The sequence below is a fragment of the Moschus berezovskii genome, chromosome 4 (genome assembly GCF_049115385.1).
Source record: "Moschus berezovskii isolate FMDL1 chromosome 4, NW_MosBer_1.0, whole genome shotgun sequence".
Taxonomy (NCBI): Eukaryota; Metazoa; Chordata; class Mammalia; order Artiodactyla; family Moschidae; genus Moschus; species Moschus berezovskii.
In genome coordinates this window covers 124774842-124846930 of record NC_142463.1, presented here as the reverse complement: position 1 = coordinate 124846930, position 72089 = coordinate 124774842, and the positions used below count along the sequence as shown (strand labels likewise).

At 41.1% G+C, this 72089-nt stretch overlaps 1 protein-coding gene across 5 annotated transcripts; it reads right to left on the bottom strand.

Annotated features, from left to right (window-relative positions):
• Window positions 1-33351: 33351 nt before the first annotated feature.
• On the bottom strand, window positions 33352-56118 carry SFT2D2 (SFT2 domain containing 2). Of its 5 annotated transcripts, XR_016037344.1 has the most exons (9): window positions 55966-56117; window positions 50179-50265; window positions 49838-49923; window positions 46140-46221; window positions 44074-44109; window positions 43920-43978; window positions 41847-41876; window positions 39462-40035; window positions 33364-34198 (listed from the first exon to the last, which is right to left on the bottom strand). XR_016037344.1 is itself a non-coding variant. In XM_055402554.2 (8 exons), the coding sequence occupies exons 1-8, from the start codon at window positions 56026-56028 to the stop codon at window positions 39996-39998; spliced, it is 483 nt and encodes a 160-aa protein (XP_055258529.1). In that variant the 5' UTR covers window positions 56029-56117; the 3' UTR covers window positions 34235-39995. The 5 variants fall into 5 exon arrangements, 4 of the variants coding, with proteins under 4 accessions (XP_088692127.1, XP_088692128.1, XP_055258529.1 ...); XM_055402554.2 differs by lacking the exon at window positions 33364-34198 and having other exon boundaries at window positions 34235-40035; XM_088836001.1 differs by lacking the exons at window positions 39462-40035; window positions 41847-41876 and having other exon boundaries at window positions 33352-34198.
• Between the last annotated feature and the right edge of the window lie 15971 nt (window positions 56119-72089).

Sequence of the window (72089 nt, the reverse complement as noted above, 5' to 3'; positions counted from 1 at the left end):
GAACATTGGGGTACATGTGTCTCTTTCAATTTTGGTTTCCTCAGGGTATGTGTCTAGTGGGATTGCTAGGTTAAATGGTGTCTTTATTCCTAGTTTTTTAAGGAATCTCCATACCGTCTTCCATAGTGGCTATATGAATTTATCTCCCCACCAACAGTGCAAGAGGGTTCCCTTTTCTCCACACCCTCTCCAGCATTTGTTTGTAGACTTTTTGATGATGGCCATTCTGTCTGGTGTGAGGTGTTATCTCGTAGTTTTGATTTGCATTTCTCTAATAATGAACCATGTTGAGTATCTTTTCATATGTTTGTTAGCCATCTGTATGTCTTCTTTGGAAAAATGGCTGTATAGGTCTTTTCCCCATTTTTTGATTGGATTGTTTGTTTTTCTGGTATTGACTTGCATGAGCTGCTTGAATATTTTTGAAATTACTCCTTTGTCAGTTGTTTCATTTGCTCTTATGAGGGTTGTCTTTTCACCTTGTTTATAGTTTCCTTTGATGTGTAAAAGCTTTTAAGTTTAACTAGGTCCCACTTTTTTATTTTTGTTTTTATTTCCATAACACTAGGAGGTGGGTCTTAGAGGATCTTGCTTTAATTTATATCATCAAGTGTTCTGCCTATGTTTGCCTCTAAAGTTTTATAGTTTCGGGTCTTACATTTAGGTCTTTAATCAATTTTTAGTTGATCATTGTGTGTGGTTTTAGAAAGTGTTCCAATTTCATTCTTTTACATGTAACTGTCCAGTTTTCCTAGTACCACTTATATTGAAGAGGCTATTTTTACCCCAATGTATATTCTTGCCTCCTTTGTCAAAAATAAGTTACCCATAGCTGTGTGGGTTTATCTCTGGGCTTTCTATCTTGTTCTAATGGTCTATACTTCTGTTTTTTGTGCCAGTTCCATGATGTCTTGATGACTGTAGCTCTGTAGTATAGTTTGAAGTCAAGAAGATTGATTCCTCCAGCTTCATTCTTTTTTTCTCAAGATTCCTTTGGTTATTTGTGGTCTTTTGTGTCTCCATATGAATTGTGAAATTTTCATTCTAGTTCTGTGAAAAATGCCACTGGTAGTTTGATAGGGATCACATTGAACCTGTAGATTGCATTTGGTAGTATAGTCATTTTCACTATATTGATTCTTCCAACCCAGGAACATAGAATATCTCTACATCTATTTGTGTCATCTTTGATTTCTTTCATCAGTGTCTTATAATTTTCTGCATAAAGTTCTTTTGTCTCCTTGGGTAGGTTTATTCTTAGATATTTTATTCTTTTTGTTACAATGGTGAATGGGATTGATTCCTTAATTTCTCTTTCTCATTTTTCATTGTTAGTATATAAGAACAAGTGACCTCTGGGTATTGATTTTGTATTCTGCGACTTAGCTAAATTCAATGATTAGCTCTAGTAATTTTCTGATAGTATCTTTAGGGTTTTCTATGTATAGTATCATGTCATCTGCAAATAGTGAGAGCTTTACTTCTTTTCCAAAGTGGGTTCCTTTTATTTCTTTTTCTTCTCTGACTGCCATAGCTAGGACTTCCAAAACTGTACTGAATAACAGTGATGAGAGCAGGCAATTCTGTCTTGTTCATGATCTTAGAGGTAATGCTTTCAGTTTTCCACCATTGAGAATAAGGTTTGCTGTGGGTTTATTTTATATGGCCTTTACTGTGTTAAGGTAGGTTCCTTCTATGTCCATTTTTTTAAGAGTTTTTTGTCATAAATGGATGCTGAATTTTGTCAAAGGCTTTTTTTTTGTGTGCATGTGTAGAGTTTACCATATGGTTTTTAGTTTTAAATTTGTTAATATGGTGTATCACACTGGTTGATTTGCATATATTGAAGAATCCTTGCTTCTCTGGGATAAACCCAACTTAATCATCGTGTATGAGCTTTTTTAATGTGTTGTTGAATTCTGTTTGTTAGAATTTTGTTGAGGATTTTATGTTCATCAGTGATATTGGTCTGTAATTTTCCTTTTTTTGTGTTGTCTTTGCCTCGTTTTAATATCAGGATGATGGTGGCCTCATAGAATGAGTTTGGAAGGATTCCTTCCTCTACAATTTTATGAAAGAGTTTTAGAAGGATAGGCATTAGCTCGTCACTAAATGTTTGACAGAATTCCTCTGTGAAGCCATCTGACCTTGGGCTTTTGTTTTTGGGGGAGATTTTTTATCATAGCTTCAATTTCAGTGCTTGTAATTGGGTTGTTTATAATTTCTATTTCTTTCCGGTTCAGTAGGGAAGGTTGAACTTTTCTAAGAATCTGTCCATTTCTTCTAGGTTGTCCATATTATTCCCATATAGTTGCTCAAAATAGTCTCTTATGATCCTTGTGGCTTCCCTCATAGCTCAGTCAGTAAAGAATCTGCCTGCAATGCAGGAGACCTTGGTTTGATTCTTGGGTTGGGAAGATCCCCTGGAGAAGGAAATGGCAACCCACTCCAGCATTCTTGCCTGGAGAATCCCATGGACAGAGAAGCCTGGCAGGCTACAGTCTATGGGGTCACAAGAGTCATGCACGACTGAGCAATTAAGCGCACACATGCGTGCACACACACACACACACACACACACCATCCTTTTTATTTCTGCATTGTCTCTTGTAACCTCTCCTTTTTTCATTTCTAATTTTGATGATTTGACTCTTCGCTCTTTTTTTCTAGATGAGTCTGGCTAAAGGTTTGCCAATTTTGTTTACCTTTTCAAAGAACTAGCTTTTAGTTTTATTAACCTTTACAATTGTTTCTTTCATTTCTTTTACATTTATTTCTGCTCTTATTTTTATGATTCTTTCCTTCTGCTAACTTTGGGGGGGGGGGTTGTTCTTCTTTTTCCAGTCATAGTAGGTGTAAAGTTAGACTATTTATTCAATGTTTTTCTTGTTTCTTGAGTTAGGATTGTATTGCTATAAAATTCCCTCTTAGAACAGTTTTTACTGCATTCCATAGATTTTGAGTTATCATGTATTCATGGTTATTTGTTTCTAGGATTTTTTTTATTTCCCTTTTGATTTCTTCAGTAACCTGTTCATTATTTAGAAATGGATTGTTTAATATCCATGTGTTTGTGTTTTTACAGTTTTTTTCTTGTAACTGATATCTAGTCTCTTAGTGTTGCAGTCAGAAAAGATGCTTGATACAATTTCAATTTTCTTAAATTTACTGAGATTTGATTTCTGACCCAAGGTATGGTCTATCCTGGAGAATGTTCCATGTGCACTTAAGAAAACGTGTATTCTTCTGCACTTGGGTGGAATGTCCTGAAAATATCAATGAGATTCATTTGGTCTGTGTCATTTAAGGCTTATGTTTCCTTATTAATTTTGTTTTAATGATCTGTCCATTGGTATAAGTGGCGTGTTAAAAGTCCTCTACCATTATTGTGTTATTGTCAATTTCTCCTTTAATGTCTGTTAGTGTTTGTCTTATGTACTCAAGTGCTTCTATGTTGGATGCATAAATATTTACAATTGCTATGTCTTCCTCTTGGATTGATCCCCTTGATCATTATGCAGTGTCCTTCCTTATCTCTTGTAATATTTTTTTATTTTAAGGCTTATTTTGTCTGACTTGAGAACTGATACTCCAGCTTTCTTTCGCTTTCCATTTGCATGGAATATATTTTTCCATCCTCTCACTTTCAGCCTATACATGTCTTTAGGTCTGAAGTGGGTTTCTTTTTTTTTTTTTTTTTTTTCAGTTGGAGGCTAATTACTTTACAATATTTTAGTGGTTTTCCCATACACTGACATGAATCAGCCATGGGTGTACATGTGTCCCCATCCTGAAACCCCTCCCACCTCCCTCCCTATCCCATTCCTCTGGGTCATCCCAGAGCACCAGCCCTAAGCACACTGTCTCATGCATCAAACCTGGACTGGTGATCTGTTTCATATATGATAATATACATATTGCAGTGCTATTCTCTCAGATCATCCCACCCTCGCCTTCTCCTACAGAGTCCAAAAAACTGTTCTATACATCTGTGTCTCTTTTGCTGTCTCGCATATAAGGTTATCGTTACAATATTTCTAAATTCCATATATATGCGTTAGTATACTGTATTGGTGTTTTTCCTTCTGGCTTACTTCACTCTGTATAATAGGCTCAAGTTTCATCCACCTCATTAGAACTGATTCAAATGTATTTTTTAATGGCTGAGTAATACTCCATTGTGTGTATGTTCCACAGCTTTCTTATCCATTCTTCTGCCGATGGACATCTAGGTTGCTTCCATGTCCTGGCTATCATAAACAGTCCTGTGATGAACACTGGGGTACATGTGTCTCTTTCAATTCTGGTTTCCTCGGTGTGCACACCCAGCAGTGGGGTTGCTCGATCATATGGCAGTTCTATTTCAAGTTTTTTAAGGAATCTCCACACTGTTCTCCATAGTGGCTGTACTAGTTTGCATTCCCACCAACAGTGTAAGAGGGTTCCCTTTTATCCACATCCCCTCCAGCATTTATTGTTTGTAGATTTTTGCATAGAAGCCATTCTGACTGGCTTGAGATGGTACCTCATTGTGGTTTTGATTTGCATTTCTCTCATAATGAGTGATGTTGAGCATCTTTAGATGTGCTTGTTAGCCATCTGTATGTCTTCTTTGGAGAAATGTCTGTTTAGTTCTTTGGCCCATTTTTTGATTGGGTCATTTGTTTTTCTAGAATTGAGCTTCAGTATTTGCTTGTATATTTTTGAAATTAATTCTTTGTCTGTTGCTTCCTTTGCTACTATTTTCTCCCATTCTGAAGGCTGTCTTTTCACTTGCTTATAGTTTCCCTTGTTGTGCAAAAGCTTTTGATTTTAATTAGGTCCCATTTGTTTATTTTTGCCTTTATTTCCAATACACTGGGAGGTGGATGATAGAGGATCCTGCTGTGATTTATGTCGGAGAGTATTTTACCTATGTTCCCCTCTAAGAGTTTTATAGTTTCTGGCCTTACGTTTAGATCTTTAACCCATTTTGAGTTTATTTTTATGTTTGGAAAACTCAGCAGTGGCCACAGAACTGGAAAAGGTCAGATTTCATTCCAATCCCAAAGAAAGGCAATGCCAAGGAATGCTCAAACTACTGCACAACTGCATTCATCTCACACGCGAGTAAAGTCATGCTCAAAATTCTCCAAGCCAGGCTACAGCAATATGTGAACCGTGACCTTCCAGATGTTCAAGCAGGTTTCAAAAAACACAGAGGCACCAGAGGTCAAATTGCCAACATCCGCTGGATCATGGAGAAAGCAAGAGAGTTTCAGAAAAACATCTATTTCTGCTTCATTGACTATGCCAAGGCCTTTGACTGTGTGGATCACAATAAACTGTGGAACATTCTGAAAGAGATGGGAATACCAGACCACCTGACCTGCCTCTTGAGAAACCTGTATGCAGGTCAGAAAGCAACAGTTCGAACTGGACATGGAACAACAGACTGGTTCCAAATAGGAAAAGGAGTATGTCAAGGTTGTATATTGTCACCCTGCTTATTTAACTTATATGCAGAGTACATCATGAGGAATGCTGGGCTGGAAGAAGCACAAGCTGGAATCAAGATTGCTGGGAGAAATATCAATAACCTCAGATATGCAGATGACACCACCCTTATGGCAGAAAGTGAAGAGGAACTCAAAAGCCTCTTGATGAAAGTGAAAGAGGAGAGTGACAAGGTTGGCTTGAAGCTCAACATTCAGAAAACAAAGATCATGGCATCTGGTCCCATCACTTCATGGGAAATAGATGGGGAAACAGTGGAAACACTGTCAGACTTTATTTTTTTGGGCTCCAAAATCACTGCAGATGCTGATTGCAGCCATGAAATTAAAAGACGCTTACTCCTTGGAAGGAAATTATGACCAATCTAGATAGCATATTTAAAAGCAGAGACATTACTTTGCCAACCAAGGTCCGTCTAGTCAACGCTATGGTTTTTCCAGTGGTTATGTATGGATGTGAGAGTTGGACTGTGAAGAAAGCTGATTGCTGAAGAATTGATGCTTTTGAACTGTGGTGCTGGAGAAGACTCTTGAGAGTCCCTTGGACTGCAAGGAGATCCAACCAGTCCATTCTAAAGGAGATCAATCCTGGGTGTTCATTGGAAGGACTGATGCTAAAGCTGAAACTCCAGTACTTTGGCCACCTCATGCGATGAGTTGACTCACTGAAAAAGACTCTGATGCTGGGAGGGATTGGGGGCGGGAGGAGAAGGGGACGACAGAGAATGAGATGGCTGGATGGCATCACCGGCTCTGTGGACATGAGTTTGTGTGAACTCCGGGAGTTGGTGATGGACAGGGAGGCCTGGTGTGCTGTGATTCATTTGGTCGCAAAGAGTCGGACACGACTGAGCGACTGAACTGAACTGAGAGTGTTAGAAAGTGTTCTATTTTCATTCTTTTACAAGTGATTGACCAGTTTTCCCAACACCACTTGTTAAAGAGATTGTCTTTTCTCCATTGTATATTCTTGCCTCCTTTGTCAAAGATAAGGTGTCCGTAGGTGCATGGATTTATCTCTGGGCTTTCTATTTTGTTCCATTGGTCTATATTTCTGTCTTTCTACCAGTACCATACTGTCTTGATGATTGTAGCTTTGTAGTAGAGCATGAAGTCAGACAGGTTGATTCCTCCAGTTCCATTCTTCTTTCTCGAGATTGGATAGCAGCCATTCTTACTGGCATGAGATGGTACCTCACTGTGGTTTTGATTTGCCTTTCTCTGATAATGAGTGATGCTGAGCATCTTTTCATGTGTTTGTTAGCCATCTGTATGTCTTCTTTGGAGAACTGTCTGTTCAGTTCTATTTAGCTATTCGAGGTTTTTTCTATTTCCACACAAATTGTGAAATTATTTGTTCTATTTCTGTGAAAAATACCATTGGTAGCTTGATAGGGATTGCATTGAATCTATAGATTGCTTTGGGTAGTATACTCATTTTCACTATATTGATTCTTCCAATCCATGAACTTGGTTTATTTCTCCATCTATTTGTGTCCTCTTTGATTTCTTTCATCAGTGTTTTATAGTTTTCTATATATATATAGGTCTTTTCTTTCTTTAGATAGATATATTCTTAAGTATTTTATTCTTTTCATTGCAATGGTGAATGGAATTGTTTCCTTAATTTCTTTTTTTGTTTTTTCATTGTTAGTGTATAGGAATGCAAGGGATTTCTTTGTGTTGATTTTATATGCTGCAACTTTACTGTATTCATTGATTAGCTCTAGTAATTTTCTGGTGGAGTCTTTAGGGTTTTCTATGTAGAGGATCATGTCATCTGCAAACATTGAGAGTTTTACTTCTTCTTTTCCAATCTTGATTCATTTTGTTTCTTTTTCTGCTCTGATTGCTGTGGCCAAAACTTCCAAAACTACGTCGAATAGTAGTGGTGAGAGTGGGCACCCTTGTGTTGTTCCTGACTTTAGCGGAGATCTTTCAATTTTTCACCATTGAGGATAATGTTTGCTGTGGGTTTGTTATATATGGCTTTTATTATGTTGAGCTACGTTCCTTCTATTCCTGCTTTCTGGAGGGTTATTATCATAAATGGATGTTGAATTTTGTCAAAGACTTTCTCTGCACCTATTGAGATAATCATATGGTTTTTATCTTTCAATTTGTTAATGTGGTGTATCACATTGATTGACTTGTGAATACTGAAGAATCCTTGCATCCCTGGGATAAAGCCCACTTGGTCATGATGTGTGATCTTTTTAATATGTTGTTGGATTCTGTTTGCTAGAGTTTGTTAAGGATTTTTGCATCTATGTTCATCAGTGATATTGGCCTGTAGTTTTCTTTTTCTGTAGCACCTTTGTCTGGTTTTGGTATGAGGGTGATGGTGGCCTCATAAAATGAGTTTGGAAGTTTACCTTCCTCTGCAATTTTCCTGAAGAGTTTGAGTAGGATAGGTGTTAGTTCTTCTCTAAATTTTTGGTAGAATTCAGCTGTGAAGCCATCTCGTCCTTGACTATTGTTTGCTGGAAGATTTCTGGTTACAGTTTCAATTTCCATGCTTTTGATGGGTCTGTTAAGATTTTCTATTTCTTCCTGGTTCAGTTTTGGAAAGTTGTACTTTCCTAAGAATTTGTCCGTTTCTTCCAAGTTGTCCGTTTTATTGGCATATAGTTGCTGATAATAGTCTCTTATGATCCTTTGTGTTTCTGTATTATCTGTTGTGATTTCTCCATTTTCATTTCTAAATTTGTTGATTTGATTCTTCTCCCTTTGTTTCTTGATGAGTCTGGCTAATGGTTTGTCAATTTTCTTTATCTTCTCAAAGAACCAGCTTTTGGCTTTGTTGATTTTTGCTACGGTCTCTTTTGTTTCTTTTGCATTTATTTCTGCCTTAATTTTTAACATTTCTTTCCTTCTACTAACCCTTGGGGTTCTTCATTTCTTCCTTTTCTAGTTGCTTTAGGTGTAGAGTTAGGTTGTTATTTGACTTTTTTCCTTGTTTCTTGGGGTAAGACTGTATTGCTATGATCCTTCCCCTTAGCACTGATTTTACAGTGTCCCAGAGGTTTTGGGTTGTTGTACTTTAATTTTCATTCATTTCTAGGCATATTTTGATTTCTTTTTTTATTTCTTCTGTGATTTGTTGGTTATTCAGAAGCGTGTTGTTTAGCCTCCATATGTTGGAATTTTTAATAGTTTTTTTCCTGTAATTGAGATCTAATCTTACTGCATTGTGGTCAGAAAAGATGATTGGAATAATTTCAATAGTTTTTAGTTTACCAAGGCTAGATTTATGCCCAGGATGTGATCTATCCTGGAGAAGGTTCCGTGTGCGCTTGAGAAAAAGGTAAAATTCATTGGTTTGGGATGAAATGTCCTATAGATATCAATTAGGTCTAGCCGGTCCATTGTGTCATTTAAAGTTTGTGTTTCCTTGTTAATTTTCTGTTTAGTTGATCTAACCATAGGTGTGAGTGGGGTATTAAAGTCTCCCACTATTATTGTGTTATTGTTAATTTCCCCTTTCATACTTGTTAGAATTTGCCTTACATATTGTGGTGCTCCTATGTTGGGTGCATATATATTTATAATTGTTATATCTTCTTCTTGGATTGATCCTTTGATCATTATGTAGTATCCTTCTTTGTCTCTTTTCAGACTTTAAAGTCTATTTTATCTGATATAAGTATTGCTACTCCTGCTTTTTTTGGGTCTCCATTTGTATGAAATATCTTTTTCCAGCCCTTCACTTTCATTCCATATGTGTCCCTTCTTTTGAGGTGGGCCTCTTGTAGGCAGAATATATAGGGGTCTTGTTTTTGTATCCATTCAGCTTGTCTTTGTCTTTTGGCTGGGGCACTCAACCCATTTACATTTAAGGTAATTATTGATAAGTATTGCCATATACTTTGTTGTTTTGGGTTTGAATTTATACACCCTTTCTGTGTTTCCTGTCTAGAAAAGATCTTTTAGTATTTGTTGAAGAGCTGGTTTGGTGGTGCTGAATTCTCTCAGCTTTTGCTTCTCTTTAAAGCTTTTGAATTCTCTGTCATATCTGAATGAGATCCTTGCTGGGTACAGTAATCTGGGTTGTAGGTTTTTCTCTTTCATCACCTTAAGTATGTCCTGCCATTCCCTTCTGGCCTGAAGAGTTTCTATTGAAAGATCAGCTGTTATCATTATGTTAATCCCCTTGTGTGTTATTTGTTGGTTTTCCCTTGCTGCTTTTAATATTTGTTCTTTGTGTTTGATCTTTGTTAATTTGATTAATATGTGCCTTGGGGTGTTTCACCTTGGGTTTATCCTGTTTGGGACTCTCTGGGTTTCTTGGATTTGTGTGACTATTTCCTTCCCCATTTTAGGGAAGCTTTCAACTATTATCTCCTCGAGTATTTTTTATGGCCTTTCTTTTTGTCTTCTTCTGGGACTCCTATGATTGGAATGTTGGGGCGTTTCACATTGTCCCTGAGGTCCCTGAGGTTGTCCTCATTTCTTTTAATTCTTGTTTCTTCTCTGCTGCATTTATTTCCACTATTCTATCTTCTACCTCACTTATCCTATCTTCTGCCTCCGTTATTCTACTGTTGGTTCCATCCAGAGTGTTTTTTATCTCATTTATTGCATTATTTGTTATTAATTGACTCTCTTTTATGCCTTCTAGGTCCTTGTTAAACATTTCTTGCATCTTCTCAGTCCTTGTCTGCAGGCTATTCATCTGTAACTCCGTTTTGTTTTCAAGATTTTGGATCATTTGTATTATCATTATTCTAAATTCTTTTTCAGGTAGACTCCCTATCTCCTCCTCTTTTGTTTGGTTTGGTGGGCATTTATCATGTTCCTTTACCTGCTGAGTATTTCTCTGCCTTTTCGTCTTGTTTAGATTGCTGTGTTTAGGGTGGCCTTTCTGTATTCTGGCAGTTTGTGGTTCCTCTTTATTGTGGAGGTTCCTCCCTGTGGGTGGGGTTGGACAAGTGGCTTGTCAAGGTTTCCTGGTTAGGGAAGCTTGTGCTGGTGTTCTCATGGGTGGAGCTGGATTTCTTCTCTCTGGAGTGCAATGAAGTGTCCAGTGGTGAATTTTGAGATGTCTATATATAGACAGCCTGTATATTGAAGGGCAGCCTGTATATTGGCAGCCTATATATTGAAACTCAGGGCTATGTTCCTGCATTGCTGGAGAATTTGCGTGGTATGTCTTGCTCTGGAACTTATTGGTTCCTGGGTGATGCTTGATTTCAGTGTAGGTATGGAGGCTTTTGGATGATCTCTTATCAATTAATGTTCCCTAGAGTCAGGAGTTCTCTGGTGTTCTCAGGTTTTGGGCTTAAGCCTCCTGCCTCTGGTTTTCAGTCTTTTTCTTACAGTAGCTTCAAGACTTCTCCATCTATACAGCACAGATAATAAAACTTCTAGGTTAGTGGTGAAAAGATTCTCCACAGTGAGGGACACCCAGAGAGGTTCACAGAGAAGAGGTTCTACATGCAGAAGAGAAGAGGGAGGAGGGAGATAGAGGTGACGAGAAGAGGGGAGAACGATAGATCTAGGTAGTGCTCTGTTCACTAAGGGCTCTCAGTAGCCCAGAACATCCACAGAGATTCAAAGAGTTGGGTTGAGAAGAGAAGGGGGAGGGAGGAGATAGAGGTGACCTCTTTTCAAAGACATGGGCTGCTTTTCTGGGAGCCTGATTTCCTCTGCCAGTGTTCAGAAGTCGTTTTGTGGAGTTTGCTCTGCATTCAACTGTTCTTTCAATGAATTTGTGGGGGAGAAAGTGGTCTCCCTGTCCTAATCCTCCACCATCTTCCCTTCTCTCTGAAGTGGGTTTCTTATAGACAGCATATATATGGGTCTTGTTTTTGTATCCATTTAGCCAGTCGGTGGAGCATTTAATCCATTTACATTTAAAGTAATTATTGATATAAATGTACCTATTGCCATTTTCTTAATTGTTTGGGGTCTGTTTCTGTAGGCTTTTTCTCCTCTTGCATTTCCTGACTATATAAGTCCCTTTAACATTTGTTGTAAAGCTGGTTTGGTGGCACTAAATTCTCTTAATTTCTGCTTGTCTGTAAAGCTTTTGATTTCTCCATCAATTTTGAATGAGATCTTTGCTGGGTATAGTAATCTTGGTTGTGGATTGTTCCCTTTCAGTATTTTAAATATATCCTGTCATTTGCTTCTGGCCTACAGAGTTTCTGCTAAAAGATCAGGTGTTAAACATATGGGGTTTTCCTTGTATGTTCTGTTCTGTTCTGTTCAGTCGCTCAGTCGTGTCCGACTCTTTGCGACCCCGTGGACTGTAGCCTACCAGACTTCTCCATCCATGGGATTCTCCAGGCAAGAATACTGGAGTGGGTTACCATTTCCTTCTCCAGGGGATCTTCCTGACCCAGGGATTGAACCCGGGTCTCCCGCATTGGAGGCAGATGGGTTAACCTCTGAGCCACCAGGGAAGCCCTCCTTGTATGTTACTTGTTGCTTTTCCCTTCCTGCTTTTAATATTGTTTCTTTGTGTTTAATCTTTGTTAGTTTGATTAGCATGCATCTTGGCATGTTTCTCCTTGGGTTGATCCTTTATGGGACCTCAGTCCTGGGTATTCATTGGAAGGACTGATGCTAAAGCTGAAACTCCAATACTTTGGCCACCTCATGCGAAGAGTTGACTCATTGGAAAAGACTCTGATGCTGGGAGGGATTGAGGGCAGGAGGAGAAGGGGACGACAGAGGATAAGATGGCTGGATGGCATCACAGACTCGATGCACATGAGTTTGGGTGAACTCCGAGAGTTGTGATGGACAGGGAGGCCTGGCGTGCTGTGATTCATGGAGTCGCAAAGAGTCGGACATGACTGAGCGACTGAACTGAACTGTGCTTTTAGGGTTGATTGACTATTTCTTTTCCTATTAGGGGAAATTTTCAATAGTAATCTCTTCAAAAAAATTTCTCACACCTTTTCTTTTTTTCTTCTTCTTCTGGGACCCCTATAATTTGGATGTTGTTATGTTTAATACCGTCCCAGAGGTCTCTGAGACTATCCTCCGTTCTTTTCATTCTTTTTCTTTTATTCTGCTCTTCAGAAGTTATTTCCACCATTCTAGCCCCCAGCTCACTTATCCATTCTTCTGCCTCAGATTCTGCTATTGATTCCTTCTAGAGCACAGAGTCGGACACAACTGAAGCGACTTAGCAGCAGCAGCTGCAGAGTATTTTTAATCTCAGTAATTGCCTTGTCTCTGTTTGTTTATTCTTTATGTCTTCTAGGTCTTTGTTAATTGACCCTTGTATTTTCTCCATTTTAGCACAAATTGGAAAACAAAACTAAAGCAAGATACGACCTGAGGGATAAAGCAATGAAAACAGAACAAACTAACAAACATGGTGAGGAAAAGAGAAAAAAGAAAGAATAGAAACACAAAGTTAAATAGAGGTATAGAAAGATTTACATATATTAAAGATTAATTACAATGGAATAAGAACAGTAGGAAAAGCAAACAAAAAATAAATGTAGAAAAAATAATAGATTTTTTAAATCAAAAATTAAAATTTAAAAAAAAGAAGAAAAAGAAAGGAAAACCTCACAGAACCACAAAAGGCCCAACATAGAGACAGAAGTATATAAAAGAAACAGAAAGTGTAATTTTAAAAAAAAATTCTCAAAAACTTAAATAGATTTAATAGTACTAATAAAATCAACAACTGCAACAACATAGAAGGAAAACTGGGAGGGGGAAAAGAAAAAGAAAAAATCCAGAGGCAACTATAGACATGTCAAAATATAAGAATAATAAATGTTTTTCTCGAGTCTCTACTGTCAGCATCCTTCCCCTCACTGGGAGTCAGTCTACCTTGCTTCCCTAGGATACCCTCCAACACTGGGCTGGTCTCTGGACCTGCTGTGGGGGCAGCTCAGACTCTAATCTGGTCCTACTCTTGTGTGTTCTTTCCTCCAAGGTCCACACTGTCAGAACTAGTGCATTTTCTTCTGTGGGACCTCTCATTGTCTTTAATATATTCCATAGACACAGAGTCTGCCTAATTGATCATATGGATTTAACCTGTAGCCTGTACAGCTGGTTGGGAAGTTTTGGGGTCCTCTTCCTTAAGCACACTGCCCCTGGGTTTCAACTGTGGTTTTATCTCCTCTTCTGTGTGAGTCATCCACAGGGATTTGCTCCTGAGGCTGCCCTGGAGGCCTTGGGTGTGCCCCCAGTGAGGGCCAGGTGTGGAGGTGCCACAGCTGCTTGGGTCGCAGGAGCCTGGGCAGCACCAGGTATTCAGTGGAGCTGGTGGCAAGGGCAGCAGGAAATATGGTGCTCTAGAAGGGTACAGCAAGCCACTCCACTATTCTTGCCTGGAGAATCCCATGGACAGAGAAGCCTGGCAGGCCACAGTCCACAGGGTCACAAAGGGTCAGAAATCCCACTCGGGGATCATGCATAGAGGTGGCACGGTTGCTTGGATCACAGACTCTGGCAAAACCGGCTACACAGGAGTACCGGAGACTATTGTCACAGGATATATGGTGCTATTAGGGCTTTTTCTAGCCTGTGGCTGCTCTGCCGCAGTGAGAATTAAACATGAAGGTGGTGCAGCTGCTTGGATCATGGGGACCCTGGCAGTGCCAAATGTGCAGGGACACCGACTACCTCAGCTGCAGGAGCTAGAGCCCTAACAGAATCTTTCTAGCCTCTGGCAGCTGGCAATCAGAAGGCTTCTTTGGCTGGCCCTTTTCTGTTGCTCAATACATCAGGCACTTAAAGAGGCCCCCTGACTGGGGTCCTACTCTTGCTTGGAGGTCAGGTGCTTAAAGGGCCAGCCTCTCTATTGTTCAGCTGTCAGTGCTGGCATGTGGGGAGAGAGAGGCTATTCCATGGCTGCCTGGTTTTCCTCCATAGGCATTGCCCACCACAGTCCCCTCCCTCATAGTCCCTTGGGCCGTCTCCTCACAGTCAACAGCAGACCTCATCATGGGATTGTTCCACAGTCCCTACACTCCAGCTCCCAGCCACTGTGCCTTCTAGCGGACTGGTGTCCCTGTCCATGGTATGTATGGTGGTGGCAAGAATTGTCTGTGTGATTCTCATTCCATTAGGATTGTTGCAGCTCAGCTGCTTCACTCTCAGCCTCAAATGTTTCTCCTCTGTCCCAAACAATTGCCCCGATGGGGAGATCAGACCTCTGCTTCAGTTCCCCTATCTGCCAAGGGCAGGTCCAGTCCTACTAACTCTCCTCTTTTTCCCCCTACTTCTTTCATCCTACCAAGTTTTGTGTGGTTCTATATATTCTTTTCTATTTGTCAGGTTCTCCTGCCTGCTCTCAGCAGGTATTCTGCAAACCGTTTTTTTATGAAGGTGTATTCCTGATTATCCATGGAGAGAGATGTATTCCATGTCCACCTACACCTCCACCATCTTGTTCTCATCACTAGTTTGTTTTTTATATCTGTGAGTCTGTTTCTGTTTTTCTATACATTCATTTCTATTATTTTTTTAGATTCCATATATAATATTTGTCTTTCTCTGATTTATTTCACTAGTATAATATTCTCTGGGCTTCTCTGGTGGCTCAGCAGTAAAGAATCTACCTGCAATGCAATAGACACAGCTTTGATCCCTGAGTCAGGAAAATCCCCTAGAGAAGGAATGATAACCCACTCCAGTACTCTTGTCGGGGAAATCCCATGGGAAGAGGAGCCAGGCAGGCTAGAGCCCACGGGGTTGCAAAGAGTTAGACACAACTTAGCGGCTAAACAATAATAGCAACATAATATTCTCTGTGGTGCTGGAGAAGACTCTTGAGAGTCCCTTGGACTGCAAGAAGATCCAACCAGTCCATTCTAAAGGAGATCAATCCTGGGTGTTCATTGGAAGGACTGATGCTAAAGCTGAAACTCCAATACTTTGGCCACCTCATGCGAAGAGCTGACTCATTGGAAAAGAGTCTGATGCTAGGAAGGATTGGGGGTGGGAGGAGACGGGGACAACAGAGAATGAGATGGCTGGATGGCATCACCGACTCGATGGACATGAGTTTGTGTGAACTCCGGGAGTTGGTGATGGACAGGGAGGCCTGGCGTGCTGTGATTCATGGGGTCGCAAAGAGTTGGACACGACTGAGCGACTGAACTGAACTGAACTGAATATTCTCTGGGTCCATCCACAGTACTGCAAGTGGCAGGTTTTCATTCTTTTTATGGATGAGTAATATCCCACTAAGTGTGCATATGTATGTATATATGTGTGTGTGTGTGTGTGTGTGTTATCTTTATATATTAATATCCCTATCCATTCATCTGTTGATGGACAGTTGGTTTGCTTCTATATCTTGGCTATTGTAAACAGAGATGCTATGACTATTGAGGTGCATATATCCTTTCAAATTAGTATTTCCTTTTTTTCTGTATATATAACCAGTATGGAATTGCTGGATCATATGGCAATTCAATTTTCAGTTTTTTAGAAACTCTCATACGTTTTTCCATAATGGCTGCACCAGTTTACATTCTCACTAATAGTATACAAATGTTCCATTTTGTCCACATCCTTGTCAACACATTTTTATAGACTTTTTTTATAACAGACATTCTGACAGGTGTGAGGTGGTATCTTGTTTTGATTTGGTTTTCTCTGATGATTCACAATGTTGATGATCTTTTCATGTGCCTATTGGCCATGTCTTCTTTGGAAAAATGTCTGTTCAGATCTTTTGCCACGGCGGGGAGGGTAATCATTTTGATGTGAAGTTATATGAGTGGTTTATATATTTTGCAAATATTTTCTCCCATTCTGTAGGTTGTTGTTTTGTTGATGGCTTCTTTTGCTGTGCAGAAGCTTTTATGTTTAATTAAGTCACATTTGTTTATTTTGCCTTGAAGACAGTTCCCCAAAAATACTGCTACAATTTATGTTGAAGAGTGTTCTTTGTTCTTTTCTAGGAGTTTTATAGTTTAAGGTCTTACATTTAGGTCTTTAATCCACTTTGAGTTTATTTTTGTATATTATATAAGGAAATACTGGGCTTCCCTGATACCTCAGGGTATACCTCACGTATACTTCCCTGGTAAAGAATCCACCTGCAATGCAGGAGACCCCAGTTAGATCCCCGGGTTGGGAAGATCCCCTGGAGGAGGTCATGGCAACCCACTCCAGTATTCTTGCCTCAAGAATACCCATAGAGAAAGGAGCCTGGTGGGCTACAGTCCATGTGGTCACAAACAATCCATGGGGTCACAGCACATAAGGAAGTATTATAAACTCATTGTTTTAGATGTTGCTAATTTTCCCAGCACCACTTATTGAAGAGACTGTCTTTTTTCCATCGTATATTCTTGTTCCCTTTGTTACAGATTAATTGACCATAGGTACATGGTTTGTTCCTGGGTTCTCTATTCTGGTCCATTGATATATGTGTCTGTTTTTTGCTCCAGTACCATGGTGTTTTGATTACCATAACCTTGTGGTATAATCTGAAGTCTGGGAGGCTTATACCTCCAGCTTTATTCTTTTTTTCTCTGGATTCCTTGGACAATTTAGAGTGTTTTCGGTTGAGGTTCCACAGAATTTTAGGATTATTTGTTCTACTTCTATGAAAAATGTCATGGTGTATTTTTATAGGGATTGCTTTGGGTAAGTATGGCCATCTTAACAATATTAATTCTTCCAGTCCAAGAGCACGAGGTATTCTTCCATTAATTTGTATAATCTTCAATTTCTTTCATCAATATTTTTATGGTTTTTAGAATATAGGTCTTTTACTTCTTTCGTTTCGTTAAGTTTGTGTGTTAGTCGCTTAGTCGTGTTTGACTTTTTGTGACCCCATGGACTATAGCTTACCAGGCTCCTCTGTCCATGGGATTCTCCAGACAAGAATACTGGAGTGGATTGCCATTTCCTTCTTCAGGGGATCTTCCTGACCCAGGGATCAAACCCAGGCCTCCTGCATTGCTGTCAGATTCTTTACCATCTGAACTAAGGAAGTCCCTGGTTAAGTTTATTTCTGGGTATTTTAGTCTTTCTGATGTGGTTTTAAACGAGATTTAAAAATCTATTCTCTGATGGTTCATTATCAGTGTATAGAAAAGCAGTAGATTTCTGTATATAAATCCAGTACCCTGCAATTTTGCTGAATTATTTATTAGTTCTAATAGTTTTGGGGTATAGATTCAGGGTTTTCTACATAAAGTATCAAGTCTACTGCAAAAGCAACAGTTTTACTTCTTCCTTTTCAATTTGGATGTCTTTTCTTTTTCTTGTCTTGAGTACTGTAACTAGGACTTCTGATATTATGTTAAATAGAATTGGTGAGAGCAGACATCCTTCTCTTGTTCCTGAATTTAGAGAAAAGGCTTTCAGCTTTTCACTATTGAACACGATGTCAGCTGTGGGTTTATCAAAAATGGCCTTTATTATGTTGAGATATGGCAATTCACTCCAATATTTCTGCCTGGACAGAGGAGCCTGGAGGTTTACAGTCCATGGGGATGCAAAAAGTCAGTCACAACTCAGTGACTAAACAACAACAGCTTTCCTTTTATATTCACTTTCTGGAGAGTTTTTATCATGGATGTTGAATCTTGTCAAATGCTTTCTCTGTGTCTATTGAAATGATCATGTGATTTTTATTCTTCCTTTTGTTAATGTGGTACATGTGTGTGTGCTTAGTAGTTCAGTTGTATTTAACTCCCTGCAGCCCCATGGACTATAGCCCACCAGGATCCTCTGTCCATGAAAATTTCTAGGTGAGAATACTGGAGTGGGTTTCCATTTCCTCCTCTAAGGGATATTCCCAACCCAGGGATCGAACCCACATCTCCTGTGTCTCCTGCGCTGGCAGGCAGATATTTATCACTGAGCCACCTGGGAAGCCCAATGTGGTGCTTGATTGATTTGTGAATGTTCAATCATCCTTGTGTCCCTGAAATAGATCTAATTTGATCATGGTATATGACTCTTTTTATATATTGTTGAGTTTGGTTTGTTAATATCTTTTTTTGGCGGGGTATGGGAGAGCTATGCTGGGTCTTTGTTGCTTTTGCACAGGCTTACTTCAGTTGTGACTAGCAGGGGTTACTCTTCATTGTGGTACATGGGCTTCTCACCACGGTGGCTTCTTATTCCGGAACACAGGCTTCAGTAGTTGTAGCAAGGGTGCTTCAGTAGTTGTGGCTTGCAGGTTCTAGAGCACGGGCTCAGTAGTTGTGGTACAGGGGCTTAGTCACTCCATAGCATGTGGAATCTTCCCGCCCCAGGGATCAAATCCATTGTCCCCTTCATTGGCAGCTGGATTCCTACCACTGAGCCACCAGGGAAGTCCCTACTAATATCTTCTTGAGGATTTTTACATCTATATTTATCAAAGATATTGACCTATAATTTTTTTGTAGGGTATTTGTCTGGTTTTGATATTATAGTAATGGTGTTCTCATAGAATGAATTTGGGAGTGTTCCCTAATGAATTTGGGAGTGTTCCCATCTCTTCAAATTTTTGGAATAGTTTGAGAAGAATAGGTATTAGTTCTTTATATGTTTGGTATTATTCCCCAGTGAAACCATCCAGCCCTGGACTTTTGTTTCCTTAGAGTTTTTATTACAAATTCAATTCCACTAATAGTGATCAGTCTGTTCAAATCGTTTCTTCTTGGCTCAGTCTTGGCAGGTTGTATACTCAAGTAATATCAAGGAGTCAAGCCTGTGGAACATTAGACTAGAGAGAAAATGATAAAGGGATTTGGATGTTAAGTATTTCCCACAAGGAAACTATTTTAGGTGGCAAATGAACTAACATCGATTATTATATTAGTTACAGCAAAGAACTTTAACTAGCATGTGAAACCCAGGCCATTCCTAGGACAAGTAAAACTAAAAGGAGTGGTGTGGCTTAAACTAAAATAATAATAAATAAATAGTGCAGGTAAAACTTGAACATTACAAAAGTGGCAAGAAGTTTGAAGATTAGCAAAAGCTGCTATATGTGACTAGGAGCCACTCTGTAATAAGCCGGTACACAACCTGAGATTGACACTTCAGGAAGAGTGCTTTAGTAGTCATGTGGAAGCTGGACAGGAAAGTGATGGGATTTCAGGCAAGCAGGGAGACTGCTGCAGAAATCTCAAGTAGGGTGCTGAAGAAGAATAGGGCAGGTGCAATGGAGGAGAGGACACAGTAGATGTGATAGCTATTTAGAAGGTAGAAGGCACATACGATACCAAGCATCTGATTGGATGACTGGGCAGATGACAGAACCATTCTCAATGTATTAAATACAAAAGGAGAAAAGTTGGGAGGAATGGTGTTCCATGTTCACCACAAGTAGGGTGTTAAATTTCAAGAACAGCCATCAGTTCTGTTTGTGAATACACACTCAGACACCAACTTGAATATTCAAACCTCGGAACTTGGGAAAGCAGATGCCCAGTTCAGTGACTTCTGGCCTTAAATGCTGCCAAAGGAATTAAGAGGGCTAAATGTTCCTCTTCTTCCTGATGACATAACGGAGTTCTATCTCACAGGCCCAGCAGATGGCTTGCTGGAGGAGAGGGGCTATTAATTAAGGTGTGTAGCCTAACTGACACCCGATAGCACTCCTGTGTCCTCTGGCACACAGAGGTTCATGTCTCAGACATAAAGGGCAGTATTGAATGCCATGCAATCTGAGCACATGAGAGTGAGCTCCCCTGAATGTTGTCCGCATCCCTGGGCACAAACCAGGTAGAATCCATGTCTGCACATTCAGTCCCTGCAGCGCACAGAAACCTAACACCTTTCTCTACCCACCTCCAGTGCCACCAGGAAATTAACACTCCCCCAGGCATCGGGTCATAATTAAACTGAACAAAAAGACAGCTGCTCCTACTTTTCTTTTTTAATCACCAACATGCAGCCCTAGGGATTACTAGCTTTTGGGTGATTTAAGGAAGATTACTCTTTCATTAGTGTCTGGAGTCAGTTCCAAATCAATCATAAGAGCCTTTTAAGATACCTTTCCATAACAACAGCTCATCCTTTTCCATGTGTAAAGGTTAGATTTTATAAAGTCACTGCCAATCTATTTGTCAGACCCCTAAATATCTGATTTTTCACTGAAAACTTGGTCCTGAGTTTTTAGGTGTCCATGAGAATGTCATTCTAAATTCTCCATTGAGTTTCTATCAATAATAAGAAGGAACAGCACTGGGATAGGAATATGACTGTTCTCCATGTGGACAAAGTAAAAAGACCCTTGACTTCCCCATAGATACCCACTGTGCATCTGCCATGCCCTCATGCAGCCAAACCAAAGAACATAAACACTCTAACATGAATGAAGGACAGGCACATCAGAGACTAGGGAAATGGAAATGCACATGTCAATCAGAGCATCAAAGGACATTTTAAACATCGTGTGGGAATAAACAAAATATGTCTGTAAGCCAAAGTGATCCACTTGTGACCTTATATGCCTATTTATACTTTCATTCCTTCAGCAAATATTTCTTAAGTGTCTATTCTCTGTTAGGTGGTATGCTAAGTGCTAGAGAAAGGGCAGCTAAAATAAACACAGCCCATGCTCTCATGGAACTGTTACGGTCTGCTAAGGACAATGACCCTGAGTCAAGCAGGTCAGGGCAGAGCACCCTTGGAAAGCAAAGCTTGCTCTGAAATACAGAAGGTAAGGAAGAAATAACTTGGCTAACAGGAGGAACACAGGCAGATGAAACACCATGTGCAAAGACCACATGTCAAGAGAGAACACGACAAAAAGAGAAACAAGTGGAGACAAAATGAAGATGATATGGTAGGTAGAAGCCAGACCATACAGGACAATATACCGTCTTACAGGTCAAAATATGAAGTATTCGGTAATCCTAAAAATAATGGGAAAATGCCCTTTTGAAAAATCATTCTGCACTATTGATACTATGTATAAAATAGATAAACTAATAAGAACATACTGTACAGCACAGGAAACTCTTTAATGCACCATGGTGACCTGAATGGGAAGGAAGTCTAAATTGGAGGGAATATTTGTATAGCTGATTCACTCTGTTGTACAGTAGAAACTAACACAACATTGTATAACAACTATATCCCAATAAAAACTTTTTGAAAAAAAGATCACCCTGGTTACAATAAAGAGACTTAGAAGAATGCTAGAATAGATGTGAATAGACAAATTAGTAAACAGCTTCATTAGTAACTGAGGGCTTCCCTCATAGCTCAGTCGGTAAAGAATTTGCCTACGATGCAGGAGATTGGGTTCAATTCCTGGGTTGGAAAGATCCCGTGGAGGAGGGCATGGTAACCCACTCCAGTATTCTTGCCTGGAGAATCCCATGGACAGAGGAGCCTGGCAGGCTACAGTCCATGAGTTGGTCACAAGAATTGGATACAACTTAGTGACTAAACCACCACTAACTTGAACTACGTGTATTATTTCTCAGAATCACAAACATCACATTTACTCCCCTGCTTTGGTTGTTCAGTCACCAGTCGTTTCCGACTGTTTGTGACACCATGGACTGCAACACACCAGGCCTCCCTGTCCTTCACCATCTCCCAGCACTCATGTCCATTGAGTTGGTGACGCCATCCAACCATCTCATCCTCTGTCGTCCCCTTCTCCTCCTGCCTTCAAACTTTCCCAGAATCACAGTCTTTTCCAATGAGTCAGCTCTTTGCATCAGGTGGCCAAAGTATTGGAGCTTCAGCTTCAGCATCAGTCTTTCCAATGAATATTCAGGGTTGATTTCCTTTAGGATTGACTGGCTTTATCTCCCTGCTGTCCAAGGCACTCTGAAGAGTCTTCTCCAGCACTACAGTTCAAAGGCATCCCTTCTTTAGCCTTTTTTATCATCAGCTCTCACTCCCCTGCTATATAGTGGTGATTTGAATCTAAAATGGTCTCCTTTAATCTTCAAGGAATACCTCCAGTTCTGGGACTCAAGGATTTGTGACATCAACCTCTGTTTTTTTCAATGACTACCATTCTTTCTATAATTATAGAATCTCCATTTATAGCCAGATAGCTGGCTTCATTTTTCTATCCTCAGGATCTCACATGTTTTTATTATCACTGTATTCAGAAACCCAGGATTTTGTGAATCATTTCCAGCTGTATCACAGCTTTTGTGAAGTGTGCTGACAGAACTGTATCCAGTGTTTTGGTACAAAAAAAAAAAAAAAATCCATTTCTCTGTTTTGTTTATAATACCTTCCCACCAATACCCATAAGGACTCCAAAGTTCCTCTCAAGGTTGTAATAGGCAAGTTGAAGCCCATGATCATAAACACAATTTGGGTTGCTTTACACTATGTGCTTAGTCTTCTACCACTTTTCTGACCATTCTTAAGATCTGGTTGGATTTTCCTGCACTTTTACATCAGCTCAGAATTTTTACTTTTTAGGTGAACTTTACCTCATCTATAAATTTCTCAATTTTATATGTAATCACTCTTGAGGAATATTTAAGAGAATAATAAAATAGAAGCAACCTCAACTTTGATTCTCAATGGACCTCATTATTTGACATATTCCCTTATTTCTTATTTTAATTCCCAGAATACAATGATAATTTATAACAGAAGAGTTTTACTTGCTTTTTTGGAAAATAAAACATTTCTATATAGAAACTTATGAGTGACTTTTGGAAGTATCCCATCAGTTGATTAGCTTATCTACCCCCTAAATCAAGTTCTTTGATGTTCTATCTAGAGGGCAACATTCTCTCCCGTTTTCCTAAATTAGGTTTACGATAAGTATAACTCCAGAAAACAGAAGTATGACTTCCATGAAATAGTTCAGAAGAAAATAAAAGTAGGTTTTGATTAATTACCCACTTATGTGTATATATATATGTCTAATGAGAATTTTAAATTTATATATATATATATATATAACTAAAAGATGTTTTTAAAATGTACAGCTCAAGCATTTTAGCTAAGTTACTAAATATTATGGTATCTTCTAATACTAAATTCCCAAGCAAAAGAATCCTAAGGCCCAACTACTCTTTTTATGAGGAAGAATGAAAACAAATTTTACCTTGCATATATAGATATATTCACAACACACAAGTTTTTTTTCTGTTGCATGCAGCTTTGATATAACTTGAGAAAAGATGCCAATTGAAAAAATAAATGTTGAGGGTGAGCAAAAAAGTCAACAACAACAAAAAAACACAGGGAAGGAGACTAAATAAGGTCATTATTCTTATTAGTCTAAAGCTTAAGCACCATAAAAAGCATGAAAAGGTCATTTGTGACTATGATAGAATCACAAAAGTTAATAGGAAGGCATTTTTGCTTCCATTCGTAACAAACCAAATAATCTGAACTAGCCTTCATCCTGAGGACAAATAGAAAATCGGAACAAAATATAATTATCTACTTGAAAGCACTAGAGCCAACAAAATGGTAAGGATTTATAAAGTCCAGATAGGAAAGAAGACAGAGACTGGAAAAGTGATATAACTGTTTGGAGCTTTTTCTAGGGAGGTTTTGCTGTTTTAAAAGGGTCTAGCAGGAAATGGCAACCCACTCCAGTGTTCTTGCCTGGAGAATCCCAGGGACAGGGGAGCCTGGTGGACTTCCATCTATGGGGTCACACAGAGTCGGACACGACAGAAGTGACTTAGCAGCAGCAGCAGCAGCAGCAAACACTTCTGAAGGCTTCCCTAGGTCAGGGCAGGGAGACTAGAACACAGGGAGGAAAACAAATAATGGATCCTCCTTTTCTCTGGTTTGGCCTTGAAGATCTGTGCACTGGGAAACAGAGTAACCCAGGAGTAATCATCTTGAAATTACCCTGAGTGCTGGTATTCCCAGCTACTTGACAGAAGCTAATATAAATTATCTCTGGAAGATATAGGCTTCAAATTATTTCCACAGAGCTTTCTGTAAAGCTCTTCCAAGCACGCAATAGTCAGGCAAATAAGGGAAAGGTGACAACATGAACTAAACCCATAAAACCCAAGACATTAGAAAGGGAACTATCAGGGCCTTCAGATAATAGATGCATGGATTCAACAGATACATGCTGACCATTTTCAGGGAGATAAAAGATAGTATGGGGATTTTTCAGCAGAAAACTGGAAAGTATTTAAGTACTAAATAGAAATTTTAAAAGTAAAAATACAACTGAAATTAAGAATTCAGTGTGGATAAGTTCAACACAGAAGAGAGAGCTAAAGAGCAAATGAACTGGAAGAAGTCATAAGATAATATCTAGAATTAAATGTGAAGAAACAAAAGAACTAAAAGCATACAGAAAACAGGGTAAGAGACATAAAGTGAAACTATCACATTAATTACAGTCCCAGAAGGAAAGGAGAAAAATAATGGGAGAGATAAAAGCTACTATTTTTCCAAAACTAACGAAAGACATTGAGCTAACAGTTCATGAAGCCCTAAAAATTCTAAAAACATAAAAAGAAATGAACATCTAAGAATGTCCTAGTAAAAAACTGAGTACAAAGAGCAGGTGGAAAAAAATAGATTGCCTTCAAAGATGTACTGATTATCATAAAACTGACTTCTTAATGGACACAATGAAAATAACAGACAATGAAAACTCTAAGGTTGGCAGAGGAGAAAGCACCAGGAATCTGCCTCCCCACCAAGACAACTACACTGGCAGAATGTCTGATATAACTATTTTGGAATTCTGGGGTCTGTTGAAGGCTTGCTACTTTGAGGAGAAGGCTTGGACAATAAATTGTGGTCAATTTCAGCTCTAAGCACAGTAGCACCTACCCATCACCAATCCCCACCCAACTGGAAGGCAGCCATGCAGAGTTCCTGAAACAGTTTGCACATGGCTTATGGGAGCTAGGGTAGTACAAAGGACTTAACTGTGGATTTGAGCAGGCAGAAGAATCAGTGAATTGAATGTAGGACAATGGAAATTATCAATGCTGGGAAACAGGAAGAAAAAAGATTAAAGAAAAATGACCAGAGGCTAAGGAACATTTGGAATACCAGCAAGTGGGCCAAGATATGCATTGTGGGTTTCTCAGAAGGAAAAAAGACAGAGAAAGGGAAAGAGAAAATATTTGAAAAAATAATGACTGAAAACTTCCCAAATTTCATGAAATACATGAAACACCCAAGCCCAAAAACTCCAAGTAAAGTGAATTCAAAGAGACCCACACCAAGACACAGGATAATCAAACTTTCAAAAGCCAAAACAAAGAGCAAATATTGAAAACAGCAAGAGAGAAGCTAATCATCACAAGGGATTCTCAATAAGATCCTCAATGAGATTTCTCATTTGAAACTTGGAAGGCCAGAAGACAGTAGGCCAAGATAGTTAAAGTACTAAAAGAAAAAACTGCCATTTAAGAATCACGTTCAGCAAAACTGTCCTTCAAAAGTGAGGAAGAAATCAAAACACCCACAGATAAACCAAACCTGAGAGAGTTCATAACTATTAGGCCTGCCTACAAAAAGTGCTCAAAGGAGTCCTTCAAGGAGACCTGAAAAGATACTAGACAACACCTCAAACCCATATGGAAAAATTAAGATCTCAATAAAAGTAAATACCTAGGCAATTATAAAAGGTAGTTTTATTGTAACAACAGTTTGTAATTGTACTTATTTTCTACGTGACTTAGAGACTAATTCATTTAAAGAAAAAAAGCAATTATCAACAAAGTATAAAAGACTATATTATTACGACTTTGGTTTGTAACTCCAAATTTTGTTTTCTACAAAATTTAGAAGAGTAATACATTTTAAACAATTATTAGTTTATGTTTTCAGGCACGCAATAATAAAGGTGTAATTTTATGACACTGACAACCAAAAGAAGTGTGGATAAGAACTATAAAGAAATACAGTTTTTGTTATTGAAGGTAAGCTGCCACACACTCAAATTACAACATATTCGAATTTATACCTTTAGGCTGTTAAACATAATTTCCATGGGTAACCACAAATAAAACTGCCCAGAATAAGCACCAAAGGAAATTAAGAAGATATTTAAATATTTCACTCCAAAAAATATCAGCTAAACACAAAAGAAGATGAACATGCAGAAAATGAGGGACAATAATAGAGCATATAGAAAAGAAACAGTACAATGACAGATGTAAGTCCTCCCTGATAAACAATTATTAATGCTTTAAATGTAAACCTACTAAACTTTCCAATCAAAAGACAAAACTTGGAAGAATGGATTAAAAAAAAAAAGCAAGATTCAGCTATATGCTATCTACAAGAGACTCACCTGAAAGTCAAAGTCACAAACAAGTCCAAAGTAAAAAGATGAAAAACGATATTTCATGCAAATGGTAATAAGAAGAAAGCAGGAATGGCTATACTCATAGCAGACAAAACAGACTTTAAAGCAAAAAGACAAAGAATTACATTATATATTAATGAAAGATTTAATACAGCAAGAGATTTAACAACCATAAACATTTATGCACACAATGACAGAATGAATATCTATGAAGCAAAAACTGACAGAATTGAAAAATAGCATAAACAGTTCTACTATAATAGTTGGAGATTTTAATATCTCACTCAGTAATGAACAGAACAACCAGCCAGAAGATAAGAAAATAGAGAACTTAACACAATAAACTAATGAGATCTAACAGATATATACAGAACACCAACCAACAATAGCATAAACATTCTTCTCAAATGCACAAGACATTTTCCAAGATAGTCCATATATTAGGCCATGAATTAAGTCTCAATAGATTTTAAAAGACAGATATCATACAGAAGATCTTCTCTGACCAGAACAGGATTAAGTTAGAAATCAACAGCATAAAGAAAACTGGAAAATTCACAGATTATGTAAATTAAATCAAAAAAAATCACTAGGAAATATAAAGAGGCTTGTGGACACAGTGGAAGGGGAGGGTGAGACGAATTGAGAGAGCAGCACTGAAACAAATACATCACCATATGTAAAATAGTCAGTGGGCATTTGCTGTATGATGCAGGGAGCTCACATCTGTTGCTCAACCTAAAGGGGTGGGGTGGGGAGGTAGGGGACATATGTATACCTATGGCTGACTGATGTTGCTATATGGCAGAAACCAACACAGTATTGTAAAGCAATTATCCTCTAATTAAAAACAAATTTTAAAAATGAAAGAAAATAGTTGAACAAAAATGAAAACACAACATACCAAATAGTTGAACAAAAATGAAAACACAACATACCAAAACTTATGGGATGCAGCAAAGGCAATCCTGGAGGAAATATACAGCTATATAAATGCTTACATTAAAAAACGAAAAAGATCTAAAACCAACAGCCTAACTTTACAACTTAAGGAACTAGGAAAAAAGAACTAAACTCAAAGCTAGCTAGTAGTAAAGTAATAAAGTAAACTTAAAATAATAAAAGTTAGAGCAGAGATAAATAGAGAGTATAAAAATAATAGAAAAAAATCAATGAAACAGAAACAACAGGTCAATAGATCTACAAAAGACTGACAAAAAGATCAACAACAAATAAAGATCAATAAGATCAACAAATCTTTAGTTAGATGAACTATGAAAAAAAGAGAGACAACTCAAAATATTTAAATGAGATATGAAAACAGGAGCATTACTACCAATTCTACAGAAATAAAAAGGATTAAGAGAGTTACTATGAATAATCATTGGATGCTGCTACTGCTAAGTCGCTTCAGTTGTGTCCGACTCTGTGCGACCCCATAGACAGAGCCCACCAGGCTCCGCCGTCCATGGGATTCTCCAGGCAAGAACACTGGAGTGGGTTGCCATTTCCTTCTCCTTATCCAAATCATTGGATAACCTAGTTTAAATGAACACATTTCTAGAAACACAACACTCGGTATTCCTCTACCAAGACTAAGTCACAAACCGATATAAAATCTGAATAGACCTATAACTAATAAGGATGTTGAATCAGTAATCAAAAATGTTCGCACAAAGAAAAACCCTGGACATGATAGATTCACTATAATTCTACCAAACATTTAAAGAAAAACTAATCCTTCACAGACTTTTCCCAAAACTTGAAGAGGAAGGAAGACTTCCTGAATCATTCTATGATGCCAAACATACTATTTTAAAAACCAGAGGCCAATATTCCTTATGAACATTGATGCAGAAGTGCTCAAAACAAGCAAACAAAAAAAGCCGCAGGAAACCAAATTCATCATCATATTGAAGCACAAACACAGGAATACTATGCAGCCATAAAAAAGGAAATCCTGCCATTTATGGCAGCATGGGTGGATGAGTGATGTCAGACAGAAAAAGACAAATACCATATGATCTCACTTATATGTGGAATCTTGAAAATAAAACTCACAGAAAAAGATTCAGCTTTATAGTTACTATTTATAGATTTATAGACAGGGACTGGGAGATGGGAAAACTAGATGAAGGTGGGTAAAAGTTACAAACTTCCAGTTAGAAGATAAATAAGTGTTGGGGATATAATGTACAACATGATAACCATAGTTGAAATTCTGTATATCTGAAAGTTAAGAAAGTAAATCCCAAAAGTTCTCATCACAAAGGAAAAAAAATTTTTTTATTTTTATTTATATATATATATATGAGATTATAGATGTTAACATTGTGGCAATCACTTCAAGATGTATATAAGTCATTATACTATATGCCTTAAACTTATACAGTGCTGTTATATCAATTATATCTCAATAAAATTGAAAGAAAAAACTCTGAAGAAAACCAAGTGACACTATAAAATCAGAATACTTGTCCTTTATTTGAAGGAGAGATATAGGAAATACTACGTGGAAAGGAGCACAAGGGAACTTTGGGGTGATGACAATGTTCTATTTCTTGACCTGGGTGGTGGTTAGACAATCATTCTGTAATAATTCATTGAGCTATACATTTTTGTCTCATATTTTGTTTCTCCATGTGTATTTTATTTTTTAATGAATTAAATAAGCTATTTTTAAAAAGTTAATTGAATGGATAATTAAATAAAATTATAGTTTATACCATCTCAATTTATAGAAGTAGACAAAATAACAGTGGCTGCACGGGCACAGGAGGGCCGAGAGGAGCTACTCCACGTTCAAGGTCAGGAGGGGAGGCCTTGAGGAGATGCCCCTCATCCAAGGTAAGGAGGAGCAGCTGCGCTTTGCTGGAGCAGCCGTGAAGAGATACCCCACATCCAAGGTAAGAGAAACCCAAGTAAGACTGTAGGTGCTGCAAAAGAGCATCAGAGGGCAGACACACTGAAATCATAATCACAGAAAACTAGTCAATCTAATCACAAGGACCACAGCCTTGTCTAACTCAGTGAAACTAAGCGATGCCTTGTGGGGCCACCCAAGACGGGCGGGTCATGGTGGAGAGGTCTGACAGAATGTGGTACACTGGAGAAGGGAATGTCAAACCACTTCAGTATTCTTGCCTTGAGAACCCCATGAACAGTATGAAAAGGCTAAATGATACGATACTGAAAGAGGAACTCCCCAGGTCGGTAGGTGCCCAATATGCTACTGGAAATCAGTGGAGAAATAACTCCAGAAAGAATGAAGGGATGGAGCCAAAGCAAAAACAATACCCAGTTGTGGATGGGACTGGTGATAGAAGCAAGGTCCAATGCTGTAAAGAGCAATATTGCATAGGAACCTGGAATTTAGGTCCATGAATCAAGGCACATTGGAAGTGGTCAAACAGGAGATGGCAATGTCGACATTCTAGGAATCAGTGAACTAAGATGGACTGGAATGGGTGAATTTAACTCAGATGACCGTTATATCTACTACTGTGGGCAGGAATTCCTTAGAAGAAATGGAGTAGCCATCATGGGCAACAAAAGAGTCCGAAATGCAGTACTTGGATGCAGTCTCAAAAATGACAGAATGATCTCTGTTTGTTTCCAAGGCAAACCATTCAATATCACAGTAATCCAAGCCTATGTCCCAACCAGTAATGCTGAAGAAGCTGAAGTAGAACGGTTCTATGAAGACCTACAAGACCTTTTAGAACTAACACCCAAAAAAGATGTCCTTTTCATTATAGGGGACTGGAATGCAAAAGTAGGAAGGCAAGAAACACCTGGAGTAACAGGCAAATTTGGCCTTGGAATACAGAATGAAGCAGGGCAAAGGCTAATAAAGAGAACGCACTGGTCATAGCAAACACCCTCTTCCAACAACACAAGAGAAGACTCTACACATGGACATCACCAGATGGTCAACATCGAAATCAGATTGATTATATTCTTTGCAGCCAAAGATGGAGAAGCTGTATACAGTTAGCAAAAATAAGACCAGGAGCTGACTGTGGCTCAGATCATGAACTCCTTATTGTCAAATTCAGACTTAAATTGAAGAAAATAGCGAAAACCACTAGACCATTAAGGTATGACCTAAATCAAATCTCTTATGATTATACAGTGGAAGTGAGAAATAGATTTAAGGGACCAGATCTGATGAACTATGGACAGAGGTTCATGACATTGTACAGGAGACAGGGATCAAGACCATCCCCATGGAAAAGAAAGGCAAAAAAGCAAAATGGCTGTCTGGGGAGGTTTTACAAATAGCTGTAAAAAGAAGAGAAGCGAAAAACAAAGGAGAAAAGGAAAGATATAAGCATCTGAATGCAGAGTTCCAAAGAATAGCAAGGAGAGATAAGAAAGCCTTCCTCAGTGATCAATGCAAAGAAATAGAGGAAAACAACAGAATAGGAAAGACAAGCGACCTTTTCAAGAAAATTAGAGATAGCAAGGGAACATTTCATGCAAAGATGGGCTCGATAGAGGACAGAAAAGATATGGACCTAACAGAAGCAGAAGATATTAAGAAGAGGTGGCAAGAATACACTGAAGAACTGTACAAAAAAAGATTTTCACGACCAAGATAATCACGATGGTGTGATCACTGACCCAGAGCCAGACATCTTGGAATGTGAAGTCAAGTGGGCCTTAGAAAGCATCACTAGGAACAAAGCTAGTGGAGGTGATGGAATTCCAGTTGAGCTATTTCAAATCCTGAAAGATGATGCTGTGAAAGTGCTGCACTCAATATGTCAGCAAATTTGGAAAACTCAGCAGTGGCCACAGGACTGGAAAAGGTCAGTTTTCATTCCAATCCCAAAGAAAAGCAATGCCAAAGAAGGCTCAAACTACCGCACAATTGCAATCATCTCACACACTAGTAAAGTCATGCTCAAAATTCTCCAAGCTAGGCTTCAGCAATATGTGAACAGTGACTTCCAGATGTTCAAGTTGGTTTTAGAAAAGGCAGAGGAACCAGAGATCAAATTGCCAACATTCCATTGGATCATCGAGAAAGCAAGAGTTCCAGAAAAACATCTATTTCTGCTTTATTGACTATGCCAAAGGCTTTGACTGTGTGGATCACAATAAACTGTGGAAAATTCTGAAAGAGATGGGAATACCAGACCACCTGACCTGCCTCTTGAGAAACTTGTATGCAGGTCAGGAAGCAACAGTTAGAACAGGACATGGAACAACAGACTGGTTCCAAATAGGAAAAGGAGTACGTCAAGGCTGTATATTGTCACCTTGCTTATTTAACTTATATGCAGAGTACATCATGAGGAACGCTGGGCTGGAAGAAGCACAAGCTGGAATCAAGATTGCCGGGAGAAATATCAATAACCTCAGATATGCAGATGACACCACCCTTATGGCAGAAAGTGAAGAGGAACTCAAAAGCCTCTTGATGAAAGTGAAAGAGGAGAGTGACAAGGTTGGCTTGAAGCTCAACATTCAGAAAACTAAGATCATGGCATCTGGTCCCATCACTTCATGGGAAATAGATGGAAAAACAGTGGAAACAGTGTCAGACTTTGTTTTTTTGGGCTCCAAAATCACTGCAGATGCTGATTGCAGCCATGAAATTAAAAGACGCTTACTCCTTGGAAGGAAAGTTATGACCAACCTACATAGCATATTAAACAGCAGAGACATTACTTTGCCAACAAAGGTCCGTATAGTCAAGGCTATGGTTTTTCCAGTGGTCGTGTATGGATGTGAGAGTTGAACTGTGAAGAAAGCTGATCGCTGAAGAGTTGATGCTTTTGAACTGTGGTGTTGGAGAAGACTCGAGAGTTCCTTGGACTGCAAGGAGATCCAACCAGTCCATTCTAAAGGAGATCAGCCCTGGGTTTTCATTGGAAGGACTGATGCTAAAGCTGAAACTCCAATACTTTGGCCACCTCTTGCAAAGTGTTGACTCACTGGAAAAGACTATGATGTTGGGAGGGCTTGGGGGCAGGAGGAAAAGGGCACGGCAGAGGATGAATTGGCTGGATGGCATCACCGACTCGATGGACAGGAGTTTGATTGAACTCCGGGAATTGGTGATGGACAGGGAGGCCTGGCGTGCTGCAATTCATGGGGTCGCAAAGAGTCGGATACGACTGAGTGACTGAACTGAACTGATGAGCCAATTTGACCTGGGATCTATAGAGTACTCCACACAACCAGTGCTAAATGCAATTCTTCTCAAATATACATGGAACATCCATCAAGATTGATTATATGCTGGGCCATAAACAAGTCCCAATATACCTAAACACATTAAGATAATGTAAACTATGTTTTCTGACTACAACAGAATTAAATTATAAATCAACAGCAGACATCCAGGAAATCCCCAAATATCTGAATATTAAACACACTTGTATATAAAAAAATGGACCAAAGAAAAAAATCAGAGAAATAAAAAATATATTGGACTGTAAATGAAAACACAACATATCAAAATTTGTGAGATGTAGCTAAAATAGTCTTTAGAGAGAAATTTACAGTATTAAATTATATTACAAGAGAAAGATCTAAAGTCAACAATTTAAATGTCTAACTTTTAAAAAGCTATAAAAGTAATATAAACCCAAAGTAAGTATAATAAAGGAAAGAAGAAATGTAAGAAATCAATTAAATAGAAAACAGACAACCAATGAAACTGAAGCTGATTCTTTTATTATAAAATACAACACATCACAAAAGTTCATGTGCAGGGACTTCCCTGGTGGTCCAGTGGTTAAGAATCCACCTTCCAATGCAGGGGACACAGGTTCAATCCCTGCCTGGGAAACTAAGATCCCACATGCCATGAAGCTCATGTGCCTCAACTACTAAGCCAGCAGAGTGCACCTAGAGAGAAGCCTGTGCACTCCCATGGAAGATCCCACCCTCATGCTGCAATGATGAACCTGTATGCCGCAACCAAGATCCAGTGCAGCAAAAGAAAAAAATATACATTCTTTTAAAAGAGCACATACACAAAAAACACAAAGTGCAACCAATGATTTACCCATGAACACCCTGCAAGGACCACTTGATCAAAATATAGAACACAATCAGCACCCGGGGTCTCCACACATTCTGTTTCTTCTCAATCATTAACATCTCCATCCTTCTTAAAGCAATCACTATCCAAACTTTTATACAAATAACTTCCTTGCTTTCATTATAATTTTTCCACTTAAGAATACATCTTCAAAATCTAGAATTGAGTTTTACCTGTTTTTATTAACATAATGATGATATATTATTATTAGATTAGATGTGTTTGCTTGCTAGTCACATATTTTCTTAAGTTAAATGTCTGTTCAAATCTTTTTAACCGAGTTGTCTCATCGTCGCATGAGGTGGCCAAAGTATTGGAGTTTCAGCTTTAGCATCAGTCCTTCCAATAAACACCCAGGGTTATCTCAAAACACATCTTTAAGTACCAATGATATGTGCTACCATTAAGGGTTCATCTTAAAGACATGGTCTTTTCTCATAGTCATGGAGTCTTCATTTGACTTAATACCTCCTGGAAAAACAAACATGAATAAGAGACAGGACAAGATTTATTAAAGATCATAATGCTCTCATTTATTAGAGAAAAAAAGTTTTGTGGTATTTGGGGGAAAAACAGCTTGCTTAACAGTAAATTCTTTCTCTTTGAAAGGAGTTAGTAAAAAGAAAACAATATTCATTGTATGAAATAGGATCTCAAGATAGGAAAAACAGCACACAATATATTTTTGATATAAAAATTTAGGTATGCCATCAGCAGCATTCAAAATTAGCTGAGTATCTATACAATTACAAAAACGACTTTTTAACAAAGTGTCTTAAAAGCTTATCATATTAGAACGGGCACAATGTTCTGTAGGCATATAAACTCCCCATGGGCTTTTAAAAATCCATCATCTCAACTGCACAATCAGAATGTACAAAGCAGCAAAAGATCATAGTTCAGAGGTTTTAATTGTTTTTCCTTGTTCAAAGTGGCTAAGACAAGCAAATATATTGAAAAAGGCAAAGAAACCACTTTTCATAGCATTAAGACCACAAGATTGCATGTAAACTATGGTTCTCCTTTAAGACACTAAACAAGTGTAAGGTTCATTCGTACTTAAGGTGCATTAACCTCTTCTTGCAATTTGGAAGTTCAACAGGCAGAAAGCAACATTCTGCCCAGTTTGAGTCTCAGTTTGGTCTCAAAGGATGGCTCCCACAGATCCACAATGATATTAAATCAAGGCAGTCATTTATATCAGGGAATTTTTGCCTCTGCTATGTCTGTTTTTTGGTGTTATTTATTAAATGTAATGACCACTATAGCAATTATTCTCCAATAAAAAAATGTAGTGACATTGTTCTGAATATACACATCAGTAGTGGTTGTTTATTACGATGCTGTGGATTGTTTATTACAATGCTATGGATTGACCTTTCACTTCAAATAGCCATGCTCCTTCTGCCTAGTGAGCATACTCTTCCCTGCTTTCAGTTCATTCCATCTATAGAAAATGCTTTGTATATTTTCAAGCTCATCATCAGTTTATCAGCTCCGGCTAAAAAAGAACATAATTTTATTCAGTCAGTTTACATCAACAAAGGCACTGATGGTCCCTGGACTCTGCTCACAAGCCCTGCAGCAAGATCTCTGCTTTGTGAAGCTAAGAGGCAGAAATCTGAGCCATCAACAGCAAAGCATAAGTGTACCAGGGCCTTAGGAGTGTTATCAAGGCATTCAGGATAGAACTAGGTAACTGAAAAGTGGGACTGAATGCCCTACCCCAAGTAAACTGGGGGCAACTACACCACATAGCACTCTCCTCTTCACTTGACCAAAAAACCCTCAAGAACTCAGAATTTCAATAAATCATAAATGAGAAGGTACTTTAAAGTCACATGATTTAACTTTCCAACTTTTTAAATAAAAATTGGTAAAAAAAAAAAGTAGACTTTTAAATGTAAATTCTTTTGTTAATCTTTTCAAAAGCTATACACATATAAATCTGTATTTAACATCAGGCAAGAGTCTATTCACTTTTTTAAAAATGCTAACTGCAAGAAAACTACTGCATATCTAAAAACTTAAGTCTTGGATTTTAAAATCAAAAGAATGATGCCCACTACCTAGCAAAATGACTTTATAAACCTTCAACACTGATTTTGTTGTTTTTATCTGCTTAAAATGAAGTTTACGGATAGGCTGTGAACGCTGAAGTATCTGTAATTCTGCAGCCAACTCTAGTCAGAAGTTACCTGAGGAAAGAGATGAGAAGACAAGCCGCGTACAGGCGACCCCATACGAAAAGAATGCCCAAGTCACAGGGCTGCAGTTTCATTTTCTAATTCATTCCGTCAGGTCTCACTCTCATGGAGATATCAAAAGCAGAAGTGGCCAAACCAGTGCCCCCACACCTTTTTCTTTTTAAGGTATGACCCTCTTCTTAATTATCTTTCCTAATGGAAGTATCCAAAAGTAATTTTAGATGCATTTCATGATTAGGGTGGCACTCGGGTGGATAACCCACAGTCACCACACAGGAGTGACGCACAGAAGCTCCAAGCACTGATAATGAGGCCAATGAGAACGCTCAGCCAGACAGAGTGTTTTGCTCCTTCCCAGAGACAAGACAGTCTGTGGAAGGGAAAAAGGAAACCTTGGGCCAGGTCTCAGCAGCCCATAGCCATGGGCTCAGCCATGCAGAGAAGTTGGAGAGCCAGAGGCCACCCTGAACACATCAGGCAAAAGTGAAGAACTCTGAGACAGGAGATGGGGGCAATGAGTTAGTAAACACATTAGCCCAGCATCAGACAAGCAGATTCTAAGGGGTGGGGAAACCTAAGAAGCAGCCAGGCCTCCAGGAATGGAGAGCAGCGCTGCTCCCAGCACAGTGGTCACAGGCCAACACAGCCAAGGAAGAGCGTTCAGGCCAGCCTCCCACCCAGCTGCTGGAAGCACCGCCTTGAACAAACACATTTCTTATCTACAAAAGAGCCACCTCAATGGTTCCCTTCATTCCAAAATGCAAAGATCTAACCCAGCAATGAACAGGTTAAGATGGAAGGCAGAGGAGCAGGGAAACAGACCACGAACAGCCACAGGATCTAAAACCCTAACTCTCCACTCCTTGTCTCATCCATGGGGTTGCTTTTAACCAGGACTGTTGCTTAGGAACAGATTTCAGTACATTTGAAATGGACACCTACAATCCGGCAGACAAAAACAAGTAGGGAAGCAAGCAAGAAGTAAGGCACCAGAAAGAAAAATGTAGGAGTCTGGGAAGATCTTGGAAGGCAAGATCACCCACGAGCTGCTAAGGTGTTGGAATGGACCTGTCTGAGCAAACTGGCCACAGGACTCAAGAGTAGACAAAGTAGGAGCTTTTATCTAAGAACTGGTGTCCTCTGCCGGTGAGATCTGGTACAGACCTTTCACCCTTTCTGAGGCTGTTCCTTGTCTAATAATACAGACAAGACTGCTAGTCTATGGTAACTCACTCTAGTATCCTTGCCTGGAATATCCTATGGACAGAGAAGCCTGGTGAGCTACAGTACGTAGGGTCACAAAGAGCCAGACACAACCCAGCGACTAGCATACACTGCTAATCTAGCAAAGTTATTGTGGCTATTCAGTGAGACGTTGCATGGTGATGTCTGTAGTGCCAGACACATACTACAAAATAAATTTTTTTAGATAAATTAATGACCAGAGACATTCACCCTGTCACCTTCAATGGTCATCCATTATTGTCAGGCTTAAATAATAATACCTACCTTTTACTGAGATATTTTCCTATGCTGGGCCCCCTGCTAAGCACCTGACATATTTCTCATTGACATCCTGTAATGATCCAGCAGCAATTATCCCCATTATTTTTAAACAGATGAGCAACATGAGGACCAAAGGTTAAGGAGCTTGTTCAACCTGACACTAGCATGTGATTGAGCCACAACTCACCCAGACCTGTTTGACTTCATAGCACACATTAACCACCATGACATCATACAGGCCAGGTGACCTCTTAACCTCATGTCTCACAAAGTCCAAGTCCAGCCTCTGAAAAAGGTACAGAGGGGTCAGCCACAGAAATCCAGTGGCTGTTTGTGGCCTCCAGGCTAGTTGAAGCTCACACTGAGACCAGGTTAGTTTCACATTAACTTTAAAGAGAAGAAGCAATGAAGACTCCTGACTTCCTTCTGGCCCCATTCAGGGCCCTTCTGACACCTGAGCAGTCTCCTGGAAGCACCTGGCATGTGAAGGTAACCAGATGGTAGTATATACTTTTCACTTCTAGCTGAAGGTATATTAGGGGTCTCAGCAGAAGACAGGATGCCCTCAACAGCCTAGAAAGGACCCAGTAACATTGGTTCTTCATTCTGGCACCATCAGGCCTGTTCATACCTCTCCCAGATCAGAAGAAAAGCCTTGCCAGTCTGAGATCTCAGCTACAGCAGAAAAAAGAATTCAGCAATTAGCAAGCAAGGAGACAAGAGGTGGAACACTGCGTTTGGTTTGGAGGCTCCCAGACCAAGAGCTTGAGTGGACAGGCCAGACCTGGAAGAAGAAAACAAAGGCAAACCCAAATAGACTGGCTTTGAAGGAGACTTTGGAGGCCCTGCAATGCCAAGAGCTCTGATGATCAATACAGGACACTCTGATGGTCATGCAGCAAGGAGGGGCAAATGGGCACAAAAGAACTGATGAAGAGGCCACAGACCCAGGAGGAAGCTTCCCACAGGGAGACTAAGCAGAAGATACAGTGATGCAGAGAACTGGGGCCAGAAAAGGAACAAGCTTGACTGATGAAAACGGGGAAAACAGTTATAGGAGATGTCACCAGAGCCACATCCAGAAATGTGGTTACAAAGGGGACTGAAGCGGGGGCACCCAGGCTCAGGACTCAGTTCTGCCACCAACTCTGATTTTGGGTAGATCTAGTCACTTCTCTGAGCCTTGATTTTTTTGGACTGCCAAGTGGGTTAACAATCTCTGCTTCATCACAAGGCTCTTACCAGGACTAGACAAGATCAGGGACACGAAAACGGTCTGTCTGTGATCAGGCTACAGGCTGTGATGTGGCCACTCTGCAGCCCCCAGTGTCTTCTCCCACCACTTCCAGCACAGGTTCCAGTGCAAAACACTGGGACTGTTTAAAGGTCCCTGGGTAGGCGAGCCTACTTTCTGCTGGCTCCATGGTTGGGCTCTGTCTTCCCACCTACTCTCCCCTGGCCCCATTCCAGAGGAGAATGGAAAACAAAATCGATTTAAAAGCAAACATTTACAAATAATGGTGGTGGGGGCGGAGCACAGCAGAGAGCAGCATGGTTTTCCACCTCCTACTGGCTCCTGTCCAAAAGGACACAACTGAGCGACTTCACTTTCACTTTTCAGTTTCATGCATTAGAGAAGGAAATGGCAACCCATTCCAGTGTTCTTGCCTGAAGAATCCCAGGGACAGGGGAGCCCAGTGGGCTGCCGTCTATGGGATCGCACAGAGTCGGACACGACTGAAGCGACTTAGCAGCAGCAGCAGTATTTACTGGGGCAGCTTTGTTCCAGGAGGTCAAGAGTGAAGATATGTTGGGGAGGGAGAAAGAAAGAAATGAAAACCCAAGAAAAAGAGTAAGCACTGAGCGTTAGAAAATACATTCCCACCCAACACTGTAGAGCAACTATACTCCAATTAAAAAAAAAAAAAAGAAAGAAAATACATTCCATAGTCAGGTGTGGAATCAGAAGAGAGCTATTCAGGTTTAAAACCAACACACATCATCAGAAAGTGCTTTTCTACCTCATTCCACAGCCAGGCTCTTCACAGGCTCATGTTCAAATGTCAGGATGGCAGCTTGTTTCTGGACACCAGAGTAGAAGTACGTCCATGTTGTATGGGGCAGGCGTGACACGCTGAGGGACAAATCTACCAAGTCCCATTGATTCCCAAACTCTATCCCTTCCTGTTGCACCTGAGTCTCCAATGGGGCCATCTGTCACCAACTGGGAATCACCTGCTCCCAAGGCTTATCTGCTGCTGCTAACAAGGTTTTTATTCATAAGAACTCAGTGGAACACCATCCAAAGGTATATGAGGAAGATTCCACTCTGTCAGATATAGAACCCATTTCTTGTATCATGCAACAGATATTTGGGTTTGGGAACACACAGTTGCCTCCAGAAGCAATCCTCAAAGGTTCAAAATGCAAGCCATATGTTGCTTGCAAGATCAAAGGCACATGTCTGTGAGACAGAGGTTTAGAAGATATTTACATCTCGGTCCACCCACATCCATCCACGGTGCTTTCCAGAGCTTTGCAAACCTGGCTGTGTGTTATGCAAGACACACGGTAAAACACTTCTTTACAGCGTCCCTGGGAGAAAAAAACACAAAGAAAAACAGGAGATCATCACCCCAAAGCCTCCTGGAAGTGGTAAAGGCCCTCCTTGAGATTTCCTGGGCACCCAGAGTAGCATGCTGCAGAGCAGAAAGCACCTGGACTATGAGGTCGGATCTACATGGCATCAACTTCAGCTTCAACATCTATTAGCAATGTTATACTGGGCAAGTTACTTGCCTTCTTTGAATTTCAAATTCCTCATCTGTAAAAGGGCATGTTCCCACCTATCCTACTGACCAGTTTGGGGATTAATGCACTGAACAGAGGAGGTATTTAATAAACAACAACTATCTTGACAATCAGAGGAAAAAATAGGAAGAAAGCAGAAACTTTCTGAAACCAAAATTTAGTCAGGACTGTGTACTTTAATATCAACCAGAATGCACTAAAAACATTAAATAAAATAGGCACTAGGGCCTTTCTTCCTTCTAATTAGGCAGCAGAAACTTGTTAAGAGACATCGTGCAGTTCCCTAGCACATGGAGCTCTCTATGAGGACTTAGCACTTGTAACCCTGCTGTATGAGCCCTAATTCAGGCACTGACTTCTTGGAATTCAGTGCAGAGCATGCAAGAAAAGAGTGAGAGCTCAGCAAATCACTATGCTCTCCAAGCAGGCATGTCCATCCCACCTCCACATCTAAGACTTCTCACCCAAGCTCTACTCTCTGTGCTCTCAGCTGCACTTGTGCTAAGGATACTAGAGTCACCTGAGGCAGGGAGCATGAGAGAAGGCATTCACGTGAACAGACACTGTATTTTACCATCAAGATAATTCTAGGACTGCATTTCTTAAGATACGCTCCACGCTGAAGTCCTAGCAGATCCACGAGAGAGTGTTTTATGACCAAGTAAGAACCCTCGTGGCAGCTCACAATATACATAACATATTAAGGGACCTGGAAAGTCTATTCACACAGCCTTTAACACAATGAGCTGGTTAACTTCCTGTCTAATCAGTCACTCCCCAGCATCTTCTGGTCACTGTCAGACACAGGCTTGGAAGGCAGTTAAACTTAAGCCTGTTCTTCCTCATTCCCAGCTCTCCCACACTTCCCATTTCCTTAACACAGGTACAGAAAAGCCCCTTTTTAGGTAACAGGTTATAAAAGAATGGACATTAAAGAGTGATATGAGAACAGAGTCAGAGATCACTGAAAGTGCTAATTTAAGGAGGTCTTGAGGTCATGAACTGAACTGAACTGAGGTCATAAGCTCAGAGTGAGAAGGGGTGAAACTATTCTCAGTTATCATGAGTCCTTTCAGGCCAAGGTGGGGTCAAGTGAGTTGCCCAAGGTCACACTGCTAATTAGGAAACCGCAGTCCTCCAGAGTTCTGGCCCTGCTTACTTCCCTTTATGAATTCTTTTCTGAAATGTTCCATCAGTGGGATAGGGCAAGAAAACAAGCATGAACCTTCCATCCTTTGCTCAGTGATTATTAAGGTGAGAATCATCTTTAAGAAAATATCCACAAAGTTACAGCTTTAAAAAGTGATAAGGAATCTATCTATCACATCAGAATGTTCCCAGCATCAGGAATTGGTAGACCTGGGTCAGTGACCATCACTGATTGTATTATAGGTGGGGCTGGGGATGAGGCTCAGCTTACAAATGTATAAAATCATAAAACAGATGCATAACATCTGCCTATTTGTCTCAAGGATTTTTAGTAAATATATAATAGCATGAGCTCTATAAAACCACCCTAAACTAAAAGGACCTGTGCAAACATATCCTCATCCCCAAATAATTGACATTACAGTCCTAAGGAGAGTCAGTCTTACCTTGCAAATGGTATGTAGGAAAGACTGTACCTACAATGAAAAACAAACAAAAGATCTAGTCAGATGAAAGGAGTGGAAGGTTACACAGTGAACTGTGCATGAACACACATACACCAATACACACATATACACACACACAAGCACATACACACTGCATCATGTGTATAACAGGGAAGCAAGTATCATCTGTAATAGTTGGAGGGCAAAAGGCCCATGTGGCGATAACTGTCACCTCAGCCTCACGGGGTTAATCTTTAACCAAATGAGCCAGCAACGTCAGCTACAACACAGATTCCAGATATCCTAGAAGCCCTATTCTTAGTAAAGTCGCTCAGTTGTGTCCGACTCTTTGTGACACGACGGACTGACTGTAGCCCACCAGGCTCCTCCGTCCATGGGATTCTCCAGGCAAGAATACTGGAGAGGGTTGCCATTTCCTTCTCCAGGAAATCTTCCCAACCCAGGGATTGAACCCAGGTCTCCCACATTGCCGGCAGACGCTTTACCATCTGAGCCACCAGGGAAGTCCCAAATAAGATCCAAACCCGTTGTCCCCTAATATTTTACAAATCCTCAATAGAATGTACCTTCTACCCAACTAGGATAAATTTTCTGCTCTGTGCCTATTAATTGAAAAAGAAGTGAAAAGGGAATAGGTAAAGATGGGGAAACATACTACCCACTGCTCTATGGATGAAAGTGTAAGCAAGCTACGGTTCTTTTTTTTAAACTATGATTCTTTAAGAATCCAAGCCCACAGATTTCTTGGTGGTCTCAGTTAACTCAGCCCCTTCCCCAGGAGGGAACCACACAGGGAGGAAGCTGGCCACACCCTAAAAGACCAGGCCTGGGTGTCAGGCAGGCTGGACGTCAATCAGCCCTAAGAAGGCATATGATGTTGGAACACATCAGCATTCACAGGGCCATTTGCCTCTGCCCATATGAATGCCAAACCTTTAAAAACTGGCTTCATAATCAGTCGATAAGCAAAGAAAGGTATGTGCATGTGAGCACTGAGTTCTGCCTCCAGGAGAAAACCAAAATGTAAACATAAGCCATTACACCAGGCCCTTTCAATACATTAACACACTGTATGTGTCATATTAAAATCAGGCCATCCTTCTCTGATTCTAACACTCACCATGTACAGAAGCTCACTTACTTGGAACAGAGTACATTCCAAAGGGAATTTTGAAAGTACATTTATTCAAAAGTCCAAAATTACTAAAAAGAAGAATGGACGTTAAGCATGCAGTCTCAAGATGAATTCTATCAAATAAGACTACACTTGATCCCTGGAAGTTTTAAAACTTTCAGTCCTCCTTTCTTTGCATTACAGCCAACACTTTTTTCCCAAAGTAGATCTAGTCACATTTTTATGAAACTGTCCTGGTAGATATCATCCTTTGATAAACTGTGAACATATTACGGAAATGTCTCAGAAGCTATTGTTTCCATACGTGCTTGGACAGGTTTGCATGGCCATGAACCTACAGCACCACCCATGGTTTTGAATAATAATGTCTCCAATGGTTCTTTCTCTATGCTTGGGCTCTGAACCACAATGCTCTGGTCGTGCTACACCCCGCAGCCACACAGTTTTCCATTTCATCAGTCACTGTTCCTGGACAGTGACACTTTTTGTCCTTCTGTTAAATGATTCATCCAACCATAAATATAACACTTGTGATGTTTTTTGCCAGTTTCCCTTTCTTTAATATCTATTTGACTCACAAGCCTCTTTTTACCAGCCCCTACAATACTTCATTGTCCTTGCCCTTACTGGACGTGAATGGTTGAATAATGTTAGCAACATCTCAAAATCAACCCTGAGCCCAGCAAAAATGCCGCAATGGGCAAACAGCCTCCCACGACCACTCGAAACCACTAATGCCATGGCTAAGGTGACAGGCTTTGGCTCCACAGTGTACTTGACTTGAATCATTAAGGATTTTTAAATTGAAAAGCTTCTGTTTTCCTAATCCTCCTACCCACATCATGTGGGATTTTATCTCCTTCAGCTGCATTAGTCAGAGATTGATGTGGGCGGGAACGGCTGAAAAGGTTACTTACCACGTCAGGGCCAGAGACTGCAAAATGCAGAAGATGAGAGCAAGCCCTTTGTTGTGCCACTGGAAGGAAAATGATACGGTTACAGGAATGTGTATGACAAAAGGCATACGGGTATGACACCAAAAGGTCAAGGAAAATCAAAAGAAACACTTACCCAAAAGGCAGAACACAGGGTGAGCGCAAAACACAGCTAGAGAGAGAGTGGAAACGTTAGTTAATACAGTGAGAGCAACGACAGGGAGGGGAAACTAATTAATACAGTGACAGCGACGAAAGGGAGGGGAAACTAGTTAATACAGTGACAGCGACGACAGGGAGGGGAAACGGTAGACATCACTCTTGACAGACTTACAGCAGCACATCAAACTGCAGTAATCAGGTGCTGTGATCATTACAGCAACCAAATGCATCCATTATTTCAAAGCATCTAAGCTACCTCAGAACCCATGTTTTGGCAGAAGACTTCAAATGAAACTGTCAATAAGGATTCATGTAGATTAAAAAGAGAAGGAGGATCCTCTTCTACTTTCAAATTTTCTCAGAATCTCTGCCCAGCAAATACAAGCTCATTTCTGGTCTACCCATCCATCCATCTTTCCATTCAAATGTGCTAAAGTAGGTTTAACACACACTTCTTTATAGTCTCTGGAGTAGAAAGGGCATGCAAGGACAAAGGTTAACTTGAGACTTCACTCTCAGAGCTTTGTATCTGTTACACCTAACACTTTGCCCAGGTCCTTTCTATTCTTCTTTTTTTCTAGCTGCGCCACACAGCTTGTGGAATCTTAGTTTCCTGACCAGGGACTGGACTCAAGCCATGAGAGTGAAAGCACAAAGTCCTAACCACTGGATTGCCAAGGAATCCCAGACCTTCCCCTCACCCCTGCATCCTTTCTTAGAAAGTTCTTCCTTCAAGAGACTTCTCCAGCTCATCTACTTCCAGGGCTGGCCAAGAACAATTAATCCAGCTGTCAGTCATACTTGTCCTCTCTATCCTGCTGTATCAGTAACTGCTCAATAAATATGAAGGAAATAAACTGGTGTCCAGCATTGTATCCGATGCTCTGAAAGAACACAAAATAGTTGCAATGGACTTTCACCTATCTGAACAAATGAGATGTACACAAAACTAAAAATAGAAGTATATGGATCAAGTTACAATACTGTAATACTGATAATTATAACAGAAGTCCAGAGAATATGGTCTGGAATGATGGGATGGTCCAAGGGAACGAAATGGCCCAAGGAAGAGATAGGCATTCCCCATTAGGGACAGAAAAACAGGACAAGACTTAAGGCACTCTGGTGACCAGCAGGGAACAGGGGTGCTGAGCCAGAAGGAGACCAGACCCACCGCAGGAAAACTGACAAAAACAAACAGGATTCCAAAGTCAGATAATGACAAGGAGAAAAAGAGACCATGTTAAACTGGATACCCACTCTACAGAATGAACCGTGTGTTCTTGAGTAATGCCCTCCAAGCTCTGCTTGTATGTGGCATCACCTGTTACCAGAAGGATGTCACAGCTCTCTTACTACCACATGCCCGCATGCATGCAGGCTATGTCGCTTCAGTCACGTCTGACTCTTTGTGACTCTATGGGCTGTAGTCTACCAGGCTCCTCTGTCCATGGGATTCTCCAGGTAAGAATACTGGAGTGGACTGTCATGCCTTACTCCAGGGGATCGTCCCAACCCAGGGATCGAACTCACGTCTCATGTCTCCTGCATTGGCAGGCAGGTTCTTTACTCCAAGCGTCACCTGGGAAGCCTACTACCACATGAGATTGGCTAAATTGACAAGCAACACCTTCTGGGAGGTCTTTATAGAACTGGCAATACCTTAATACCAACTAAAACACAAGTCAGAGGGAAGAGAAAAATTATTAGATAAAGAATGCTCCTAGGACTTCCCGGGTAGTCCTGTGGTTAAGACTCCTCACCCCCAATGCAAGGGGCCCAGGTTCAATCCCTGAAGGGGGAACTAGATCCTGTATGCCACAACTAAGACCCAGCACAGCCAAAGAAATAAATAAAAATAAATTTTTAAAAAGGTTTGCCCCCTTCTGCCACAGTAGGTACAAACATCGGGTTGTAAGTGAAGATGAAAGAGAAAAGGGTAGAAGTCTGTAGATTTAAGAGGAAAAAAACTCCAAACAGCAGAAACAAAAACTCTTATTTTAAACAGGTAACTTCTGTTACCTGACAGGCAGACCTTACCAGCACCATGACAGTTGCAATCAAACGTGTAGGCTCAAACATTCGCTTCAGCTGTTTCATTGGTCCCATGAGGAAGACAGTGCTAAGAAGCAAACACAGACAAGTCATTCAGACCAGAACAAAACCACACTGGGGACACCAAGGTGCCTCCCCATTGCCTGCTCCAGCTCAGCTGTGGCAATGAGAGCAGTAACAGTAGCAACACTGAAAAGTCCTGTGCCAGGTGCTGTGCTCAGGGTCTTTGTGCCTTATTCTTACTCAGTGCATTAACAATTTAGGAAGTGATCACAGAACAGTTACCATACTTACTTTGCAGATGAAGAAACTTAAATCCAGAAGTACTTATTACTTATCCAAGGCCAACCAACTAGAAAATGGTAGCGGGAGGCTGCAGATGCATGTAGGCCTGACTCCAGAACTACCCCCAGAACCACTAGGCTAGAGGACCCCTCTCTTACAGGTGCTACCTTGGCCGGCTTAACAACCTACCCATGGAGACAAAAAGACTCAGGCAATTGAAAAAAGAAAAAACATATCTTACAGACTTAGGTAGCTTATGTTAATAAGTAGAGAATTCCATTTTCTTTCATAATCTCCAGAGAATAATTCTAATGATGACAGTAATAGCATCCATGATGTGTGGACTATTTGCTAAATGCTAGATATCACAGACATGATTCCATCTCATCCTCTCAACTACTCTGGCTGTTAGGTATTATTACACTTATTTTAGAGTTGAGAAAATGAAGTTCAGAAAGGTTAATTTACTTGTGTAACTTATCCAAGATCACACAGCTAGGCACTTAAACAAGCTGGCATTCCAGCCCACATCTACTGGATTATCAAGCTCCAAAGGACAGGTTCCACTTGTCTTCTGCAGGGATGAAATTTGAGAGGAGGCTAATAAGAAAGAGTAAACACAAATGAAGCAGACATGCCTAACACAGCAAGAGCCAGGGCCAGCTGTAAGTCATGCTTCCTGACTCCTGACAGAAATGCCACAAGAAGCATTGCTCCAGGAGTAGCTGGTTACAGTCAGTGTTTAACACAAGCCAACCAGCAGATGACATGAGCTACTAAGTGTTCTATTAAAAAAAAAAAAAAGTTAAATAAATCTACCTCTCTTTGAAGTGCCATTAAGTTTCCACTTGAATTCAAGGCTGCCCGGTCAAGTGTTTGAGCTGAGTGCACTCTTAAGCCTACACTGAACAAGAAGCAAGAGCCAAAGGTAGCCTTTAAAATTAAATGCAGTACATATACAAAAATTTAAAAGATTACAGGTAAAGTTCCAAACTCCTAGACACAAGCTGAAATAATTCACTCCCTATTATCTCCCCAAGCAATGCCATGAAGGGTCAGTTCCATTAGGATTTGTTAAATAGTTCTTTTGGACTAACACACGTATATATTCTGCTCAATACAGACTCTACATTATAACCTACACTGCATATCCAAAGCAAAACTCCCCAAAAGTTAGTCTTTGAGAGAGCTTTAGAGCAACATTAGACACCTCCAAGGTCTAGCATTATACTATCATAAGAATTAATAAATCAAGTTTCAGGAAAGTGTCCAGTGCATTATACTTAATCATTTGGTTAACATTTCCAGCCAGAAAAAGACCTAGATTTGGGGACATGTACAGACTGGTTCCAAATAGGAAAAGGAGTACGTCAAGGCTGTATATTGTCACCTTGCTTATTTAACTTATATGCAGAGTACATCATGAGGAACGCTGGGCTGGAAGAAGCACAAGCTGGAATCAAGATTGCCAGGAGAAATATCAATAACCTCAGATATGCAGATGACACCACCCTTATGGCAGAAAGTGAAGAGGAACTCAAAAGCCTCTTGATGAAAGTGAAAGAGGTGAGTGAAAAGGTTGGCTTGAAGCTCAACATTCAGAAAACAAAGATCATGGCATCTGGTCCCATCACTTCATGGGAAATTGATGGAAAAACAGTGGAAACAGTGTCAGACTTTATTTTTCTGGGCTCCAAAATCACTGCGGATGCTGACTGCAGCCATGAAATTAAAAGACGCTTACTCCTTGGAAGGAAAGTTATGACCAACCTACATAGCATATTAAACAGCAGAGACATTACTTTGCCAACAAAGGTCCGTCTAGTCAAGGCTATGGTTTTTCCAGTGGTCATGTATGGATGTGAGAGTTGGACTGTGAAGAAAGCTGATCGCCGAAGAATTGATGCTTTTGAACTGTGGTGTTGGAGAAGACTCGAGAGTCCCTTGTACTGCAAGGAGATCCAACCAGTCCATTCTAAGGGAGATCAATCCTGGGTGTTCATTCGAAGAACTGATGCTGAAGCTGAAACTCCAATATTTTGGCCACCTCATGCAACAAGTTGACTCACTGGAAAGACTCTGATGCTGGGAAAGGTTGGGGGCAGGAGGAGAAGGGGACAACAGAGAATGAGATAGCTGGATGGCATCACCGACTCGATGGACATGAGTTTGAGTGAACTCCAGGTGTTGGTGATGGACAGGGAGGCCTGGCGTGCTGTGATTCATGGGGTCGCAAAGAGTCGGACACGACTGAGCGACTGAACTGAACTGAGAGACAAATAAGACAGAAGTGCAGCCCTTGTCAAGTGGTTTACACACCTGCAACAAGTCAGTGTAATAACATGCTATCTGTGTTGTCAGATAAATATATATGGGATGGACAGAGCCCATTTTAAAGGAGGAGGTCAGTGATTCTGAAGCGGAAAAAGGAATTACGAGAAGTTTCATACAAGAGGTGACTTTTGAGTCAGGTGTTGACAAACAAGCAAGTACCCATCAAATAGGGGGTACACACGGGCCAGGACCCCAGGCAGAGCAATATCCCAGCGAAGAGCAAAGATGTTCGGGGGAAATGCAAGCTGAGCCTGAGTGAGGAGGAGGACTGGAAGGGTCTGTCCCACATGATGCTGAGGTGTTTGAACTTCACCTGTTGAGAGGGAATGGGGAGCCACTACAGTGGTAAGTTGGGCTACAAAATGAGTGACTCCACAGTTCTGTGGAAAATGGCCTGGCGAGGGGTCCATAAATGAGGCAGGGAAGCCCAACAGGAAACTCATAGTCGTCAGAGGAGCAGCGATAGATGCCAGAGCTCTGAGCAGCTCAGAGAGCACCTTCTCCACAGAAAGTCCTCCTGACTCCCCAGGTCGGGTCAGATCAGCTCAGCCCACCCGGCCCTCTCCCAAGCATCACTCTCTCCATATCCCGTATGTCTGTCTGCCTGGCCAACCAGTGAGGAACCAAACCCTGTTTGTCTTTGAATCCTCTGAGCCCAGCACAAGGTGGGAGCATGTAAGTCAATCAGCGAGGAGCAGAACAGTAACACTAGCGCAATGGAGAAGGTGGTGTTGGAGACAGTGGAGCTGTAAATCCTGAAGAAGTCATTCAACTGCTCTGTGCCATGTAAAATTACAGTGGTAATTTTTACAAGCGGTTCTTGCCTCCTCCCAGGGGTATTTCAAAGATGACCTAAGATGTAAATACATGCTGAAATTAAAAATACACATGTATATACAGAAGCGGTAGGATATGAAAGTGATGTGTTTTAACAACCTCTTTACTCTCCAAATCCTTATAATTACTGAAGCATCCTCCTTCACTTCCCTCTAAACACACTCTACATCCATTTCCCCATCTAATAATTGGCTAAGGTTAGATTTTAAAAAAAACAAAACTGTTACCTCCCAAGAGATGCGATGTTACCAAAGGTATAAAACACTGCGAAGAGATATAGTCCCTTCCTGGGCACCCAGAGCAAAAGAGTTCCCTGTAAGACAAGGCATAGGGCATTTGCACATGAGGAACCCCTTCTACCACACCACAGCCACAGAACCAGGAGTTCACAGAGGAACCTGTTCCCTCCCCGCACCCCTCAGCTCCCTCTCCACCTCTGTTACCTACCTCCCCTCCTCTTATCCATGCATTTCAGTGAAAAACAAAAGAGAAGAGGAGGTTGATGAAAGTAGAAAGAGGAGAGAAGAAAGGCAGGGGGAAAGACTGGACGAGGGGAGAGAGGTCTTACCAGAAGTGAGCAGAGAATTCCTGCAGCAAAACAGGCAATGAAGCCTTTTATTCTGGTGCCCGAGCTTAATGAAGTGGCCTCAACAACCTAAAATAGTTTAAAAAAATAAAATAAAAAAACTAATTACATACATGTGTATGCATATTTAATCACAAAAACAAAGGTTACACATAATGAAATTTAGAACTTGTACTGAGGAAGGCAGGAACACGGACTCCTAATTGGTCATGTCTACAATAGCCTCATGAGTCACTGAATCCAGCTCCTTATCCATCCCATGAGTCTCATCTCCTGTACCTAATTAGAGGCTACCAACTTCTGGCTGAATATCTGCAGAGGTGAAAACTCTCTGCTTTAAGCATAATGTACTTCAAAAACAGAAAGGCAAGACTGCAGAATATCCTGGAGTAGCCTGAGCCCTTAATGGCAGCCCAAGCAAGATGAGGTCATCTGGAAAGGCATGAGCTTTACCTGTAGAGGCCTAGGAAAAGGGGAAGAGACAGGGGTGGCACTCGGGCAGTGGGATCCATGGGGCACCATCTCCTAATTCAACCAGTCAAGTTTTGTCACTCACTGCTTTTGCTGGCCCTTCCAGGACCCAGGAGGAGCCTGACTCTCATCCTAATCAAGATTCTTATCCAAGTCTATTCACTCTTGGTAGAAACTGTTCTTTCAAGGTGTTGGCATCAGCCAAGCCACCCTCATGTGAGACAGATCCTAGTTAATTAATGACTGTCCTACTCATCCCTCTCTGCCACCATGATTGATCCTTCCCAAGAGCAAAGATCAGAAGAGGCCAAGATTTCCAGAAAAACTCTGCTAAAACAAGGGAGCCTATGAGTAGCTCTTGAGGCTATTTTTCCCCATGTCAAAGATGACAGTCAGGTGTCTGCACCAGAGACGTGAGGCCTGTTCACCTATGCAGTGGCCACAGCTGTTCCAAGTTGCACAGGTAGCTGCCAGGGAGACCAAAGGCCTTTCCTCCAGCCCAGCTGAGGCAGGGCAGCCAGGTGCCATGTATGTTCATTCACCCAGGCCTCACCTCAAGTGAACAGCACAGTCTCCACCAGGCCACGTGGTAAGAGTTTACAGACCCCACATCCCCTCAGCTAATGGAGGAAGGTAGTGTGGTAGAGGCTGCAAAGGTCACTAGATGGGCACCATCTTGACTGCTCCCAGCTTAGGAGCCTGTTCTCAACCCTGTCTCCAAACTTCTTGTCAAACCAGAAGCCAGAAGAATAGTACCAGAGGCTCCCCCAGACATGGCAAGCTTTGCTACAGCATGGCTTCCTCTCCACTCACAAGAAAAGTATTTAGGGCAGCTTATCAAAGGGGGCTCTCCTGTCCCATCTATTCACACATATTGAGAGTGGGCTCATGACACTGCAAACCCCCTCACACACACACGTACACAAACACACAAAGAGCAACTGTAGACACACAAAGCCACAGAACGCACGAATGGCATGATCAGAGATGGTGACGTGCAGGGGGAGCAGGGAGCCAGGAGCTGACAGCAGAGCCACCTGATTCCACGCTCTCCCCCAAAATGAGCCTTGTGATGCTCTGTTACCAGGCTTTCCTGGCATCCCAGAAAATCTGGTTAGACCCTTTCTCAACCTCCTACCAAGGACAGAAGAAAAAAATCAAAAGCTACCACTCTTGCTACTCATGCAAGCACCAAAGAAGATGTTTGTCAAGGTGGAAAAAGGAACAGAGCTACATGAAGAAAAAAAAAAAGTGTGGTAGCGAAATTGGATAGGATTGCTTGGCACCTACAGAGACATTTTAAGAGTCACCTGTTTTTTAAAAAAGATAAGCCACAAAGTATCAATCTGATATGGCCTTGGCATTTAAAGCACAAAATAGTCTCAAAAGGATGAGATGCCAGCTCTTGTAAAAATTAAAATTGTTATAGGAAGCAGTTCTGGTTTCTGCCTTCAGAAAAGAAAGTAACATGTTGGTTCTACACATCTCTCAAGCTGACTACCATCCAAATGTCACCGTATTTGCCAAAATGGGGGAGGGGGGCCATAATTTTTCACCCATGTAATGGCAAGTTCTTTCACACACATGCTTGGTCACAGGCCAGAGGAAGCTGTTGCTTCACTTCCAACTGGACCCAGCAAAAACGAAACACTTCTTTTTGTCAGTTTGTGAAGATCAACCGTGTGGATGCAAAATAACTCCCTAAATTCATGGTTTCTAGAAACTGCTAGTGCACTTTTTGGAAATTAGCGTAGTTGGAATAGAACCTGGATGGAAGCTGTAGGCAAACAGCTTCCAGGCTGCCCAACTGGTAGTTATGCACAAAGGTCCCTTTAACTCTGCGATGTGGAGAGAAGAGCGGCTCTTGCCAAAATAAGAAAAACTGAGAATCATTCAGGAAAACAGGATTGGTAACCGGAAGAAGGTGAGAAAGAACACCGCTTCATTCCTGTGCTTTCAAACCAGGTACCATTCAGACCTTCCTCGTCCCTACAATCCTATAGAGAAAACAAAGCCTCTATTTTCAGAAAGCCCACAGAAAATAAAGGTTGAAGTTGGATTTATGAAGACCAGGTTATCAGTTAGAAAACTCATCAAGAAGCCATCTGTGACTAGACATTACCAGGCAAGTTTTATAATTCTGCAGTTTCATGTGTAGGAGAAACAGAACTAATCATACTTCTAGTGTTAGACTTAAAATAACGACATTTTTTTAAAGCACTCACTTCTGGTGACATCTGACAGCTTTTATAATTGAATGTAAACTCTTGAGAAACCTGTATGCAGGTCAGGAAGCAACAGTTAGAACTGGACATGGAACAACAGACTGGTTCCAAATAGGAAAAGGAGTATGTCAAGGCTGTATATTGTCACCCTGCTTATTTAACTTATATGAAGAGTACATCATGAGAAACGCTGGGCCGGAGGAAGCACAAGCTGGAATCAAGATTGCCGGGAGAAATATCACTAACCTCAGATATGCAGATGACACCACCCTTATGGCAGAAAGTGAAGAACTAAAGAGCCTCTTGATGAAAGTGAAAGAGGAGAGTGAAAAAGTTGGCTTAAAGCTCAACATTCAGAAAACTAAGATCATGGCATCCAGTCCCATCACTTCATGGCAAATAGATGGGGAAACAGTGGAAATAGCAGCTGATTTTATTTTTCTGGGCTCCAAAAATCACTGCAGATGCTGATTGCAGCCATGAAATTAAAAGACACTTACTCCTTGGAAGGAAAGTTATGACCAACCTAGATAGCATATTAAAAAGCAGAGACATTACTTTGTCAACAAAGGTCCATCTAGTCAAGGCCATGGTTTTTCCAGTGGTCATGTATGGATGTGAGAATTGGACTATAAAGAAAGCTGAGCACAGAAAAATTGATGCTTTTGAACTGTGTGTGGTGTTGGAGAAGACTCTTGAGAGTCCCTTGGACTGCAAGGAGAGTCAACCAGTCCATTCTAAAGGAGATCAGTCCTGGGTGTTCATTGGAAGGACTGATGTTGAAGCTGAAACTCCAATACTTTGGCCACCTGATGCGAAGAGCCGACTCATTAGAAAAGACCCTGATGCTGGGAAAGATTGAGGGCAGGAGGAGAAGGGGACGACAGAGGATGAGACGGTTGGATGGCATCACCGACTCAATGGACATGGGTTTGGGTGGACTCCGTGAGTTGGTGATGGACAGGGAGGCCTGGCGTGCTGCGGTTCATGGGGTCGCAAAGAGTCGGACAGGACTGAGTGACTGAACTGAACTGAAAGAGACTTTAAGGTCACTGAGTCTAACTTCACACACACACACACACAAAAAAAAAAAAAAAACAGAAATTTCACCAGCATCCTCAAGCCTTAAAAGCATAGGAAATGTGAGACAAGTCTGGACCAACATTTTCAAGGTGGCCTGGACCTAATAAGTAAAAATTAAGCCAAAAACAACCCTGAGAATGATTCAGCTGGATGCAAAATGCTTCCTGGGAGTTGGGACTCAGGAAGTGCCACACAGTGATGTATGTAATCAGGAATCTCACACTCAAGAGAGAAGAAACTGACAGCAGTATTTTAGAACTAGAGAGAAGCACCTCGTCTTCCTAAAACAGACTTTACATGCCTGAGTTTACAACTCTTTAAAGCCCTTCATTGTATCCAACCTAGGCATTCACTATTTTAGGTAAAAACAAACTCAGCATTTATATTTTCAATCTGTACTAGGATCATTCACTCTTGAGGGTCTGTCTACCACTTCATGATGGTTTTCTAAATCAAAATAACTGCATAATTCCCACTGTCCCCCCAAGAATCCTCAGGAAAGGAAAACATCTCCCTTTTGAACCCCAGATGCTTTAAAACCTTATTGACAGTCTGCAGCATAAAACTTAAGATAAGCATGACTGTCAGCCATCTAAATTTTCTTAGGCCTAGTCTGAGGCTGGGCTTAAGGGTTCATATTAGAAGTCAGAAATCAAGAACAAGGAATAATGAAATTAATTCTGAAACTTGACCAATTAATAAAGGCAATAGATTTAAAAGAAGCCAGAGGCTGCTTTGAACTGTCCAAAAAAAGTTAAACCCCAATTCCTGTAACGCTCAACATCTATAGTGTTACTTCTTCAAGGTGAAGATTCAGACAGCAAGTTTTAGGGTTCTGGGATTTCATGGAGGGGTGGAGGTATCAGGGTTACTCAACATAAAATCAGCAACTGCAAAACCAAGTGAAAGCAGCATGCTGAGATGACCACTAAAGACACTGATGAAAATCAGAGGAAAAACTTAGGTACAGAGTTGAAAGAAGCTATATTATCTTGTGCAACGGCTTCTTTTTACAGAAGAGGAAACCAAGGCCCATGGAATACAAACAAGAATAAAGAGAAACGTTATTTTGTCATCCACAAAGGAAAAAAAAAAAATAACAAAAGCTCAAAGCATTAGAAATAGGCAATAAACATACTGTGTAGCTCTAGAACACAGCGGGTAATATTGCCCACGTTTCAGCTCGACCAAACCTTTCTAATAAACTAAACACACAAGCAGGCGGCCTCAAGAGGTTTTGGGCGTCTATGAAGTCTAAGACTTCTACGTGCAGGCAGAGAAACAAGATGTGGTCCCAAAGCTCCCGGAATTCACGGTTTTCCTGGAGACAATTTACAGCAACAGTGTACACAAACGTCTGGTGGGCATGTCACACCCCACAACTTAAACCGAGCAAGAACGCAGCTGGGAGCACCAGGGCGCGGCCACAAGCCCCGTCGCGAAGCGGGCATCCAGCAGGGACCCTCACCAGGGCCTAACCCAGGCAATCTATACGAGGACTCCCTCCGCCAGGTTCTCAGAGGCTTCTGCCTAGCTCGGCTCTAAAGCCTTTTCCCTGGCCAGCAGGAACCGGGCCGCCGACGGCCACCCTTCCTTTCGCAGATGTTGCTAGGTTTTGCTCCAGCGTAGCCCTCCCTTTGTCTGGGGATGGGGCGCGGAAGGTTGAAAGGGTGAAGGACAAAAAAGTAAACAGGTGCCAACCGCCTTATGCAGAATGCCTGGGCCCTGGCACTTGGGGTGGGAAGTGGGGAACGCGAAGGTCTTGATGCCTGCGGGGGAGGAGAAAGGGGCAGAGGCAGAGCTGCTTTCCAAGAAATCCTAGAAGTCCAGCATGCTTTTCTCACCAGCCAGCAACAAGAGCCGGCGGAGCTGGGGGGCGGGCTTGGTGCTCTCGGAGGCCCCCGACGGACCTCCCACCGCTGCAGGGGCGCAGCAGCCGCGGGGCGGAGGAGAGTGCGACCAGGAGGGTGGGGCGCCAAGGTGCACTCACCTCGGACAGGCCGCCCCGGTCCTCGGTGTCCTGCCCGCTCAGCACCTTCTTCAGCTTGTCCATGGCGGGACGGGTCCACCCGGCTGCCCCTCCAGCCGCCTGTTGCGCTGGCTGAGTCGCAGGTTCTTCCGGGTGCTGCCCCAGCCGCCGCCAACCACAGCGCGCCCCGCCCGGGTCCTGCCCACCTGGCTCCGGCCCACGCAGGCGCCCAGCGAGGCCACCGCCCGCAGCCCGCCTACGCCCCGCCCTCTTTCTCCGGCTGATTTTGATCAGGGAAGGAGGGGTGGGCACGTAGAGCTGGATTTAAGGTCTGCCGAGCTAGGAGAAGTTGCGGTTCTGCGTACAGCGCTGCATTCCACACTCCATGCGGCACCCCTCCCTTCCGGGGGCCCTCCATAGGTTCACTTGACTAACGCGGAGTCCCCAGCACATGAAAGGCACTGCAGAAACACGACTGACGCCTGGAACCCATCTTCCTGTGTCTCACACTCCCTCTGGTGTGGGTGCAAACTTATAAACAAATGTTGGGAGGAATCTGCATTCTTGTCCCAGTTACAGTGTAAACAGCTGTTTAAAAATCACTTGATGCCAACTGGAGTAAATTTAATAAGCTTTATGGAAAAGTTAACAAAAACACTACTGTAATTCCAACTGGAAATGCATCCAGAAGACTGATTTTGGCAGAAAGGAGTAGAACTTGCTTAAGGGAGTGCAATCTATGTTAGACTGTATTGTGTTTTTTGGTGTTGACTAAAAAATTAGTCACAACCTGAAAGTAAAGAGTTATTTAATTTCGTGGGAATCTTAACGACTCTGAGCCTGGAAGACTGAGCCTGGAAAATAGTATCTCAGTAACCCTGAGAAAACTGTTCTGAGGAGGCAGGAAAGGGAGTCAGGCTATATACAAGTTTGTAACAAAGGGGGCAGGCAGTCTGAACGTCAAAGATTATTGTTAAGTAGGACACGACTGAGTGACTGAACTGAACTGAAGGAAAACCAGATACCAAGCTAAGAAATTCAGTGTTCTTCTATGTATGGGAAGATGCAAGCCTCTGGGCTCACTGAATTCATTCCTTTTACGTGTACCTTAGCTATCTGGGGGGCTTCTCAGGTGGCGCTAGTGGTAAAGAAATTGCCTATGGATGCTGGAGACATAAGAGATGCGGTTTGATCCCTGGGTTGGGAAGATCCCCTGGAGGAGAGCATGGCAACCCACTCCAGTATTCTTGCCTGGAGAATCCCATGGACAGAGGAGCCTGGCAGGCTACAGTCCATAGGGTCACAAAGAGTCAGACACGACTGAAGCCACTCAGCCACCGCTGCCAACTATATGGGACCAAATCCTGTTTCTAGAGTGTTTATCTTCTTAATTTCTTGTTCACCATAAGGGGTGGCAGATGGCTTCTTCTTGCATTCCCCCACCCCCAGCTCCTCAGTAGTCTGGGGAGGGGGGGCATGAGGGTTGGTGGCATCTGCTGGATTGCAGGCATTGTGTTCCATTTTGGGAGTCTTCATTCACATTTGGAGGCCTGAAATCACTGACGGCTGTGACATTTCTTGCTCACCATATGGCAGAAAATATTTCATTTCACCTTGGTTTGTTTTACTGAAACCAGACTCCAGTGCTGATGATTCAATAATGCTGGAGAATCCATGTTACCCTCAGATGGTGCCATAGACAGGACATGGTCCCACATCTCAAACTGCTTGCTGGGAAATGTCTGGAAAACTAATTTCAAGTTTAAAAAGGCTTAGAAAAAAGAAATCCACAGGGAGAGTACCAGGAGCACCCACTAGAGACTCTTCCTATACCCTCCTTCCCACCATGAACACACACACACTGGAGGACATTCATTACAGAGTAGGAATGCTGTTTCTGAATGGAGAGAAGTTAGATGTTACCAAGAACTTGGCCTTTAGAAAGTATTGTAAATCAACCAAGCAGAGGGATTTCACCGGACCCTATGCAAATCAGTCAAATGGATGTAATTACACCTTTATGTGCTTTCATCTTTATGGATAGACTGTGCTTTATAAGTTTAGTTTACACCTGAGATCTTGAATAATAAATGCTATTGCTCTTGCCTGGATGCTTTTTAGCTTCTTGTTTCACTCAAGTAAATTCCTACACTTCTTTCAAGACTCTTCAAATTTAAGGACAGAGTGAAAAGTCCATCCATAGTGGAATTAGGAAGATACGGGTGTTAAACATCTTACCGTCACTTACTAGTTGTGTAACATTGAACAATTTACTTAACCTTTCTGGTCCTCAATTTTCTCATGCATAAAATGGACACAAATGACCACCTCTGCAAGTTACTGCGGGCAGTGAACATGGCAGTATGTATCGAAAGCCTGGAACATGGCTGGCATTCAGCTAGCAGCTAATGGAAGCTAGTATTGCTCTGCCTCCTCCTCCAAAGCCTTCTCTAGGCCATACTGACATGACAGCTGCTCTTTCCTCTGTGTTCCCGGAGCCCCTTAAGCGCACCTGTAAATACGTACCTCACAGTTTTACCTTTATTACACATCTGTCTCCTCTACATTGTGAGACCCTCACAGCGCAATTCATTTCTTTATTCCCTGAACCAATTCATTTCTTTATTCCCTGAACCCAAAACACCCACAAAACAGGTGCTCAGTAAATTCACATTGAATGAGTGAATGAATGAATGAGAAACTTTGCTTCTGTCTTTTGCAATTCAGTGAATTTAACAGCCAGATTGGCAGATATGGTGACACTTAAATGGCTATGCTATGTAGCTCAGCAGAGAAAGCCTATTTTTGTTAGCAAAGTGAGACCGACTGGTCTGCCCTCCGCCTCCACCTCCACTCTGCATTCATCAGAGTCAGTGAGATTTTGAAAAGAAAGACCATTCTTGTAATTTCACCTCATGTCTAAGGTTAGTATTTCTCTTTCAACTGGGTAGGGATAGACTGCTCTTAGCCCAGGCTGGCAAGGGGGCCTGAAAACCACAAACACATGCACACATGCATTAAAGAACACAGAACACTCTGGTTGTTTGGGATCTCACCCTCAACACTGTGACACCCCAATCTCGTGGTTAACACTGCTCAGGTCCCAGGGAGCTACTTATCCATGTTTTCTGGCCAGTGTCCTTGAAACAAAAGGCAACATTTGAATGCTGTGAAGTTCCTAGGTTGTGCCACTACCTGTGCAGACAGAGACTGCTGAGTACAAACGGTGAATACAAACAATGGAAGAGCTTGCTGCTGCTGCTGCTGCTAAGTCACTTCAGTCGTGTCCGACTCTGTGTGACCCCATAGACGGAAGCCCACCAGGCTCCCCCGTCCCTGGGATTCTCCAGGCAAGAACACTGGAGTGGGTTGCCATTTCCTTCTCCAATGTGTGAAAGTGAAAAGTGAAAGTGAAGTCGCCCGGTAACAGAATAAAGATAAGTCCACTTGTCAGATCCGTCCACTAAGATTCCTTGAATGCAATAGATTTTGTATAAGAACATACCATCTCCCAGCACTACCAAATAACCATTTTCTTGTTTTTCTGCATGCTCTAATTTAAGATCCTAGAGGTACCCACAAATTAATTCAGTATTTGCAGCAGTTCACATGGAGGCTGGCAAGTATTTTGCAAAATTAAACAATTCATATTACTCTTTAATATGAATACACATAAAGTATGTGAAACATGACTCTCACTTGATATTGAACACTAGAATCATAAATAACTTTATTTAATAAGATTTCATTACATTTTCAAAATTCAAGTAAAAAGTTTCAACTTTATTTAAATACTTGATATTCAATTCTTAATGTTTATTAATCATAAATTATATTTCTTCCCTTTAACTTTTGATTTTGAACATTTTAGAAAAATTACTCTTGAAAACATAAAAAAGTGACAATTTTATTTGAAAATTGAATTTATGTTGTTATGACAATATATTCCAATGGCTTTTAAAATAGTATTTAGACATATGGACTTCCATTTGTACAGTTTCTCAGGCCCTGCAAATCTTAGGGGAACACTTACTGGGAAGTGGTCCAGTCAAACAAAGGACTTTTGAGTTGTCTGAGGGGAAATGCTAGTTGGGTTCAGATATAAAAGTACAAAGATTTTCTGTTTCTTTTTTTTTTAGTTTTTTTATTTTATATTATAATTGATTTACAATGTTGTATTACTTTCACGTATACAGCAAAGTGGTTCAGTTTTATATATAAAATATACTTTTTCAAATTCTTTTCTTATATAGGTTATGACAGAATATTGAGTCAAGTTCCCTGTGCTGAGAGAGTTAAAGCTTAGGGTCCTTTAAAGAAGAGGTGAACATTCTGGCTCATGCTTTCCTTCAGCCTTGTGCAACAATGTACCCAGCCTGAGAACTGGTCTTTCTTTAGATAGGTAACTAAGGCCAACTCATGTGAAGAGCTGACTCACTGGAAAAGACTCTGATGCTGGGAGGGATTGGGGGCAGGAGGAGAAGGGGACGACAGAGAATGAGATGGCTGGATGGCATCACCGACTCGATGGACATGAGTTTGAGTGAACTCCAGGAGTTGGTGATGGACAGGGAGGCCTGGCGTGCTGTGATTCATGGGGTCTCAAAGCGTCGGACGTGACTGAGCAACTGAACCGAACTGAATTGAAGGAACTAATGACACGCACAAGGTCTTGCTCATGGAAATGCTTTTCTTAGGCTCTATGTTAATGATTATAACTGTAACAAATATTGTCTGGGAACCTGTTTCTCAAGACTTGTACCCCTGATATAGAGCAACAGTATATCTTTCCCAGAGACCTTTCCCAGAACCCTTCCTCCCTGGCTAATATTGTGCCAAAGTTATCTCAGAATGTATGCTTTGGGTAATGGTCTGGTGAAAGTATTATGCCTTGAGGTATTCTTTTTATCTATTCTCAGCAACCAGCTGAGAAGTAAATAAGGCCCCATTTAAAATAGTGAGTTGGGTTCTCTGCTACCCACTTCTGATGTCTATGTCAGAAGCTTTTTCTGTCACTTTTACTTTAAAGAAAAATCTACACAAAACTCTGAGTGCGATCATCTTTGGTCCCAGAGTTAAAGCGTCTCCTTTGGAGACCACATCATCTTGGGGGCTCATCCAGGATCTTCAAGGCAAGGTAAGAATACTCAGAGTTGGAACTCTTTTGCTCTTTACTGTAAAGGCTCTACTTTGCTAACTCAAAAGCATATGGACCAAAGTTCTTTTGCCCAATCAGCTTTTCCTGGTCTCTCTGACCATTTTGTAACTGCTTGGGAAATTGAAGCTACTAACCTAGTGTGCCAATCACTTCAGTACTCTTGCCTTGAGAACCACATGAGCAGCATGAAAAGGCAAGAAGATAGGACACTGAAAGATTAACTCCCCATATCAGTAGGTGCCCAGTATGCTACTGAAGAAGAGCGGAGAAATAACTCCAGAAACAATGAAGAGACAGAACTAAAGCAAAAACAAAACCCAACTGGGGATGTGACGGGTGATGGAAGTAAAGTCTGTTGGTGTAAAGAGCAATATTGCCTAGGAACCTGGAGTGTTAGGTCCATGAATCAAGCTAAATTGGAAGTGGTCAAACAGGAGATGGCAAAAGTGAACATCAACATGTTATGAATCAGTGAACTAAAATGGACCAGAATGGGCAAATTTAATTCAGATGACCGTTATATCTAAATGCTGTGAGCAAGAATCCCTTAGAAGAAATGAACAAAACAGTCTGAAATGTAGTACTTCAGTGCAATATCAAGAAAGAATGAACTCTGTTCATTTCCAAGGCAAACCATTCAGTGTTATAGCAATCCAAGTCTATGCCCTAACCACAAATGCAGAAGAAGCTGAAGTTGAATGGTTCTTTGATGACCTACAAGACCTTCTAGAACTAACACCAAGCAGTCCTTTAAATCATAGGGGACTGTAATGAAAAAGTAGGAAGTTAAGAGATAACTGGAGTAAATGGTAAATTTGGCCTTGGAGTACAAAATAAAGCAAGGCAAAGGCTAACAGAGCTTTATAAAGAGAATGCATTGGTCACAGCAAACACCCTCTACCAACAACACAACTCTATACGTGGACATCACCAGATGGTCAATCCTGAAATAAGATTGATTATATGTTTTGCAGCCAAAGATGGAAAAGCTCAATATAGTCCACAAAAACAAGACAGGAAGCTGACTGTGGCTCAGATCATGAACTCCTTATTGCCAAAATTAACTTAAACTTAAGAAAGTAGGGAAAACCATTAGAACATTCAGGTATGACCTAAGTCGAACCCCTTATGATTACACAGTGACAGAGACAAATAGATTCAAAGGATTAGATCTGATAGACAGAGTGCCTGAAGAGCTATGGATGGCAGTTAGTGCATTGTACAGGAGGCAATGATCAAGACTATCCCCAAGAAAAAGAAATGTAAAAAGCCAAAACAGTTGCCTGAGGAGGCCTTACAAACAACCGAGAAAAGAAGAGAAGAGAAAGGCACAGGAGAAAAAGAAAGATAAACCCATCTGAATGCAGAGTTCCAAAGAATAGCATGGAGAGATAAGAAAGCCTTCCTCAATGATCAATGCAAAGAAATACAGGAAAACAATTTCTATTGTTTGGGAAAGACTAGAGATCTCTTCAAGAAAATTAGAGATACTAAGTGAATATTTCATACAAAGATGGTCGCAGTAACAGATAGAAATGGTATGGACCTAACAGAAGCAGAAGATATTAAGAAGAGGTAGCAAGAATACACAGAAGAACTATACATAAAAGGTCTTAATGACCCAGATAATCACAATGGTGTGATCACTCACCTAGAACCAGACATCCTGGAAAGTGAAATCAAGTGGGCCTCAGGAAGCATCACTACAAAGCTACAGAAGTTGTTGGAATTCCAGTTGAGCTATTTCAAATCCTGAAAGACGATGCAATGAAAGTGCTGCAATCAATATGCCAGCAAATTTGGAAAACTCAGCAGTGGCCACAAGACTGAAAAAGGTCAATTATCTCACAAGCTAGCAAAGTAATGCTCAAAATTTCCAAGCCAGGCTTCAACAGTACGTGAACTAAGAACTTTCAGATGTTCAAGCTGGATTCAGAAAAGGCAGAGGAACCAGAGATCAAATTGCCAATATCCATTGGATCAGACAGAAAGCAAGAGAGTTCCAGAAAAACATCTACTTCTGCTTTATTGACTACGCCAAAGCTTTTGATTGTGTGGATAACAAGAAACTGTGGAAAATTCTTAAAGAGATGGGAATACCAAACCACCTGACCTGCTTCCTGAGAAGCCTGTATGCAGGTCAAGCAGCAACAGCTAGAACTGGACATGGAACAATGGACTGGTTTCAAATTGGGAAAGGAGTACATTAAGGCTGTATATTGTCACCCTGCTTATTTAACTTATATGCAGAGTATATCATGAGAAATGCTGGGCTGGATGAAGCACAAGCTGGAATCAAGATTGCCAGGAGAAATATCAATAACCTCAGATATGCAGATGACACCACCCTTATGGCAGAAAGTGAAGAGGAGCTAAAGAGCTTCTTGATTAAAGTGAAAGAGGAGAGTGAAAAAGCTGGCTTAAAACTCAACATTCAAAAGATGAAGATCATAGCATCCGGTCCCATCACTTCATAGCAAATAGATGGGGAAACAATTAAAACAGTGACAGACTTGATTCTCTTGGACTCCAAAATCTTTGCAGATGGTAACTTCAGCCATGAAATTAAATGACACTTGCCCCTTGGAAGAAAAGCTATGATCAACCTAGACAGTGTATTAAAAAGCAGAGACATCACTTTGCCAACAAAAGTCAGTCTAGTCAAAGCGATGGTTTTTCCAGTAGTCATGTATGGATGTGAGAGTTGGACCATAAAGAAAGCTGAGCACCGAAGAATTGATGCTTTTGAACTGTGGAGATCACACCAGTCAATCCTAAAGGAAATAAGTCCTGAATACTCATTGGAAGGACTGATGGTGAAGCTGAAGCTCCAATACTATGGCCTCCTGATGGGAAGAAGTGACTTATTGGAAAAGACCCTGATGCTGGGAAAGATTGAAGGCAGAAGGAGAAGGGATCGACAGAGGGTGAAATGGTTGGATGGCATCACCAACCCGATGGACATAGTCGCAAGGAGTTGGACACGACTGAGCAACTGAACTGACTGAACTGAACCTAGTGTGCCAGATTATAGACTTTCAGGGGACCTTCAATCCATGCTTCTATTATGTTTTTCTAGGCAGACCCCCATTTCGAGTTTTACAGACACTGCAGGCAGGAACACATTAGGGAGCTATCTAGAGCTCTAGCTCCAGGGACATCTCTCAAACCGGAAATCACCATCCTGACTCCAGAGACCCAGAGGTGAGTTCTTGTCACCACTATGCCTCTGGACTATATGAACAGAGACATTTCTGGTGAGTATGAGATTCCTGAGGATACAGATTGGGGCACCTCAGTTTTGGGCAAATTGGAAAAGCAGCATGCTTCTTCCTTTGGTAATGCTACCTCTTAGCAGACCAAAGAATGCCTGGTGGCTCTGCTCTCAGCTCCTTAGATGTTCTTTCTGTACAATCTGCGGGACAGGAATAGAAAGGCTGGCCTTGACACTCCATGAACAGGATAGACTGTCTTTTCACTGCTGGACGACTCTTCATCACCTCCTTTGCAAGTACATAGACTGGCATGGCTTTTCTCAGAAGAGATGTTTTGGTTTCACATTTGTCCCTTTGGACTTATCACTTTCACTGCAACAGAGCGCAATCACATACGGTACTCATGGTCCCCTTGCAACTTTGGCATGGGGCGCATTCCAGAAGACCATTTTATGGCACCCTGGATGGCGACAGAGAAAAAGGGAAGCCAAATGAAGGTTTTGATGGTAAGGGACTAGACGCAATTTGGGATGCTACCATGTCCACTCCTGGTGCATCTCCACCCCTCCTTGATGGTGGAACAAGTAGGGTCAAAGAGAACAGATAGCACACCCAAGTCAATAAGAGACAATTAAACCCAATCAGAGAAGGGACACTTAGGTGGAAAACTTGTCTCCACCCCCATCTAGAACAGAGAGATACACCTCTGGTAGAAAAACAAGGGCGTCAGATGCCACTTTTTCTCTCTTACAGGTGGGAGCTTCACACCGTTGCAATCCCATCCCTTTAGACTGTATCTTGGGAAGCCTGGGAAGTAACTAAGGAAATGGTGTAAAGTGGGGAAGCCACTTTGGGTTTCAACTCTGACCCATTATGTTATAGTAAAGTCACTCAGAACATGAAGCACTGTCTCATATCATAAGAGCACAAATTTAAACAGTAATGAGAGGAGTACCCACTCCAGGATTTGGCCATAGGAGCATTGGAGCAAGCCACACTGCTCCACCCAGCCTGTGATGTGAGACAAAAGGGAAGCCGTGGGGCCACCGTTTTTGACAGGGACTGGCAACGGTTTTGGGACATGGCCAGGGACTTTCCCAACCAGTCCTCACCTTTCCCTCGGAGCAAGCTGAGGGAAAGATGGGCACCTGCACCAGATGAATGGGCAGATTCTGACCGGCCAGTGCAAGGGAGAGGCTAGATATTCTACCCAGCACCCAGCCAAGACCTGGGGGAGGGATGTCTCCACAGTGAGAAAGAACAGTCGCTGAACATCATCTCTTTCTTTGTCTTCCAGATGGGAGCCTCACAAAGTGCCGGTATCACCCACTAAATTGCATCTTGAAAAAACTGGGATAAATTTGATAAGATAATTCTAATCATCTTATTCACACTGTTTGCTCCTTGTATCTGTAATTGTATAATGAATTTTGTATCAAAGCAGCTTTAGACCTTTAAGTTACAACTGTTCAAGTTCCTACAATTGCCACAGCCTCCTCCAACTGTTACTTTGGGCCTCTAGATCAGAGACCCTGAATATTAGGGTAAGGAGAATATGTTGCCTTAACAATTTAGGGTCTGTGCCACTAACCAGCAGGAAGAAATTACAGATGATTTCTCCACCCCTTTCCCTGGCAACCATATTCTCCTAAAAGAAAAAGGAGGGAATGAGAGAGTTAAAGCTTAGGGCCCTTTAAGAAGGAGGTGAACATTCTCCCTCATGCTTCCTTTAAGCCTTGTGCAACAACAGCTTGCCCAAGAACTGGCCTTTCTTTAGGTCCAGAAAGTGATCACACACACACACAGCACAGTATCTTATTCATGGAAATGGCTTTTCTTCAGTTCAGTTCAGTCGCTCAATCATGTCCGACTCTTTGTGACCCCATGGACTACAGCAACAGGCTTCCCTGTCCATCAGCTCCCACAGCTTGCTCAAACTCATGTCCATTGAGTCAGTGTTGCCATACAACCATCTCATCCTCTGTTGTCCCCTTCTCCTCTTGCTTTCAATCTTTCCCAGCATCAGGGTCTTTTCCCATGAGTCATTTCTTCCTATCAGGTGGTGAAAATATTGGAGCTTCAACATCAGTCCTTCAAATGAATATTCAGGACTGATTTCTTTTAGGATTGACTGGTTTGACCCCCTTGCAGTCCAAGGGACTCTCAAGAGTCTTCTCCAACACATCAAAAGCATCAATTCTTCGGTGCTCAGCTTTCTTTACAATCCATCTCTCACATCCATACATGACTACTGGAAAAACCATCGCTTTGACTAGATGGACATTTGTTGGCAAAATAATGTCTCTGCTTTTTAATACTCTGTCTAGGTTGATCATAACTTTTCTTCCAAGGGGCAAGCATCTTTTAGTTTCATGGCTGCAACCACCAGCCACAGTGATTTTGGAGTCCAAGAAAATAGTCAACCACTGTTTCCCCATTTATTTGCCATGAAGTGATGGGACCGGATGCCATGATCTTAGATTTCTGAATGTTGAGCTTTAAGCCAGCTTTTTCACTCACCTCTTTCACTTTCATCCATCAAGAGGCTGTTTAGTTCTTCTTCACTTTCTGCCATAAGGGTGGTGTCATCTGCATATCTGAGGTTTTTGACATTTCTCCTGGTAATGTTGATTCCAGCTTGTGCTTCATCCAAAATGGCATTTCACATGATGTACTCTCTGTATAAGTTAAATAAGCAGAGTGACAATATACAGCCTTGACGTACTCCTTTCCCAATTTGGAACCAATCTGTTGTTCCATGTCCAGTTCTAACTGTTGCTTCTTGACCTGCATACAGATTTCTCAGGAGGCAGGTAAGGTGGTCTGGTATTCCTACCTTACCTGCTTTTTCTTAGGCTCTATGTTAATGATTATAACTGTAACAAATCTTACCTGTTTCTCAAGACTTGTAGCCCTGATTACATAGCAATGGTATACCTTGCCCAGAGACGTTGCCCAGAACCCTTCCCCCCTAGCTAATCTTGTGCCAAAATTATCTCAGGATGTATGCCTTGGGAAAGGGTCTGGTGGAACTCTTACAACCTTGAGGTGTTCTTTTTATCTATTCTTAGCAGCCAGTTAAGAAATATGTAAGGCCCCGCTTAAACTAGTGAGGAGGATACTCACCTAACCCCTTCTGATGTCTATGTCAGAAGCCTTTTCTGTCACTTTCACTTTAAATAAAAATCTACACAAGTTATGAGTGACTGAGACTGTCTTTGTTCCCAGAGTTAAAACTTCTCATTTGGAGACCATGAATCCGGCTGCACCATTCACCATTCACCACTATGTTATCAGTGCTATACCGTGTCCTTGATGGTTATCTTTATTTTCCCAAAACTTTTTTTATTTTGTATTGGGATATATCTGTTAACAATGCTGTGGTAGCTTCAAGTGAATGGGGAAGAGATTCACCATCCACATACATGTATCCATTCCCCCTCAAACTCCCCTCCCACCCAGGCTGGCACACAACACTGAGCAGAGTTCCAGGTGCTACATAATCGGCCTTTTTGGTTATCCACTTTAAACATAGCAGTGTGTGCATGACCCTCCCAAAGTCCCTAACTATCCTCTCCCAGCAACCATAAGTTCATTTTCTAAGTCTGCAAGTCTCTCTGTTTTGGAAGTAAGTTCTTATGTATCATTTTTTCTTAGATTTCATGTATAAGGGATGTCATATGCTATTTCTCCTTCTCTGTCTAACTTACTTGACTCAGTATGACACTCTCTATGTCCATCCATGTTGCTTCAAATGGCATCATTCACTCTCTAATGGCTGAGTAATATTCCATTGTATGTATGAACCACATCTTTATCCATTCCTCTGTCGATGGGCATTTAGATTGCTTCCATGTCTTGGTTATTGTAAATAGCGAGGCAATGAACATTGGTGTGCATGTATCTTTTCAATCATACTTTCTCCAGATATATGCCCAGGAGTGGGATTGCAGAGTCATATCGTAGCTCTATTTTTCACTTTTTAAGGAACCTCCATACTGTTCTCCATAGTGGCTATACCAATTTACATTCCCAGGTATAGTGTAGGAGGGTTCCCTTTTCTTCACACCTACTCCAGCATTTCTTGTTTGTGGATTTTTTGATGATAGCCATTCTATCTAAGATATTTCTGTTTTAAAATGGGGGTGGGGGAAGCCTGCTATTAAGGCATCAGTGTACAAGCTTTATGTTCAAGCGGTGATAAAATTACCTGAAGCAGGATATTGTAACTCTTATGATCCAGACAGCCTCATCTAGAGCAAAGCTCTTAGCAGGATCTCATCCTGAAGCAGACAGTCTAGGTACCCATCTCCAGAAGGACTGGAGCAGGGGATCTTACTCCAGAAAAAGCTTGGTCAGTCTGTTGTTGTTTAGCCCCTAAGCTAAGTCATGTCTGACTCTGCGACCCCACAGACTGCAGGATACCAGCCTTCCCTATCCTTCACTATCTCCTGGAGTTTGCTCAAACTCATGTTCATTGAGTCAGTGATGCCATCCAACCATCTCATCCTCTGTCCTCTTCTTCTCCTGCTGCCCTCAGTCTTTCCCAGCATCAGGGTCTTTCCCAAGGAGTCAGTTCTTCACAACAGATGGCCAAAGTACTGGAGCTTCAGCTTCATCATCAGTCCTTCCAACTCCAAATTCAGAGTTGATCTCCTTTAGGATGGACTAGTTTAATCTCCTTGCTGTCTAAGGGACTCTCAAGAGTCTTCTCTAGCCCCACAATTTGAAAACATCAGTGCTTCCACGCTCAGCCTTCTTTATGGCCCAACTCTCAAATCCATACATGACTACTGGAAAAATGATAGCTTTGACTTATTGACCTTTGTCAGCAAAGTGATGTCTCTTCTTAATAGGCTGTTTGTCATAGCTTTTTTTTTTACCGAGAAGCAACTGTCTTACTTTCATGGCTGCAGTCACTGTCTGCAGTGATTTTGGAGTCCAAGAAAATAAATGCTTTCACTGTTCCCATTGTTTCCCCATCTATTGCCATGAAGTGATTCATGATCTTAGTTTTCTGAAGACTGAGTTTTAAGAAAGCTTTTTCACTTTCATTAAGAGGCTCTTTGGTTCCTCTTCACTTTCTGCCATAAGGATGGTATCATCTGCATATTTGAGGTTGTTTCTATTTCTCCCAGAAATCTTGATTCCAGCTTGTGATTCATCTAGCCTGGCAGATCACATGATGTACTCTTCATATTAGTTAAATAAGCAAGGTGACAATATACAGCCTAGATATACTTCTTTCCCAATTATGAACCAGTCTCCTGTTCCATGTCTGGTTATAACTGTTGCTTCTTGATCTGCATACAAATTTCTCAGGAGGCAGTTTAGGTGGCCTGGTATTCCCATCTCTTTAAGAATTTTCCATAGTTTGCTGTGATCCACACAGTCAAAGGCTTTTGTTTAGTCGATGAAAAAGAAGTAGTCATTTTTCTGGAACTCTCCTGCTTTTTCTGTGAGCCATTAATGCTGGAAATGTCAGGTTCTTCTGCCTTTTCTAAACCCAGGTTGACATCTGTATGTTTTCAGTTCAAGTACTGTTGATCCTGGCTTGAAGGATTCTGAGCATTACCTTGCTAGCACACAAAATTAGCACAATTGTGCAGTAATTTGAACATTCATTGGCAATCCCCTCCTTTGGAATTAGAATGAAAACTGACCTTTTCCAGTTCTGTGGCCACTGCTGAGTTTTCCAAATTTGCTGACATATTGAGTACAGCACTTTCACAGCATCATCTTTCAGGATTTGAAATAGCTCAGCTGGAATTCCATCACCTCCACTAGCTTTGTTCATAGCGATGCTTCCTGAGGCCCACTTGACTTCCCATTCCAGGATGTCTGGCTCCAGGTGAGTGATCACACCATCGTGTTTGTCTAGGTCATGATGATCTTTTTTGTATAGTTCTTATGTGTATTCTTCCCACCTCTTCTTAGTAGCTTCTGCTTCTGTTAGGTCCATACCATTTCTGTAGTTTACTCTGTCTAACTTTTCATGAAATGTTCCCTTGGTATCTAATTTTCTTGAAGAGCTCTCAGGTCTTTCCCATTCACTTGTTTTCCTATATTTCTTTGCATTGATCACTGAGGAAAGCTTTCTTATCTCTCCTTGATATTCTTTGGAACTCTGCATTCAAATGGCTATCTTTCCTTTTATCCTGTGCCTTTTGCTTCTCTTTTCTCAGCAGCTTGTAAGGCTTCCTCAGACAACCATTTTGCCTTTTTGCATTTCTTTTTCTCAGGAATGGTGTTGATCACCACCTCCTGTAAAAGTTATGAACCTCCATCCATAGTTCTTCAGGCAGTCTATCAGATCCAGTTCTTTGAATCTATTTATCACTTCCACTGTGTAGTCGTAAGGGGTTCGATTTAGGTCATAACTGAATGTTCCAGTGATTTTCCCTACTTCCTTCAATTTTAGTCCGAATTTGGCAATAAGGAGTTCTTGATGTGAGCCACAGTCAGCACCTGGTCTTGTTTTTGCTGACTATATAGAGCTTCTCCATCTTCCGCTGCAAAGAATATAATCAATCTGATTTCAGTATTGACCATCTGGTAATGACCATGTGTAGAGTCATCTCTTGTGTGGCTTGAAGAGGGTATTTGCTATGACCAGTGCTTTCTCTTGGCAAAACTCTGTTAGCTTTGCCTTGCTTCATTTTGTATTCCAAGGCCAAACTTGCTGTTATTCCAGGTACCTCTTGACTTCCTATTTTTGCATACAGTCCCCTATGACTTAAAGGACATCTTTTCTGGTGTCAGTTCTAGAAGGTCTTGTAGGTATCATAGAACAGTTCAACTTCAGCTTCTTCAGCATTAGTGGTTGGGGCTCAGATTTGGATTACTGTGATATTGAATGGTTTGCCTTAGAAACAAGCCAAGATCATTCCGTCATTTTTAAGATCAGAGCAAAGTCCTGCATTTCAGACTCTTTTGTTGACCATGAGGGCTATTTCATTTCTTCTAAGGGATTCTTGCCCACAGTAGTAGATATAAAGGTCATCTGAATTAAATTCACCCTTTTCTATCCATTTCAGTTCAGTGATTTCTTAAATACCAATATGCACTGTTGTCCTCTCCTGTTTGAACACGCATACTTTCCTGTTAATGTCCAGACGTCTGGAGAAGGTGGAGGCATGCATGGACAGCTTGGCCTCGGGCCAAATAATAGGGAGGAAATACAGCCCTGCCCATCAACAGAAAAATGGATTCAAGATTTACCATCTCTTTAAGAATTTTCCAGTTTGATGTGATCAACACAGTCAAAGGAATACCAAACCACCTGACCTGCCTCCTGAGAAAGCTATATGAATGTCAAGAAATAACAGTTAGAACTGTACATGGGTCAATATATGGCAAAAACCATCACAACATTGTAAAGTAATTAGCCTCCAATAGACTGGAACAATAGACTGGTTCCAATTGGGAAATGAGTATGTCAAAGCTGTATATTGTCACCCTGCTTATTAAACTTATACGCATAGTACATCATGAGAAATGCCAGGATGGATGAAGCACAAGCTGGAATCAAGATTGCTGGGGAAAATATCAATAACCTCAGATATGCAGATGAAAGCATCCTTATGGCCGAAAGCAAAGAAAAACTAAAGAGTGACTTGATGGAAGTGAAAGAGGGGAGTGAAAAAGTTGGTTTAAAACTCAACATTCAGAAAACTAAGATCATGGCATTCAGGCCCATCACTTCATGACAAACAGATGGGGAAACAATAGAAACAGTGACAGATTTTATTTTCTTGGGCTCCGAAATCTTT

What these genes read in the sequence shown, in the direction of transcription:
- SFT2D2 (XM_055402554.2), bottom strand. Translation starts at nt 56,028, where the DNA reads ATGGACAAGCTGAAGAAGGTGCTGAGCGGGCAGGACACCGAGGACCGG. An exon ending in GAATTCTCTGCTCACTTCTG is followed by an intron (nt 49,924 to 50,178) that starts GTAAGACCTCTC and finishes CTTGTCTTACAG; the next exon opens with GGAACTCTTTTGCTCTGGGT. An exon ending in CCCTGTGTTCTGCCTTTTGG is followed by an intron (nt 43,979 to 44,073) that starts GTAAGTGTTTCT and finishes TTTTCCTTCCAG; the next exon opens with TGGCACAACAAAGGGCTTGC.